This window comes from Poecile atricapillus, chromosome 13, assembly GCF_030490865.1.
Source record: "Poecile atricapillus isolate bPoeAtr1 chromosome 13, bPoeAtr1.hap1, whole genome shotgun sequence".
Lineage (NCBI taxonomy): Eukaryota > Metazoa > Chordata > Aves > Passeriformes > Paridae > Poecile > Poecile atricapillus.
Genome location: NC_081261.1, coordinates 7609225 through 7681313, shown reverse-complemented (window position 1 = coordinate 7681313; position 72089 = coordinate 7609225). Strand labels below are relative to the sequence as shown.

Genomic DNA, 72089 nt, shown 5'->3' with positions numbered 1-72089 from the left:
GAGACTTATAAACATTATTTAAAGGGGGAATTTCCATGTCAAGGTCACAAGGAGATATATATGCTTAATCAAGACCCTGCTCAAATTGAATAGTCCTTCACTACCCACATGCCTGAGAATATTTTCTCAAATCCTGCTCCCCATTTTTAAATCTTCACCAGATGCAGAAATAAACACACCAGAGGCCAGGGTAGCAACCAAAGGCAAGAGTAGCACTGATAAAAAAATATTTTTTTTGCCATCCTTGTTCATGCAGTGTAAACAATAAGCCCATATTCCTTGCATCTAATCAAATAAATAAAGCCCTGCTAAATATGAGCACACAGGAGGACAAGAAAGCAAGCAGCCACTTGTTTTCTGCCTTACACATGAAAACCTTTGGCCATTTCTACCCAGAGGAATGAGAAATGCTCCACAAGTAGGAATTCACTGTTCTATTACAGTATTTTCTGCCCCAAAACTCAGTTAACCATTTACAAACAGGATAAAGTACTTCTGTACTCTTTGTTACTCCTTTGTGTAGGAACAACTAATTTCCTTTTTCTCCTGCCCATATTTTTTTCTGGTTTTAAGTCTGTCTCCAGTCAGTCAGAAGCTGGCACAGTCCTTGTCCACATAGAAGTACCCCAGAATAATAAACTTCTTGTAAGCGATGCCAAAATCAGGCAGTGGCAGGAGAGGGGGCAGAAAGGTCTTGGGTTTAAGAACGGACCAAATTATTCTACCCAGGGCAGAAAAATTAAAATATGCTGGAAATATAGATAAAAATAGACTGGGGTCTGCAGTCCAAACAGAGCATATATTTAGTAGTTGTGAATGGGAAAGAGCAGAACATTCCTGGAAATTGTTCAAAAAGCATCCAAGCAAGATTACAAGATTTCCAATCAGAGATTCTTATGGCAGGTTGCTATGGATGCCGGGAAGGGTGTTAGTCTCTGACCCTCATAACAAAATATGTTTCCCAAAAGCCATTTTTTCCAGGAACTGTAAGAAGGACTTTAATTCTGGAAACCTCCAAAAAACAAGTAGTTTGGAACACAGCACCCTTACACAGCACAGAACTGGTGACAAATAACCCTGGGAAGGACCAGGAGAAGTGACCTAACCCTTTCCTTGGGCTGTCAGTCAGGGAAAACACTTCTGGCTAAACTTATCCAGCTGTTCTTAAGAGTTTCTTGAGATGGAGACTCTCCCATCCAACCAAAGAAAGCCAGTCCCCCACACTTCTAATTCCCCATATACGTGCCCAATATCCCCAATACATGCCCCAGGTGCTTCAGCTGAACTCCACTGCTCCCTGCCCCACCCTGGTATAAGAAAACCCACATGCATCTAGCAGGTAAAATGAATTTTTTCAGGATTGGGCAGCAGGAAACCGATCTCCTGTGAAAATGACACTAGTAAGGGTCATGATTTCCTTGCATTTTTTTCCTGTGTTTCATGTCCTAAGAAGATCAGGTTTCGAGGACAGTAAATGCATGGCATGTTTGCTGCTTCATCCCAGGCAGTGCCTGGGCACTGCTGGCACTTGCTGAAGAGCTGTTTGAGCTCTTCATGGCCCACCAAGCTTGGATCTGAGATAAAACTGGAATGACAAGAAAACTGTGCTGCAACCAAAGAAAATTAGACAGTAAGGACAACATTCTTGGAGAGAGAGCATGAATTTATTGTCCTTAGATGATTTTCTATGATAAATGTTTGCATGAATACCAGTTACACTATGTACCCCAGAAAACAGCTGATAGCCACAGAGGCAAAATAAAATTTTGTTCTTATAGCCAAGGAGTGAAAAATCAGCCACCCCAGGAAGCAGCCCAAAGGTGCAGGAGTGCATGTGCCTTTTTGACCAACGTGCTCCCACAAGCATATGTACTGGACATAAAAGCAATGATCGCTGTCACCTGGTTTAGGGGTTTAGTCTATTTGTAATTTAATAGGAGAATTTCACAGAGATTTCTGCCTTATTGATTTTGCCTAATGGAACAAGCTCGTTTCCTAGGGGCACTGTGTACTCCACTCTGCACAACACATCCAAAGGGCAGGAGAGCACCTCCACCCCTATTCTGGTAGACTGTCAGCATTTAATTAATCCAGGGGCTGCAGGGCAAATTCTTAGTGCAATGTGAAAAAAAAAAAGCAAAGACAAAACATCAATTTATGCTCTGAATGCCTCTGTGCATTATGATTGTACTCTTGGAGCATTTAAACTGGAGGCTACAAGGCTGGACTGCTTGTAGCACTTGAGTGCCTGTCAGATTTCCCCCCCTCTAAGGCCTCTGCCAGATACTCTTTATCCTTTATAACATCAAATGGTTTCAGTAGGAGGCTCTCTTTGATGCTGATTCTCTCTCTGATTCTCCAGACATGGATAAATGAAGGTTTCCTTTATATTTGGAAGTGTAATGAAAGCCCTTGGCATTTCATTACCTGCATTCACACACAGCACAACAGAGCTGGGCAGGTTCTTTAGGAGCATGCCATTGCACACCACTGCATCAGCCCTGGATATCACCACCCTGTGTACACACAATTGTCAGCCCTGAGCACAAATACAACCTGTGAGGGGGTGCAGAAGAGCATGAACTTTTTTTTGGATTAAGACACATTTTTCACTGCCTGTGAAATATCAGTTGTATCACCTACCCATCTTCTTTTTGCATCTTTGAAGCTAAATTTAGAATACTAACCTTTAAAAATTACTTCTGCTTTGGTTTTGGTTAAAGGTTTCACTCCCTGTCATACTACATGCTGTCAACTGCTCTGCCACTCCTGTCTTCCTCCTTTTCTTCCCAGCCCTGAAAATAAGCTCTGTCCACATGGATGCCACTGGTAAACACACTTATTTCATTCTCTCCAGGTCAACCAGATAAAACACGTTTTTTAAAAGCAAATATTTTGTAAGCTGTAACAGCTTATCCATGCCAGAGCCAAGCAAATGCTTCCATACACTGCCAGGAAACCACTCATATCGGTGTTCTGCAAACTGCCCAGCAATTTGAGGTCCTTGGGAACTGCCTCCTGGATGCACAGAGCTCTTGGCAAGGAGCATCAGCCAACAGAATGGCAAAAACCTCGACAGGGACACCATGCTGCCCAAATCTGTTTTCTGTCAGTCTGAGCACAGGGTATATGGAAAACAGCAGGCAACCACCTTTGGAGAGGAATTAACCAAAAGGGGAAAAAACCCTGTCAATACAGTTTTGGTTTCAGTCTTCAAGACTTGACAGGGAGTATAGAATTTAGGGCTATGTCCAGGAAACAAGTGATTTTGCAGCCTGACATGGCATACTCCAAAATTAGGTGACAACAAGCCTTTTCTGGCAAAAAACACAGACCAGAATTTGACACCAGTAGCTGATTCACTGTGAAAAATGGGTGTTGGTTGCCTTTGCTTCTTCCAAACACATTGCTACCCAGAGATTAAAGAACACATGGTGAGGATGTACAAAACCGCTGAATTTATGGGAGCAGCTCTCAGCTGCTGAGCAACAAAACAAAAGTCATTGCCTTTAGTGTTTTCAAACTTGTATGTGCCTTCTAGACTTTCAGGATCAGAACGCTGGGAAGGTGTTAGGGGTTTTTTTAAAGTGTGATAGCAAAATGTATCCCTGCACTACTGCAGGGAGCTCAAAAGAGGGTTGTTTTGGTATATCTGCAAGTTAAATTCTCCTTTGTCTGGGACATGGTCATCCATGCACAATCATCCACAGAAAGTCTTCATTCTTCTTTGGCATTGGAAGAAATAGGGCAGAATGGGGACCCACATACAGGAAAAGGCAGAAACCAAACACCCAAGTACAGACTGTGACATTAAGAGAATTTGGGGTTCAAGACTAGTGTTTGTTTTCCTTGCTGTTTAGGGAAAAGATTAATGGGACTGTAAGGGCTTACTTGGGCTAAAACCTCAGCCTAAGAGGTGATTGATGAACAGCAAGAACCATGCTAGGGTCAATTGCCTTTAATAGTTCCTCTCTGGGGCCTCAAACTACTTCTTCAAAGGTTTGTTTGTGTTGTACCTCTTTTAAATGCTTGTGTACACAAAATATTGACCTTGACCAGGAAGCACCAAAGTTCTTGAACATAAGGGGAGAATGAGCCATTGTAATCCATCAGGATCTTTGTCTCCTGCCCACTGTCTTGGGACAGGCTGCTTCCCTTTCTGCTCTGTTTGATGAGACAGCAAGAACCTGCACACTCCAGAGAAGCAGATGGACAACTGAAACACCTCAGCCAGAGCAGACATGACGTCCAACAGGGCTGCCACCATCCCAGTTAAAATATCATGAAACAACAAGGAGTTCCTGGTGTATCCAAAACCCCTCCTGCTCTATAACCCCTTCTGCCCATCACCAGAACTAATGGAATAAATAACGGTTAAAACAGAATATTTGGTGCCTGATCTTTAGTTCTTGCACTAAAAGTGGATGCAGCAAGGGAGGAAGTGTGTAGGAAGGTGCCCTGCCCCAAGCAAATTCTTTGCCATCCATCTGCCTTCCCACAAATTAAATCCCAGAGACGCCATCAGCGTGCAGATAACTGGATATTGGATTGCAGCCAGCCCTGCACAAGTAAAGGCACATTCAGGCCCAAGATGTTTTCTGGCATCAGTATCAAGCTTCCTTTCTAACAACTAAAGATGCTTAAAGGGCATTATAATAGCTGCCTGAGTATCAGAGACACTCCCATCACTGTTTGATTTCCTTGTGCAATAATAACGCGTGGTCAGATTCACACAAGGTTTGCGAAGGATCAAATCTGCTCTTTTCAAAGACAGCTGGGAATACCCCTGGAAAAATGTGAAAAACACAGCATGTGTTGGGACCGGTGCCTCTCCCTCATTATTCCATGTAAATACAAGCAATCTGACCCCTCCAAAGAGACTTTGCATTTCTCAGAAAATGACCATCTGTCAGGCAACAAAGGGCGCTCATTATTTAAATTAAGAATCTATTCCCTGCTGCCATTTTTACTCACTTCTCATTACAGCAGTCTCAAACACCCTGTTCCCTTAGCTCAGAGAGCTGACATCACCACTTATCCCCCTTCTTCAGCAGCCATCACCCATAAACACCCAGCTAAAGGATGCCACAGCCTGTGGGCCAAAAGAACCCTGGATTTGCTATCCAGAGGAGTCATGTGAATTAGAAAATATACACAAAGGGCCCCATAAACCAACTGTGTTAAGCATATTATTAGGAAATCTAAGTTTCTTCGAATGGTGGGACCACAGAGGTCCATCCCCAGGCTGGGCTGTCATCATGGCATGGGCTGGCTCAACATTCCCAAATAACCTGCACTGTGCTGGGGAAAGGAGGCAAAGCCACCCAAATATTGCATCAATAAGTCATCATCTGTGACCCACAGCAACACCTGCCATCGAGCTGCAGAAACAGGGGTGGAGGAAGCTCAGCAGAGCCCCAACTCCCCTGCACAGCTCTCTTGCTTTTCCAAGTATTTGCTGTTTAAGAAAAGAGTTTTTCTTGCTAGTTCTTCTTGTTAATCAAGAGGTTTCCTCCTCCCCAGCCCCTCCCATCAAGCCAGAAGAATCATATCAACAAATCCTCAGTTTGACATGATTTACTAAATGTCACTTGTCACAGGGATGCACAGCTGAGGAAAACGTGAGGGAGAAGCCGGAGCGGGGATGAGGCCGCAGTGCCAGGGCACCTCCACGGCTTCCTGGCTCTGCCTCAGGCTCTCCTGAGCAGCCCCCTCCTCTCTCTGGGCCTCAATTCCCAGCTGAACAAGAGGAAACATGGAAAAACCGCATGTCCTGTGGTCTGGGGGAGGTAAGTAAATGGACAGCTATGAAATACATGGAAACTTCAGTGGTGTGAATAAATGAGGCCACTCTTAGAAATACCCAACTCCAAGCTTGCGGAGCAGGCCCAGTTTCGAACAGGCTGCTGTCTCCCTCAGGAATACACAGAAATTCAGTGGGTATGGAAATGTCTGACTTCCCTATGGCTCGAACCACAGCAGGGCCAGCTCGTGCCAGCTGAGATTAGAGCACTCTGGGTTGGGGCTGACAATTGCACGTGGTCAGGAGGTGCTTTGTGAATTAAGAACTCTCTTTGCTGGAGGCAGCTCATGTGGCCAGACACCAGAAAGGATCATGAAATACTCATATTCTCTGCTGGAAAGAGCCTTGGGAGTGCAGACTATTTATTAAACAATAAAACCCATCAAACTGCTTTTAATATTTTATGTGAAGGGAAATGCATTTCTATTATTTTTAATAAAGCAAGGTTTAAACATCTTCGGAGGAAAAGGAAAGGATCTATTCAAAATAAGGGTAGATTCTCCATAAGCAGTCCCAGCCTGTGTTTATTTTGGATATTGCCACATTACAAGATGCAAAAATAAGACCCAGCAAAGCACAGCCTGTTGTGTCAAATTGCTTTATATTCTTAAAAAAAAATAAAGTCAAAAGGGAGGGTGAGATTTAGGAATGATGCAATGGCATCAATTCTTCTCCTGATCAAAATCAAGACTGAACAAGTAGAAGTATGGAATCTTTCCCAGAGCTGGATCCTAGTGACCCCATACCAGGAAATTCTGAGAGCTGTGTCTCAGATTGAGCCTGACATCTCACAAGGAGACACAAACAAACATTCAGTGACTCTATGGAGGTTGGCTGGTGCCAGTAATAGGTGACCATGGATGCTGGTCAAGCTCCAGCATTGCTGAACAGCTCAAAAGCATGAGAAGAAATCCCATTAAATGTGACTAATAAAAGATTTGGAGGGAATGGTCTAGCAGTGCCTGCTGTTTGCCTCCAGCATGACTTTTTCATGCTGCTGGATGCTTTTGAAAATCTGTAGCCTGGTCATTAGTGTGTTCAGTGTCAGGTCACAAAAGCACCCTCTGCATGAGCTTGTTCCTGCTGCTTCCCGCTACCTTCCAGGGGAAAAGAAGCAAACAAAAAAAATCTCTGGTAAAAATTCAGGAGATCTGGACAAAAATTAACTGCAGAGCTCATTTCTGGAGCCATCTTCAAAAGAAATTAGTTGAAAGTAAATCAAAAGTTCTCATCAAAAAACAGCAATGGAAAAACATTATGGAAACACCATTCAAACAGACACTTCAAGAGATGGGCAAATATTGGCAAGAGAAGATGGCACTGTGTGCCTCCCCTCAGGAAGTCTCTGTTTCTGTCACAAGATGTTTTGCCTCAGGGCCTGCCTCTAGGAACAGGCTGTGGAAGATCCCAGAAAGCCCCAGCTGCACACACAAACAAGGTTTGCTTCTCAACATCCCAGATTGCCCACACCAGCAGAGTCACAGATGAAGCTCTGCTGAAAATGTGGGCTCTCTACTGCCAGAACATAACCCTACAAAAGGGATCTTCCTTCTGTTTTGCACTGGAAGGACCTCAGCTCAGTTACTGTGTCTAGCTGGGCATGACACAGCAAAGCCAATCTCAACAGGTCCAGAGGAAAACAAGCCTGCCCAAAAAATTCATAGAAAAAAAAGAGTGAACAAATTTGGATTATTTAGATGGGGAAGAAAAGAGCAAGCAAGGAACATGTTTCAAATGCATAGAGGGCTTCCCTGTTAAGATGGAAAATAGGACCTAATTTCCATGTTTAAATTGCTAAGGAACATTTAATAGAATAATGGAATGATTTGGGCTGGGAGGGACCTTAAAGATCATCTCAGTTCCAGCTCCTCTGCCATGGGCAGGGACACCTTCCACTAGACCAGATTGCTCCAAGCCCCATTCAGCCTGGCCTTGAACATTTGTAGGGATGAGGCACTTGCAGCTTCTCTGGGCAATCTGTGTGTGTACCTCACCACTCCCACAAAGAATTTCTTCAGTTTAAAGCCATTCCCCCTTGTATCCACATTTTTCCATGTAAATCTGAGCTTTTCCAGAAAATGATGGAAAGCTGAAGAGTAAGATGTGCAAAAGGGGTCAGCTGTGACAGCAGTGTCCAGCCCACAGCTCATGAGACCAGGGGACATTCGCAGTCACACACAGCCCTGCAAGGCTGCAGCCCCCCTGTGCTGCGCCCAGCTCTGGCACCAGTGTCACTGTGCAGCTGGGGACAAGGGAGCTTTGACATCTCACAGCACAAGAACTGCTTCCACCCATCTCCTGGCCATCATCTGCTGGGCACAGCTCCTATTTTCCCATGTGACTGGAGGGGAAGGTCTGGGTCAGTCCATATCCTTGTCCCTTGGGACTTGCAGCTTTCTCCTACTTCTCCTTCCAGCTCACATTTAAAGCAGCAACACATTACATCTCCCAGCCAGCATAGCACCTTTGCTAACAAACTGGTGGTTAAATGAAAATTCAACAGAACATTTAAAAATTTCATCAATGCCACTTGGACATATGCCTTCAGGCTGTTTATCTTTAAATGAGATGTCACATGTAATTTAGTGGCTATATTAAGTATTGTTTTTCACTTTTAGCTGCATTGCTGTGGGCAGCCGTGTATCAGTGCACACCTTCATTCTTCATTAGGGGAGATAAATGAAAATGGCACCATTTTTCTGAATTAAAGTCCAAATACCTGACATGTCAATACCATCTAATGGAACAAAGCACTACAGATTCCTAGAGCAGGTGTTTAATTTGCATGTTATTACTGACAAGCAAGATTAATGCTTTGCTAAATACTTATGCTGCAGTAACAAGAAAAGCAGAGGGGGGCTATACTTTAAACCACAAACATGGACAAAATGTTGTAACTCCCTTTCTCCCAGTGATTCAGCCTTTACAACAGAACAAAAACATTATAGCTTTGTATTTGCTTTTACCTGCATGCTGCATCTTGTGCATTTTTGGATTGTGCCACCCTGAAGTCTCACAAGTTCTCCCTACAGCCCAAAGCTACGGAACAGCAGCGATGCTCTCAGTGGGAGTAGGGATGTTACCTCCTGCTCCTCTGCTCCATCCCTCCCTTCAGGGAAGGGCTTGGGAGAACTCATGAAGAAACTGAGTTTAACCCTTATCCCAGAGACACTCAGGCCCCCAGGACATTTCTTTTTGCACAATAAGCTTGTTCTTGCCAGACTGTTGTCTATCTATGCATTTAGCAGCAGAATACCACAGGAGTCCAAGCTGCTTCTGGAATAGTAACAATTAAAAAAAATCAGAACTGCAATTAAATTACAGCTCAGGGCCATTTGCTATACAGGAACTCTGCTCTGCAAAGACTTGCTGCAAAGATTCACCTTGTTCTGAGTAACACCATGTGAAATTAGAGCCTCTGCTACTCTTCAGGAGAGAGATTCTGACTTTGTCCTACCACCTTAGTTTTGACAAGGATAGTGGGATCTTGCTTTCAGTTTTTAAGTTTTACACTAAAAACTTCAAATTTGGGTAAGTTTATATATGTTGTGCACCCAGCTCCTTTTCACTCCTGACCAAGCTCTAAGACTTCTGCATCATCAGACATGGGAAATCCTACAGGACAGGGCTTGTGCTTAAAATCTGCCATTTTACAGGAACACACCATTTGTCAACCAAACCACATGGTATCCCCAGGTAATCAGTGCATGAAGAAAGTGGGGATTTCTCAAACACCAACCCAGCTACATCCTGTCCCAGAGCAAACCCAAAACAGTAGGTCAGACTCTTGCCTTGACACGAAGCCAGCAAAGCTCTGCTGTCTTCAGCTGGGATTAAGAACAGGACCTTGTTTTTTCAGTGCCTCACCACAGTGCTCCTGCAGGATTTTAATAACCTGATCCATTAATTTCCAGAAAAAGACTTCCATTGTTCTGAAAACAGCAAAATAAAGGCTACTACTCACTGGCTGTCAGGTTAATGGTTCAGAACAGGTCTATGTGATTGAAAAAAACTAGAGTTCAAGGTACAAACACAGCATTAATTGCAAATAAAAAGCAAGAGTGATGTTCACATCCATCAGCTGCTCTGTCAATAGTGCAGTGATGCTTCAGCATCGCTGGGAACATCACCCCCACCAAATCCAGCCCAGCAGGTTGGCACACAGCACATCTGTGTACAGGGCTTGAGGGGACACCAACCAAGCCTTACCTCATAAATCAGACAGGAGGGACCAAAGCAGCAGGAACTGATGGACCTCAGCACAGAGGGGGAGCTCTGAGCTGCCACCTGCAACAAAGAACTTCCAAGGTTTCTGGAAACCTATGATAGCAACAGCATCATTTGGCCACTTCCACCCTTTCCCATGCCAAATGTTTCCTAAAAGAACCCAACCCCTCAGCTCCATGGTATCTTCAAGCTGTAGGGAAGGCTCCCAAACTTTCAGGATATGCCAGCACTTCCCCCATGCCTGGCACCAGTCCCCTCAGCAGCCTTCTAGCAGAGCAAACCACACACACTGAACCCCACAGTTCTCCCTGAGGGCACGGGACAGGGAGTGCTGTCAGGGGCAGGGATCAGGGGTGGCTGAGGACACCACTCCTTACAGCTGTCCCCAGGGACACATCCTGCATGGATCCCACTCTGAGTGCTTCCCTGTGTGGCCACCAACCCATGGGGACTGCTGGCCCCCCGGCCTGAGCCCTCATTCTCACGAGGCAGATGTTCACCCCACATATGAGACTTTCACAAGCCCAGCACAAGATTGCCAAGTGCCTGGTGAGGCATTTAAATACCTGCAGCTCCCCTGTAGTTTCTTATACTAAAAAACTTCATTTTTCCTGCCTGGCATTTCCTTTAGGCAGCTTAAGGGTCGAACTCAGCAGCTTCACAGCCCTTCAAGACTTGCAATCAAGACAAAAATCTTTGCCCATAGATCACAAACCCAGCCCACCTCCAACCTCAGCCACGCTGCAAACCTTGGGTTTTAGGGTCTGTCCCTTATTTACACCCACCCCAGGGCCATCAGGTGGAGTGCTAAATTGTATCAAGCTCATCCCTGTTTCTGGGCAGCTAATGGCAAATTGGGAAAATAATTTATTGGTCCTGAGGTGACTAATGCAGCTGAGAGCACCCCTAGGCCAGAGGGTGCAGGGAGGCTCCAGCCCCACCTGTCCCTAATGTGACCCATGAAAGGCTGGTCCAGGGAAGGTGTCCCTGCTTCCCAGCACCTTACCCCGTGGTTAGCATTTTGTGAAAAGCCTCCTAGTCCTGGGAAGAAGACTCAGTGAATAGCCAGCTCCTTCAGCTCCTTCAGCTGCTGCTCTGCCCCAGCCACTGCCTCGCAGCCCGAGAGCTGGCAGGGAACTGCTGCATTCAGGGTCATTAAATAAAGTAGAAACCTGTGCTGCTGGGTCCCTGCTGCATTGCATATCATAGAAAAAAAAAACAGAAAAACACTACATTAATTCCTGTTGGCTTAAATAAACGTGCTGATGTTTGCCAGTGGCCGGTGACACGGACACCCCTCCTCGGGAGCTGCTCCAGCAGAGCTTCCCAGGGGCTCAGCAAAGCCTGGAGATAAATGGGGCATTCCAGCCTCTCAGCCCTAATGAAAACAGCTCATTACCATGATCAAAAACTCCAGTGTCTTCAACCTGTTCCTATCCTGAACGTGTGCTTTCAGTGACTGCTTTAATGCTTGGGAAAGTAAAAAGGATTTTACCAAAATCCCATCTGGGCTGTGGCACTGATTTCTCCCTGCAGCTCCCACGTCAGGGTGGCTAAAAGAAGCACTGTTGCCATCAGTCATTCACACTATTTTATTATCCCAGAGGAGCAAAAATTGCACGGTAACTAATTCTGCAGCTTCAGTTGTGGTTTTGCTTTTATTTTATTTATAAGTAATTACAGACTGAGAAAAATGAAAGATAGCACATGGGCTCTATCTAAATAACTCCTTTGCCCACCACTGCGCCCATGCTATAATCTGTAGGCCTGTCTGCGCTCTCAGTAAACTCTTTAAAGATTTAATCAAACAAATTAATCCCTTAACTCACCCGTTCCCTCATAGCTGTCATTCAGGAGGCAGCTTATTTTCTGATTTCTAAGAGCCTGATTTCTGCCAAGTGCAATTTTAAATGACACAGTCCTTAAAAAATGCCCAGATAAAAGATTTGCTCTGAAACCCCCAGTTTATATCCTGGAGTTTGCTGTAAATGAAATTGAGATCCATTTAAATTCAACCCCATGCCACTGAGCTCTGTGAAAGGCAGGGCCTGCTCAGAGCTGTGGGAGGAGGTGATGGGATTTAGCAGGACTGGATCTCCTCCCAGTCCCACTGCTGGCTGCTCTGACCTTGGCCAAATCATTTAAACTCTCTACGCTGTTTAGTCATCTGTAAAATTAGTATATTACTATTTACCCACCTCCAAGAGATAAAGTGAAGGTCACCATTTGTGAAACACTTGGAAACGTCGGGGGGACAGAACTCAGGTCGTGTCTGTTGGTTCCCAAAGAGCACTCTGAGCCAAACCCTGCAAATCCTGGGTCTCTGGCTGATGTGAGGGAAGAGATCCCAGTGCCATGGGGTGAGCAGTGTCTGGATGAGGGCCAGCAGCTGAGATGGGTGTTTCTCAGGTCTAGCAACAAATTACTGTTTCTTGGAAACTAACCTGGGTCAGCTCTGCAAAGAGCTCTAAGGTTTAAATCATGAACTGAACTATTTTCACTTGAAATGACAAAATAAACGGTTCAATGCCTGCTGAAACTCTGCAATGTTCATCATTTAAACAGGAATGAAACTGGAAAACCTTTAATTGATTCCACCAGCCATTTTTCCTGGAGTCATGTCCAATCCTACAGATTGCATGGGCACTGCTTGAATTGCTGATGGAAATGGCCTTGGAATCTGATGTACCTGGTGGCTGCTGAGCCATGTCATAGCTTTTCCTTTTTACCCAGATGTTAAGGATGCAAAGAGATGCTAATACCTGATAATAGGCAACTAAAACCAAGTTTTACCTAGGAAATGTAAATTTAAATCTTCATGCTTCAATATCTTTCAGCCTTTTCTTTATAGCTGCACCCAAAGGTGATGCTCAAAGAGATGAGCTGGAGGCAGATGCCTTGGGTCTAATGCTATGCCCAGGTCAGTCCTCTTGCACAGTTTTTTACCAGTATCGAGGTAAAGTTTTTGTCAGACAAGTAAGGACTCTTCTAGAACAGATTTAGGGGCTGAATTGCTGGTTTGGGATTGAACCAAACAGAAACAAATACATGACAGAGGTGAGCAGGCTTATGATAAATGAAAGAAAAAAACACCCTCACATTACTACACTGATGGGCACTGCACTGAGCCCAGTCTGCTGAGGACTCTCCTTTATCTCCAGTGGGCATGGATGGAGAACCCTTGAGGCTGGGGGCAGGGGCCTGTCTGACCCCCAGCTCTGCCACCAGCTATCCTGGATAGAGGTCCCAAGAAGGAGCAGCCGTCCAGGGAGTCTTGGGCAGCTTCCAGCCAGGGGTAACCCTTAGGAGTGGTCTGAGGCTTCACGTGATCTGCTCTTTTAGAAGTGATTTCAGCCCTGTGATCAGCTCAGATCAGCCCAGCTCTGCTCATGGGTTACCCCAGCTGATGTGCAGAGGAAAGACGGGAGGCCGTGAGCATTCTGCAGAATCCTTTACTGGCAGGCCTCAGCCAAGGGGCCAGTGATGAAATTCCACTGAACTGGGCAAAAGCCGGGGTTTTTATAGAGAAGGGGAGAATTGGGAAGGGCACCAATGGCCTGAGGCTGGGATAAAATGACCAATAGTTTACAGGGAGATAACATGGGGTCCTGAAGCAGGAAGGGGTCCACAGCTTAGTCACCATGACTGAGTAGTTTTGTCTTATCTTAGGGGACAGATCTGCAGGGAGGGAGTCTGTCAGAGGACTGGGCTTCCTCCACAGAGAACAGGCTGCTGGAGAGGCAGGTGAACTGAGGCACTGCTGGCTTCCCATTTGTGGCCATTTCTTCCATGCTGTACAGACAGTTGCCATGGTCTCAAATCCCCTGGGTTTCTGTTGGAAGAGCATTACACCAATACAATTATCCAGCAGCTGCTCCAGAAGCTGGGCGAGAATGGGGAGACTTCCTAGGCCCAGAAATCCTGAGAATATGGTTAAAACACAGGGACCTGCCCACACAGACCTCTCTGTGTCCAGCTCTGTGGGGCTTTTGCAGGAGCTGCTCTATGGGACACACGGAGCTTCCCACAGAAATCGCTGTATCATTAACCTGGCTTTGAACCAGGGCTTTAAGAGTTTATACAAGTAGTAGCTAAAAGGCATTTAATAGTGCACTACAGCCAGTAAGCAATGAATTATTTAGAATATTTTACTAAGAATAATTGCTGTTTTTAAAGAGATTTCCCCCCCACCCCGTCTTCCCTGGGGCCTGGAAATGCTTTCATGGTAGTAATAGCAAGTAAGGAAAAAACCCCAAATACTAAGCCATCTAACAGAGGCTGCCTGGGATCAGCTAAACCATGATGCAGAGGAGGAAGAGTATCTCAAATGTGGTTTCAGCATTTGTTTCTTAATTAAAGTAAACGTACAACCACAGACAATAAAGCAAACAGAGTGCCAAGAGCCAGGCTCACAGCCCAGCCAGTCCAGGCAGGATTGTGCACACCCTCACACACTTAAGGTTGTTGTAACTCCCCCAAAATGCTAACAAAAAATAAATCTTGCTAAGGTACTCACCCTCAGCCTGAGATTCAGTGGGTTCTTCCCAACACAAAGCATGGGCAGCCACTGCCCTGGCACAGCTTCACCTCAGCATAGCCATGACACAACTGTTCCTAAACACATTTCCTGCATTTTGTCTTCATTTTAGCACACAGAACTGTCAAGAATAAGCAATTTATTTTTTTTTTTTTCAGTTAATTGTGTACTTCCCTTGCTGCTGATCTATAGCTGCTCTTTGCAGTGGGTGGGCTGGGGGCTCTGGAGCTGAATTTTGGCACAGAACTGTTTCCCAGTGGTCAGGGAGGAGCAACCAAAGGCCACAGCACCAGCCCTTGGATGGTGCCATGAGCTGGGGATGGCAGGATGCCACAGCCTGGGGACAGCTGGGGGACAAGGCTTTTTCCTGGGGGTTCAGTGCAAGTTACTCAAACTGCATGGAAGCCAAGGTTAGTGCTCATTTTACCCACCCGGCCCTGGTCCTGCTCAGGCCAGGGCTGAGGCTTCCAGCAGCACTTGCAGAATGCTCTGCTTGCCCAGAGCCCCCTCTCCTGGAAATCCATCAGCTGCTGTTGCAAAAACAGTAGAAATGTTTGTTATTTATGTGCTGCACCAGGCTGTGAGCATTGCTGGGGGAAAAGGTGCAAGAGAGGAGGATCAGAGGCTCGCTGCCCAGTGACTTGAGAGGGGTTAAGCTCAAACAAAGCTGTCCCTGGCTTTTGCTCACATATTTTGGAAAATCATCCTTTCCCATAATTCCAGGTGAGAAAACTCTTTCTTCAAAACACAAGTGTGAAGGAGATGCTTCCCTCAGAACACTGTGGAGTCCAGAAGTGAAAGGGAAAAAACCACCCACCTCCAATAACTCAGTTAAAAGAAAAATCCAGGGATTTTCCACCTGCCAGTCATTTCCCGTGGACTGCAAATGCTTCCTCTAATTAATAGTACTCTGCTCTGTGAGTGTCTACTAATGATAAGCTCCAGGCAAAAGACCCAGAGCAGGGAGCTCTCCATTGATCCTGGTATTGATTTTTTTATCTTTTTCCCTGTTGTTATTGTACATGCAAATGGCTGGTAATGACTCAACATTACGACCACTCTCTTCAAGTGACATTTAGGAAAAAATGATTGAATCAGAGGGTCTAATATGTTGCTGATCCTCTCTGTCCCCCTTGCTGGGCCAGGCTTGCCCTGCAGTGCTGGCTGTGCCTCAACCCCCTCCTCCCTGGCAGCATCAGAGTGGGACAGGGCTCATTCACTGCTTATCTTTATTCTCACCAAAATTTTGCCCTCATGTGGACTGAACCAGGCACCCTGGTTCATCCAGCCATGAAAACCCTCCATGAATGGGGGGTGAGGTAAGAGGAAGGCACTGACCCACCCTCAGCACCCTGCAGGCAGGGTCCCAAGCTGAGGGGAGATTTCAGCTCTGTAATGAAGCACAAAGCTCCAGTACTGGGAGCAGAGAAAAGTCATGTTCACAGGGCAGTGATTACACAGAACCTCTTTCAGTCAGGTACCTTCAAACCAGTAAGTTGTTGGGGCTTTTTGGAGCCCTAATTTAGAGCCCACTAAAGTAATCACTCACTGCAATTTTAATATGCATTTTATTTATCAGTTTGAATAAGAACATGAATTTATTCCTTCCAGTGTTTTCTACTGCCTGCTTGCTTTGCCTAGGAAAAATAACACATTAAGTGACATATCTCTTTCCTTCTCTCTTCCTTTAGTACCTTTGCTTGGGACTAGTGAAATTTGTGCTGTGTTTTCCAAAAATGATAGCAAAGAACTGCTAGTTTTCCATAAGCCTCATCATTTTCTTGCTGCTTTTTCCCCTGTAACATGCAAACAATGAAGCTGTGTATCCAGCCCAACATGCTCCTGTCAACACAAACCAGAAGACTAAAAAAACCCAGAAACATCAAATAAATTTTGTTGAATCTTATTAAAAGGAGAGCCCTGTGAGAAATGCCAGGTCTGGGTTTTGGAGGAGATGCAGGACACCTGCAGTCTCTGGTGCTCCTCCATCCCAGACAGCTCTAGAGTTCAGCTGGAGAGTCAAAGACTACAGATATTCTTGGGAAATTCCTGACATTTTCTCTCTCTGGATGGGCCAGAAGTTATCATGAAAACAGTCTTTCCTCTGGTGTTTTGGTATTTCTTTTTTTGGGAGCCTCCTCAGTGCAGGCAGTGCCAAGTTTTATCCTGTGGCATCCATCGCCCACAGCTCAGCTGGTCACGAGGAATGGCAGAAAACCCACTTAGATCCCTGGATTTGCACTAAAGTAAGTACATTACTTGCTAAAAATCAAGGCTTTGGGATTTTTTTTTTCCCAAAAGTTTGTAATTCAGTTTTACAAACTGAATCCTGCAACTGGGAGATGGTTTATTCTTGTCCCGAAGAGCAGCCTGGCTCAGGAGGAGGGGGGGACACCTGGCTCAGAAATGGTCCCTGGCAGAACGAGCTGCCCCATCTTGGGGTATCCCAGCCCAGCAGTTTGTGGAGCAGATGGAAGAGCAGCTTGTGGCTGGGGAAGATGCTGGGAGTGGGGTCAGACCTTGGCTTTGCTCCTTCACCACTTTGAGGAAAGGCCAGGGCAGGGAACAGTGGAGGTGTCCGACCTCGTGGCAGTGTCCATACAGCTGCCACAGCCTCAGCCCTTCCCGTGGCCACAGGGCTCAGCCAAAATGAACTGACCACAGCCCTGCCCCAGGAGCATTTGCAAAACCCGTGAGGTTTGAGCAAAGTGTCAGTGAGGTTAATGACAATAAAAGGAGGTTGTCATCACATGCTGTGCCTCATGGAAGAGGTGACCCCTGGCACCCCAGCCCAGGCAGGAGAGAAAGCAGGAGTAGGACTGGGGACAGCAGGAGCCCTGAGGAGCTGTGCCCATCCCTGGAGGAAAGCTCCTTTTCCCAGCTGTCTTTAAGGCACGCAGAGCTGTGCATGCCTCACACACATCACATTAGTCTGATGACTCTCCAAGCTGTCTAGACTGCTGTTGGAGCTGATAGGAAGCTGGCATCATCCGAGCTCTTTGAGCCTTTCTTGCTTTTTCTTTTTTTTAACTGGTAATAAGATTCTTTTCATATTATGCACTGCTGGAAAGTCCCGTTTGCATGCAGACAGCTGCTGTGTTTATAGACACCATCCAAAATGCAGCTAAACACGACAGCTCGCTTCAAGCCGAGCAGCAGGCATTTGTTACAGTGATCATTTCCAGAGGGATCGCAGGAGATCTCAGCATTTTCCCTATTTTAAAGTCAAAGCCTCGTCCTTATGCAAAGACAAAAGTCCCACATGGAAACATGTCTTGGGAAGAACCTGAAAGGGAAATAAAATCCTTAAAACTGAATGACAGCCTGAACACCAGCAGCTCCCATTAGTGTTTACCAGAAATACAAATGCTGAACTAAACAGGCTGTTCCCTGTGAGGTTTTGAGGGTCATTCTGAGAGCACAAGAAAGTCTTGAGCTTGCCTTTAGTGCTGAACATACCCAATACTTGAAATCCTTCCTTGCTGATCTGTAGAGCTAAAATAAAACCAAAGTAGGGAATCACATCAGAACTGCCTCCATTAAAAGCCAAATCCATGAGACAGGTAGTTTGGGAGGGTTCCTTCCAAGCAATTTCCCTTCATTATATCACAACAGGAGATACTTTATAGAAGAAAACAAAGGATAAGAGAGTTAATTTGAGCACATGTTTCCAGTGAAACTCCATTTCCCCCAGATGGAAACCCTACATTATAGCAAACAGGTTATGGTTATGGTTATGGTTATGATAGAAAATAGAGTTGCTGAGGGAGAAAGGCATCTCAGATTAAAGGTATTTGCATATATTTGGTGAGGATTCTTTTGTTGCAGAGTGATGCAGATACTGCCTATGATGAAGCCTTTTTTCCCACCTCCCTATGCTGGCTTTGCCTTCATCCCAGCCCATTCCCTCAGCAGCCCCTGTGCCCCAGCACCAGGTACAAAGCGAGTTTTAATCCAAACCAGCGAGGTGTGGGAGCAGGAGCAGCTCGGAGCTTTTGTCCACAGCACTGGTGACACCTCAGGGGCAGTGGGGTGCGCAGCTTTCACCCGAACCTGTGCTCATCCCAAGTGTGCATTCCCTCCCTTATAGCCGAGTACACAGTGCCCTCTCCTGCCAGGAGACTGTGCTCTCAAATATTCCCCCACACTTGTCTTTTTGCTCCCTTTTTAAAGGAATGTAAATCATGTTATGGCTTGTTTTTATAAGATGTTGGTTACAAACTGTCATAGAGCTTGAAAAAAGGCTGGGATTTTTCCTCTCCGGGAGTTTTGGCTCCGGCAGCGGCAGCGGCCCCAGCCCAGTCGCAGCCGTGACATCCAGCGGGAGATGGGCTGAGCTCTGCCCTTCTCTGGAGAGGAGAGAAAAAGGTCATTTCCCCTTCCCACCCATCCCCTAAACCCGGCAGCCGAGGCAGCTCCGGAGCGCCCGGCAGGCTGAGGGGATGCTGCCTTCAGCTCCGGCCTGAAAAGAGCCAGAGAAGCCAAAACGGGCTCTCGGCTCTTTGTGGGGTCACAGGAAGGAGAATCCAGCTCTGTTTTTCAAGCAGCTTCCAGCCGCCCAAAGGCAAGCACCCTCATTTTCTGTGCTTTACCCAGCCCCTAGACCTTTATTTGTGCACAAAAACATTATGTTATGCAGACGGGCAATATCAAATATTCCTGACAAGCCCCAAGGCTTAAAAAGCTCAGCTCCTTGTGGCATTGAGCCCCACACACCTGTTCCTCCTCTACTGGAATGTGGCAGCACCTTTGTGTAAGAAAATGCATCACATAAAGGCAAACTAAGATTAAAAGTGCAATCAGATTTCAAAATCAAGTCATTTTGTTTTTTATTGTTTTGTTTCTATTCCTTTTTATAAAAAGATTGCTATCAAACAACACAAGATTGCTGCCAGGGGTTTAACAGAGGTCAGACTCAGGACACAAGCAGGTGCCTGGGTCCAGAGCCTGTCCCAGCCAGGGCTGGTCCATCCTGGTTCTTTTTCTGCAGGTGCACAGAGAACATTTTCTTTGTTTCCCTTTATCACTATATTTAGCACAATAAATAGTTCATTCAGAGTTAAAACACAAGTGGGATTTGAAAAAATAAAAAGCACAGGAAATTGTTTTTATTTTTAATTCAGGTGCGAGAGGAATACAAGAGATGTGGGTATGACATTCATTATTCCAACATCATGGAAGACCTCGCTGAAAAAAAACCCAGCAAGAACAAAAGTTCTAAATCATTAATGGCAAACCAAGAGAGCATTAAAATCATTCATTCCACACTCAGCTCTGCATCCTGCAGAAGAGGGCAGCAGTGTTTCCCCATACCAGGACATGTTCTCCAGCCCAGCAGCACAAGGGGCTCATGGAGATCAGGGTGATTTGGGAGCACAGTGATGGCTTCAGGCTGTGCCAAGTCCAGCCATTCCAGTGCACACCTGGAAGTGCATTTTGAGCAGTTCTTGGCTACCTGCACAAACCACAGGGCTGCTTTAACAACCTGGAAGAGCTGAGCCTGGCACAAGGAGGTGCCCTGCCAGCTGTGTGCAAGTCTCTCTGCTTTCTCCCTTGCTAAGCTCAGCTCTAGCCCCAGGCTGAAGGTGAGAAAGTGCTGATGAACCCGGTTTACAACAAAACTCCAATGGTGGAGCTGAGAGGGACTTGGACAATGGCAGGTGGTGACGACAAGAGGGAATGGCTTCAAATTAGCAAAGGATGGGTAGATTTTACATATTTGGAAGAAATTCTTCCTGGTGAGGGTGGGGAGGCCCTGGCAAAGGTTGCCCAGAGCAGCTGTGGCTGCCCAGCCCCTGGAAGTGTTTAAAGTCAGGGTGAACCAAGCTTGGACCAACCTGGAGTAGTGGAAGGTGTCCCTGCCCATGGCAGAGATTCAAACTACTTTTCAATCAAACTACATTCAAACTACTTTTCAATCCCAACTATTCTATGACTCTCTGTCACCAGTTTTTGTGTTTAGGAAGTTGTGAGTTTTATCCACACAGTGACCTCAAACATGCACGGTGCTGGGGCCGATCGATGTCCCTTTTGGAACAGTCACATCTCATCTGTCTGCAGTGCAAATGATACCCACAAAAGGCACAGTGAGGGGACCCTGGGCTCTCTTTTAGAGCTCACAGGCGATTCCAGGGGAACAGACAGCTGGCACAGGACCAGAACCGAGGGAGGCTGAGTCCCACAGCTTGCCTGGAGGAACTATTTCAAGCATGTTAAATTTTAACCACACATGGCAGCATCTCTGCGCTCCAGGGAGAGGTCATAGCAGAGAATCACAAGCTCCATCCCAAGTCAGTCCAAAATAAGAAACAATTTTTCAAAACATCCCAGCTCTCTGCAAGCTGAGAGTCTGGAACAGAGCTCTTCCTCTGCCTCAGGGCAAAAAAACCCAAAACCACAGCTCTTTTCATTGCTGACCTTTACATTGTCAGGAAACAAATACAAGCAATCTTCTTGGAGAAGCCATAGGGAAGGTGAAAGGAGAACATGGAATATGAATAAACATAAATCCAGAGGGGTGTGGGGGAGGAAATTAACATTATATGTGCTGTGCCTCATCAAGACCATAACTGGGAGAGGAAGCACAGAGTAGATGAGATTCCAGCTGTGACACCCCACTGATTTTGTTCTGGGGAACTTTGAGTTTCTAACCTGGAGCTTGGCAGCCACCCTGTAAAAGAAGCACAGGACTAAGGGTTGCTTGTTCCCAAGTCCCAGCCCCATGTGCTGCAAACCTGCTGCCTCCAACAGCTGTCCCCATGTGAATCAGATAATAATAATAATATTATTATTATCTTATTATAATATTATTCCAATAATAGATGGGCTTGGGGACCAAGAGCAGAGGTCAGCTCTCTGCATTTGCCATTGAACTCCCTGATTTCACCCACATCATGTTGTTTTAACAGCAATGGGGACCACAAGGTCACACTCCTCCCAGTGCCTCAGCTCTCAAATGGGGTTCCCTTGGCTGCCCTGCTTCTCCATCCTGCCTCAGCAGAGACACCAGGCCAGCTCTCCCCAGGCTCCCCATGGCAGCAGAGCCGGGACGGCCTCCTCGCCAGGCAGATGTGCCTGTGGAAATCAGGTCTGTGCAAGAGCAGCTGCTGGTTGGCACAGCTGTGCCTGTCCTTTGGGGCAGGGAGAAAACAGATTAATCAATGAAACCGAATCCAGTTCATCAGAAACTACAGCCATCTGTCAGCTTATTAATAGGCACAGAACTCCTGTAAAACACTGCCATTAATACTCCGGGAAGATCTTTCTTTGGAGAAAATGTTTAGGTTGCAGCAACTGCAGCATTGGGTGGGGAAGGGTGGTTGATGGTGGAATTTAAACCAGTTTATTATTTCACTTCTGCAAAATCAAGTTAGTGGATTTCTCCCCACCTTCCTCCAGTACAGCATCTTCCCCCTCAGACAGCTAAAGCCTTACTCACTTGGCTTTTATATATCACAGCCCTGTCCTTCTTTAGATTCCCAAAACACTCACATGCCTGCTCATTTCTAAGGACTCTCCCTACTGAAGGGAGTGCAGGTTAATGTGGGAAAGCATCTCAATAACCTCCCAGACCCAATTCTGTTAGGAACACACCCCAGTTTTGTCAGGTGGGCAGAGGGAAACCTGAAGAGGTAAAAACACAGAAACACAGCAGCACTTAAAACAGCTCATTTTAATTTCTTACATCGTGAGACTGAACACGTGGGGATGAGGGAGACATGTTTCCAGATTATTTTAAACCATCTCTTTTATTTGTGAGACATTTTAAACATTCTGAGACATGCATTTAAACTGCAAGGGTTGCTCTTCCTTTAGTTATAACCGAGTTATTTTTGTGCTGTGCTTGATTCTCTTGTGAGAACAGGCAGCTAAAATAAACACTCCATATCTATTCACATCAAAGTTTTTCCAAGAGGAATTGAAATATCGCTGATGTGGCCTATTTTTCCTTAACCTCCAGCTTCTTGTCCTTGAAGCTCGTGACCGGAGGAGTCGCCTCCCTTGCTGCACCGCTGCGATTTGCTCGCTCTGAAGCCGATGCTGTGGATGCTCCAGGGATGAGCAGCACGAGCCATTTCACATCCATGCCATTTTTCTTGTGCCTCACCAGCTGGATACAGCATAGCAAAAACAGACATTACAGGTCTCTCTCCCAAGGTGTGGGAAGGGGAATGCAGAGTTATGTCCCTGATGCAGCAAAGGGGGTTCCCTGCTCCCCCTGCACAGCCCAGGGACTGGGACAGAGCTCCAGAATTCCTCTCCCAGCCAGAGAACTCAACCATTTAAGGGTGTTCAGCTCTCAAATGGACCATCTGCAGGTGTCAGACAACCTACAGCCAAAAGCTGGGGTAGGAAAGCAGCAGTAGCTCCTGGAGATGACAATAAACCAGCCATGGTGACAATGAGTGGGCAGCAAAAGGGTACAGCAGCTCAAGGCCTCAACCTCCTGTGCACAGAAAGCAAAGCTGGAGGCTGAAATAAGAACCCTAGCAGAGATCTAGCAAAATGGACTCTTCCCAAGTACTTGAAAAGCTCCAAACAGCTGTGGGGAGGAAGAAAACACTCAGGACCTGTGGCAAGGCAGAGCAAGGCACACACACAGACAAGGTCCCCCCTCGAGCAGAAGAGTCACCGAGTGGGTGACAGTGCTGGAGGTCAGGGACAGCAGGCTGGGCAGCTCACAGGCTCCTCCTGAGGAACCACAATTGAGGAAAAATCTCAAGATATCTGACAAAACTTGCCTGGCCAGAAGACTCCTAAGAAACCAAGACAGCTCTAAGTAATGTTTTGTGGGATCAGAAAAAGACAGGACAGGTCCCAGGGGATGGCAGTGACAGCTTCACTTACCCTGGGGATTTGCCAGCAAACCCTCACAGCAGCACCTGGCAGCTCTGAGGATGCTGATGGCCAGACAAAAGGCTGAGTACGAATCTGTAATTGCAAGGTAAAGGATTTTAAACACCATGAGGCTTCAGGGAAGGCATCCCTTCCCACTGTATGTGACCAGGAGCAGGGACTGCCTGTCAGTGCCTCCTTGTACCACTGGGCATAGCACCAGGATCCAGCATTACAGGATTAGGTAGGTGATTATTCACTCATCCAAACTCATTTTCATGTAAGGTGCTTGAGGAACTCCAGAGCATCTGAAAGATTTTTTGCAGGGCTGCACGGAGCTCTTGAAAAGCCTCTGGTCTATTGTGTATTTTCCCTTTTTGCCTTAATCCAATATCAAGCATTTCTCCAGGGAATAATGTGGAGACTGCTCAGCAGCATTAGCAGTAAGTCATTATTCTTTACAAATTGCAAGTCATGAATTTTAACAGCTCTGAGGAAAGTGTTCATTAGTATTTTCCCAATTTCTAAGATTAGAAATTGCAGATTTACCCATAGCTTGTTATCAAAGCCAAAAGGCAGCAACATTTCCAGGCCTCATTTTCCAAAGAGTGCTGCTCTGCTATTGTCTAGTTAAAAGGAATGAATGTTTGAAATATAACATTGTTAATTACTTAAAAGTTACAAGTATGTCATGCAAATTGACATTAACCAGAAAGTACCTCAACATGCTGCATTTCAACAGATGGCAAGAGGGTAATGTGAAATTACACTTTGCCTCATGTAAAGAAAAAGATCCATTTAATCTTTAATTTCTTGAATTATTCCTCAGTTTCTTCTTAGTCAAGGAACTGTTTGTAGGATTTTAGTTTGTTTTTTTTGTTTTTTTTTTACTATCTTTGCTGCATTCCTCTTCTGTGTTCCCCTGCAGTACAAGGGAACTTCAATTTAAGCAGAATCACCAGTGTCTCCTGAAATATGTTGCACTGCCATTTGCTGTTACACTACTGGAGTATTTCACTACAAAAACAAAACCCTAAAAAAACCAATCAACCCACAAACTGACTCCTTTGGCCATATGGTTATTTATACTTATTATAAATTAGGATAACTAAAAATTGCAGCTTTTAATACATAACACCAAAGACTGAAAACCTGCTGGGGGTGCCAATACTTGTATTTATGGGAACATATGTTTAAAAAGGCTAACTTTAAAAGACTAGAGCTTTTCTAAAGGGGAAATTAATCTTGTGCTTTACAGTATCTCTGTTTTTACCAGCCTGGAGCAGAACAGAGCGCTGCAGTTGGAGTTTCAGGGGATGCTTTGGAAACTGGGACAGCAGTGTAAGTGCTACAGGCTGGGGGAGATGGGGATGAGAAATGCAGAGAGAGGAGATGAAACGCTCAGTAATGGAATTTCTCAGAAAGAGAAATGGAGGAGTTTTTTGGAACCTTTTGGGAAATGCACAGGTGGAAATAAATAGGAGTGTGTCACTTGGAAGTGGAGCTAAGCTGGGGCAGAAAGGCCAGTCCTGGGGTCAGCACATGCTCCTGCTGAGGTGAAACAGGAAACCCAACAGAAACCTTGGCTGTTGATTGTGCAGTGAGCAGTTGTTACAAACATGATGGGACCCCCAGAAGCTCCCCCCTGCTAATGCCAGGGACACTTTCTCTTACCACTGGAAAAATCTTTGGAACTCTTGGCACTACCCCTTTCCAAGCCAGCCTGTGCAGTGCACTAGAGCAGCACTCTGGTATTTTTTGGGTGGCCTTGAGTGATGCTCTAAGTGCTCAAGTGGTATCACTAACACTTGCTGGAGTGTTTTAGCAGTCATCCCAGGGGTGCCAAAGGTCTCACCTGAGCTTTAGGAGAGAGCTGAGCTCCCACCTGCACCCCAAAGCCGCTGTTTCAGGCAAACAGAAACAGAGATAGCACTGCACCTCCCTACAGCTCCCACCTGCACTGTGCCTGGGGTCAGAGCTGCTGTCCTTCTCACTGAAGGGATATTCTTCATTCATGGAGAGCGAGCAGGTCTCTTACAAAGCCATTTGCACCTCTGGGTTATAATCAGCCTCCCTACCGCACTTCCATAAGAACACATCAGTCTAAGAAACAGAGTAACTACCTCGACAGGGCATTTATCACACACAGTTAAGTATCAACAAAATAACCACTGCTCTTTTATCCCACTGCACAACTTTCACACAAACACAAATACCATGTTACTTAAACCTGTAGCAACTTAAAACTATACTTTGTACAATAAAAACATGTGGTTTGTTATTTGCTCTTCCAGACACATTAAATGTAAGAGTGGCCACCTACCTGAGAGCTGAGTGTCACCAATTAGCCGATGGTGTGTCAGCAGGAACCACACAGATGTTCTTCTTCTTCCCCAGAGAAGAGCAAAGATTTTAAGATCAAATATGAATGACTCAAAATCACAGTCTTACCCCACAAGGCTCATGGAATGAGACAGCTCTGCTCTGTTCCAAGCCCCAGGCAGTATTGCAACTCTTCATTCCCAAGTGCCTCCTGGCCAACCCCTTCCACACACCCATGGGAGTGCATCACTGAACAAGAGCCTGTTTCACCAAGCAATCACAAATGAGCAGGTTTTTCATTTGAATACCAGCACTTGCATTCTTCTTTTTTTCTGCTCTTTTCTAGACCTCATTAGTATGAGAAAAATCAGCTTCTTAAGTCCCTCTTTCCTCAAAAAATATTTGAATCTTGTTTAATCACATCATTCCCTCCTTTTTAAAAATTATCCTGTTAGCATCAAGAATTTGCAAGATATATAAAGAAAAGGTATTGCTTAAGTGAGGAATGTTCTCAGATAATGCTTTGGAAAGCACTTCCCTGCTCACATATCCTGCCTAATTTTTTTTGTTGCTGTTGGTGTAAATTTAATGGATTAGATTTTCCTTGTAGCTCAAACAGCAACCTGAAAAACATCCCACCACCTAATGCAGGGATGCTTTGGGATGTACTTGGGATGAAATGGTCATCCCTGCTTTATTCACAGTCTGTTGCAAAGCCTTGTAGAGAAGAGGTAAAACTTCCACTTTCTCCACACAAGAAAGAAACATTGCTGTAAAAATAATTTCACTGTCCCAGGTGAAACCAAAAGCTGGCTGAGAGCCCTTGCCCTGGATCTGGGAAGGCAGCTGTTAATCCTCCCTTTAATATCAGAAACCCTTCATTAAATCCAGTAGATCAAAGCAGCAGTTTAGTTTTGCTTCCCATTCCCTGGAGTCAGAGCAGACAGCTCTGCAAGGTGCCTGGAAACCTCATCACTGTCTGCAAAAATACTCACATCATCCTCAAAAAAAGCACAGTGGAACTATTTTTTTCAAGCTTCTGCCATTTAAACAACAAAAACAAAACCCCCCTAAATAAGATTCAAACCACACTTGATAGTAAAAACAAGTGCTGTTAATGTGTCCAAACGTTCCAGTTGTTCAGGAAGAAGAACTGCTCCAATTTCTTACGGGTTTTTCATGCCAACACCTATATTTCGGTTAACTGGAAGCTAAAATGGTAACTGAAACTTCATGTTTTGAAAAAAGTAATCTGTACATCAAACATACATCATTGGTTACATAAAATATTCTACTTCAACATAGGAAGAACCAAGAAAGAAAAAATATAGTAAATAAGACAGACTGCTCAAATCTTTTATGTATACATATTTATTTGTAGTTTTACAGTGGCTTTAGTACTGTTTAACGATAACGTTTTTGGAAAGAAAAAAAAAAAGCAACCAAAAAGCTTCAGAACAAGGCTTTAATTAGAACTACAGAACTCGTTATTGACAGTTTTCCTTATGAAATTCTAGTTTCCTAAAGAGTATCAGTCCAAAACACCAATGAAGCATGACTGCTGTCCATAAAAAAAACCCTAAAACAAACAAAAAATACTTTCTAGTCATCCTGAAACCAAAGTCCAGCATCAGACAAAATAGCCACTGCATTGAGAGGAATATGTACCTATTGCACAAGCACTGAGAATGAGATATGACAATCAAAGCCTAATTCCATAGGCAGAAGAGGCCACATGTATCTATAGTTAGACTTCAAAGCACATCTTTCTTCTGAAATTATATACCAGACTATAACTTATGTTAAGGCCATAAAACCAGAACACTGTAACAAGTGATAGGGCTTGATGCTACTTTTGGTGACATTTGGTAAACAAAAGGTGGGAAAGAGGACCAAACCAATGAAAGATTCTGAGGGGAGTTAAACTTGAAGGCATTCAAAAGAAATCCTCAAATAACTACATTTTGGGGGGGGGTTATTTTGGGTCATTGGATAAAACTGGATTTCATAACTAATCACTCAATGAGCCTACTACACTCTTTAATAGTCTGTGTTCTGTAATACATTAAATAATATATTTTCTGGAATTTACATTTACTTTGTACAAAAACAGTTAATTATTTCTGCTTGTTATTCCCTCTTTAAAATAGATGAAGATTTGTATAATCTTTATATTAACAACCAGGTAAGGCTTCAATGTACTGAGTTAACTGCACACAGGTATCTCTAATCTGCTCTTAACTAGGCATCTTGATCACACTAAACTGCTAAAATCACCTGGGGAACCATAATGTGATTTAAAGAAAGGGATAGTTAGGTATTGCTGTCTGTTCTAATTGTGTTCATTTGATTAGTGTATAAAACACCTGAAAGCAATAGCTCCAAAGGAGCAGTAGCTACCATGGAAGTTTAAACATTTTACTTTAGGAAAATCTGGGAATCTGATGAAGCTGAAAATGCACATTAGTCACTTTATAAAGTTTGGCTTGCTACCAGTTAAGAAAATATAGGTATCAAAAACAGACAAATACAGTGCTAACCATCTGTTACATTTTCTTTTAAAAAATTAGCACCAATTTAAGCATCTGAATTCATAGAAAAGCTTGTGACACATTTGGGTTTAAAAAAAAAAGGTTTTCCCCGTTAGAAGACTAGACAACAGCACATGCTCAGGGGTATAAGGAGCTCTGTGATCAGCAACAAATGAGATCTCTGCTTCAGGCAGCCAGCACCAAACACTCTTTGTACCTGACTCCTTTCTCCTCTGCTTTTGTTATCCCAAGGAGCCTGTGGAGTGCTGAGCTACTGCCCAGCTGGGGAAAGAAACACAGGGACTTGCTCAAGGACATCCAACAAATAGGAGGGGTTTGGTATTTGGAACATTGCAGAGCAGGGCCAGTGTCTCCCCGTGGTAGTCCCAGAGCATCTGCTGCAGGGGAGTCCCACCAAGCAGCTGTCCTGGCCTTAGCACAGCACACACAACCTCATCATGCATAGCCAGGAGTTCAGAAAAGTTTCATTGTTTAAAAAATGAATTCCAGCCCTCACAGCGAGCTGGCCCTTGCTACAGGAATAGACATTGCTGTGTCTTTATCTAATAGATGGCCAGGGAGTCACACTGCCAATCAAGTCACCCACTCAGAAGGTATTTCTCAAATGATCTCTTACCACGTGTTAAATTTCAGCCCCCAAAAGGTTTCTGATTTCTAATCTCTGAAAACAGGTTTAAAGAAACATGCTGATCAAATCTATCAGAATAGCAAAGGCTACAACCAAAATTTAAACATATTAAGCATGTTATGTCATTCCTTTTCACACCATTTATGATTGTATTTAGAAGAATCCTAAAGTGCTTCAAACCCAGCAATTAATAAAGTTGATTCTTTTGTGCAAAACTGCAAGCACCTTTAAAAAAAATAAGCAGCAGCATCAAGGAATAAACTTAAATAGTTACATGTATGTTCTCTAGTTTGTTTTGAATTCGTGGACCAAAATGATTTGCCATGTTTTCAACAACAAATTGCAGAAGAGTGCATTTTATTAGTTTAAATTTATACTGGACTTGTTATACATGTTTGAAATAGCGGACCCAGGAAATTTATATCCACAAAGCAACACTGTGGGATTGAAATCCAGCAACTGAAATTTTATCTGCAAAAATAATCATTTTATAAAACACAAACAGAAAAAATGGTTCTCTCTCCATTTTCCTCCAAAGCTAATATGAGAAAAGATGGTTTACTTCAAACATTATTTTAGCTCCAGACATTATTTTAGTATGCAGAGCGGGCAAAAACCAAAACGGATTTGACAACTTATGTAAGAAGCTTTTAGAACATCAATTCTGTAAAAGACAATCTAAAATATATAAAATAAGGAGCCATAATACACCTTTTTTATCATATTTTAACACATTAAAAAAAATATTCAAGACACTCTGGAAAAGCAAAGAAATCATTAGATTCATTATAGAACTCAAGTCCAAATTCTGCATCCGGATGCAGGTGTCCCTGGATCAAAAGCAGTTTTGAGCAGGAATGACACAACACACATCCCAGCAAAGAATCTGGTTGCCAGTATCTGGTCTCATTATGTTTAGCATCAAGCCCTGCTGGAATCCACACAACACATGTAGGACACGCAGACAAATGCAGTTCAGCACTCATCCCAAACATTCTGTGCTGCTGCAAGGCTGAACCCACGCTCCCCAAGGACCACCAGGTTTGTCTGCACCTGGAGCTGTGACCTCCCAGCTCACTCCCAGCTGGAGGGTGGCCCCTGTGACAACACAAGGCTCACCCACCCCATCCTTGGAGACTCCATACATCAGCTGGGTTTGGAGTAGCTAAATCCTACTTCATTCACAAAGTTATAATTTTAAGGAAAGCGATTTATCATTTAAGGTCCTTCCTTTAAGAAAGAAAAATTAAACATATGGAATCGCTTTTTTTTCTTTTGAATAATTTGGAATAAACACATATGCTCTGTTAGGATGTAAAAAAAGACAAAACCTCAAGAGCCCTCTGGTTCCTAACAGCTTTTGAAACTCTCCAACCAACTAGTTAATTTCTAGTCAAGGTTGAGTTTTTCATTGTTTTGACAAGAAAATGCAAGCCCTTGCTGGAAACTTCAAAGGCTGTTTGCAAGCTGTAGTTTCCAGTCCTAAGACTAGTTTAGTTTGTATGATCCATGCAGACAAAGCCTTAATTTTGACATTCATTTCTCGTCTTTTTCCATGAAGACCTAGACTTGTCATATCACAGTATTTCCTCAAAGTACACTTACAGGCATAACCAGATTGCAAAATGCCAAGCTCCTCTTTCTAAGGCTTTTTTTGAGGAAAATGATATGAGCACAGATGAAATGAACTATTTAAAACATACTCCATTTCTGCAATGCCATTCAGCTACTCAGTGTTCAGATGTTTAACAAGTTTCTGGTAAGGTATCTATTGACAGCCAAAGATCCCCTACTTTTTCAGGTGAGCAGTTAAGATTACAGGTTGTATCTATGTTGACCACCATTTATTTTAGTCATAGTTGATAAATTGTCTATTTATGCTGCAGTAGTGTTAACACTATACAAAATCTCTCAAAGGAAAGCAACATTCATGTTTACAAAACTGAGCTGTTTTCTTAATATATATGTTCACAAACACATAATCTTTAAATACATATAAATATTTATAAATGCCAAAGTGCAAAAAAATGGTCAATTGCATCACTTTACATACATAATTTTAGTATTAGGAATAAAAGTGATTATATTGCACACCAAACTCTCTTAATTTTTAAACCCCTGTCAAGTTACATTGGATCTTGTTTTCCATCAGTGAGGAGGTTCTGTGGCATTGACAACCGTGTCACAAAGCTGGCACTGGATTTCCCCTGCAGGCAGGAGCAGTGATGATGTGGGGAGAAGCTGCATGCAGTGCACTGAGGGCCTACATGAGCACACTGGGATAGCCTGGGAACTGCAGCATGCACCTGGCTGGCTTTGGGGCTATCAGCTGCATGTGTCCTCTGGAGATTCATATGCATTTGCACTATGGTTTTGAATTAAACTGGAGTCAAAATCCGTAATATTCACAGACATTTCATGCATGCTCTGAAGGCATTCTGTAATTAACTGTATGCCATAGCAAAATTAGGTATGAGACAACTTTTCCTACAAGATTTACAAATAAACTAATTTAATCTGAAGGTTGGGGTTTCTTTTCTTGTTCCAAGAATATATATTCAAGCTAACAGTATGTACTAGGAGAAGGTCAGATACCAGTTCAAGTCATGAAGACAGGACAATAGTGTTAAAAACATTAAAAGACAATTTGAATCACAGAATAATTTAGGTTGGAATAGACCTGGAGGTCATCTGGTCCAACCCTCCGTCGTGCTGAGTGGCCCAAGTCCAACAGGAGAAACTCAACTGTGCGAGTATTCAAATCACATGGGAAAAAAGAAATAAATCTTTAAGCCTTCTAAAGCAGAAACTGTTAAAATGAACACAGCACAGCGCAACTTCAGCTGAAAAATTTAAAAGTCTTGAAAAATTAAATTCAGCAGATGACTTCCATAATGAATCACTAATTGCTCACTGTGAATAGGTGCTTTAAGCTATTTTAACTTATACAAATAACATGGATTAAAAAAAGCAGAACAGCAAAGTGTACTGTTCTGCTATGTGGTAAATAGGTATTTTAAAATGTTTTTCCAGTGACAAGAACGCACTAAAAATATTTCACATATACTGTCAGTATCCAAAGATAAAAGTAAGTTATCCATAGGTTGAAAACCAAACTATAAGAAAAAACATAAGCCCCAAATATCTTGCAATTCAATAAAAAAGATTTTTAAAAACCAGAGATGCCAGAATACAATTCTGAAGTTAACATTAACTACTGGCACACTAAAATCTTGATATTCTTACAACAGTAAATTAAGCTATTAACAAGGGGCAAAATTTTAATATAAAAGCAATGTTTGCATAAGGAGAAAGTGCTTTTGGAGTCATAAGGTCTGGAACAATGGACAATTGTGTTTTACAAGAGAAGTATGTCAGTAATGCAGTGGCTGTCTGGGCCAGTATATTTTACAGGTTCTATTTATATATTCAAGACAAGAGTATTTGATCAACAGCTAAATATAGTGCCTTTAAGAAAGTGGTGTTTTACCTCATTTTGTACATGTCTATAGTTCAGTCACACACATGCACACAGGAAATGCTTTAGCAAAATTTCACACCTGTGCACTCCAAAGCGAACGTGCACAAAGTCACAAGTGTGGGTTATAAAGCAATCTAAGCCCTACTCTACTGCAAATGCATTTTCTAATTCAACGGACTGTGCAATGTAACAGGCAATTTTGTATTATCTGATTCTGAAAACTGTATTGATAAATCTGCATGGAAACAGCAAATAACCTCCTCCTCTTGTCTGACACTGCATTTAGAAAATTTGTATTAAAACTGTTTTTCTTCTCACTACAAATAGAGACTTTTCTAAGGTGAGAATAAAGCTAAGCTCTGTTAACTAAATGCTTAATTTACAAGTGATTCAGAACTACTGTATTTTTATTTCTTATTTCTTTTCTCTATCTTTAAAGATCACTCACTAGATAGAACAGACCCATTAAAAAAAATGGAAAATATTTATGCAGCCTTTTGAGGCTGCAAGTATCTGCAAGTCATCTCTCCTTTTATCAGAGTTTGCAGTGAATGAAGAGCATCACAGATAAAACTTCTTTTTCTATTTGTTAAAGGATGTGTATCACAAGCTAGAAAATGCAGAACATTTTAGCACACTCTCCTCTTCTAAACAGGCACTGCTTCACAGAAAGTCACTCATCCTTCCTCAAGATTTATTTAAGCCACTGTATCTTCCATTCACATTTAAAAGACTGAAAACGTTAGAGACACTCAGGTGAAATACAAAGTAATGGCTTTATGCTTTAAACCTCACATTTATCTCTTCTACAAGAAGAGAGAATTGCTGAAAAATGAAGATAGAAAGGGTTTGATTAAAAAAAAAAAAAAAAAAAAGTGCTATGTGGAAGAAAAACTACCCTTTAAACACAGCACTGAGAGCATTCCACACGTGAGCTCACACTTACACACAACACTCTGGTCGTTAAATAAAGCAAACTGCCACAGTCACACAGTAACACAAACTTCACAGGGACTATACATTCAAAAAACCTACTAATGAGCAATACTGTACTAAAATGTAAACAACCACTGTGTCACATAAGCCTGCCAGCTGGGACTGGAGATTGATGAACCCACTTAAGAGGAGTTATTGGCTAAAAGTCTATTATAACTGCTCACCTGAAATAGGCTGAAACAAAGAATAACCTATAATAGTGTCTAAATTTAATTATTTTTTGTTCTTTAGACATTGATTTGCTTCCATTCTACAACATTAAGCAGGCAATTTCATAACAACTGAGTAAAAAAAACAACAGGCATTACTTTAGCAGAGCATGCAGAACATGGAGTTTTTCTACTTTGTTCCATTAACTTACAAGCAATTCAGGCCCAATGGAAACAAAAGTTCTTTTCCAAAGTCAAGTCTGCAATCATGGCTGATCATCGACATCCTTCAAGGGGTCCTGTCAAGGCATCCAGGCTGCTGTCTGTGTCTGAGGCCAATGTTTGCTCTGTTGACATGGATGAAATGTCATTGATAGATGATGACTGGGAAGGACTGGTGTTGCTATTCACTGCTGCATCTGTGCTAAGAAAACCAAACATAATAAAATCTGAGGCAAGACAATATTACAATCACAAATAACCATGCTTCTGGGCTGTGAGCAGCACATTCCCCACAGAAATCCTTAGAAAATAAAGAATTAATAAAAAAGGAGGAAAGTAAACACTAAGGGCCCTAGCACTCAAAAGCCAAGGTGACCTTTTAAGAGATTTTTATTTTTCTCCCTCTCTGTGGAGGAGCGGAAGAAAAATTTAACAATGCATAGTGTGAATAGCGACTTGAATGTTAAGAAATCTAACAGACATAGTTAATAAAAGACAGTACAATATTCTGATTACTGAGCTGTGAGAACAGCAGCAAGCAGAAGGATTCAATCATGGGCACAAATACTTAGCAGTGTTAAGCACCCTGAGGGAGCCCTAGCACTGCTGAACCCTGAGGTTCTGCTCAGCACAGTTACCTGAGCACCAGGTGAGGGAACTGGTGCTGAGAATTTAATTTCATTACAGAGCCCTTTAGGGACAAGGCAGGTCAGGGTGTGGGACACACAAGACCAGTAAAGTTTTTCTACAAGTTCAGAACAATTAAAAAACAGAGCTATGGAGCTCCAAAGGCAGATCAGTCTCAAGAGTCCCAAACAACAAAAGCTTTGCCTACCTGGATTATTGAGCAGATTTCTTCATTCACAGCACTACGTGTGACAGTTACAGAACTACTGAAACAATGACTAACCTGAGGGCTGATCTTTTACCACACCATTCTTGCTCCTTTCTTCCCAATCCATTACTTCTTTGTATATTAATTCTTATGAGAGAACAGTGAGACAAAAGAAAACAGACAGAAAAAGCACTGTAAGATCACAGAGGATTTGTACACAATTCACAATTTTTATCAAGGTACAAGGAAAAGGCTAAGGGTCAGTCTGGAAGTAGAACTGTAGAGGTATTTATTTATCCTCTTTCCAGCCCTACAGCAATGATAAGAGAATTATACAGATTTTCTCAAGCATCAAAGAAAGACATTAGGACTGTACCAAAATAAACATATCATATAAATAGCATAGCTGTCTGCTTAAAAATAACAAATATCCCACCCAAAAATTTTATGCACAGCTACAATGAACTAATATTAACTTAAAAAAATAATTAAAATCAGATTGGGATTCAAAGTCTGATTTCATGTAAACCTTCTTGGAAATTTGACTTTGATAACAAAATTATACAAAAATACTTATTATTGAAGAACCATCTCCATAGGTGTATTGAGGAAAGTCTGAGTATTTTGAAGGATAAATAGTTAAAATATTGTATGAAACCCCTCATTTACTAATCAAGGACAACTTAGGATACAGTTATCTGATCAACACCCAGAAAAATCCAGAGCTGTAACTTAAATCACAGAAGCTTGTGTATGTACCCATAGTCTTAATGTATCTTAGATAACAGTATCTAAATAGATTAAGAGCTCTCCAATTCCGAGTAACAATGTTTACAAATGCATTCAATTACATTTGGAGGATCCATTTTACTTTTCCACCTTGCAGTAATCAAAGATGACTCGAAGCCTACCTACTTGTGCAGGCATGCCCTAAGGACAATATATGTATAGATCAGCCAGAATCAATATCTGAAATTTATAAAGCTGTTTTAAAAAGCAAGCCGCTTTCAAAGTAGTCATAAAAGAAAAGATGTCTATTACCCCTGGTCTTGTGATGGCAGATGTTAAAATTTTAACTGCCTCACCATTTAATGGTTCTGACTATAACTGTAAGGTGGAATTGATTTTAATGCCACAGTGCTGTTTGTTCTTTTGTTTAAGTCAACAGTTTAATCTATTTGGTCAATAAATAAGCAATGAGATTAGAGAAAATAAACTACACCAAAGGAATCTCCTGCTATTGAAGACTTCTAGAACAAATGAACTAGTAAATATTGTCAAGAGATATAGCTTAAATAATGCACACTGAGAGAGGCATCTTTCTTTTTCAGATAACTCTCTATCAAGGATAAAACTATACAGATTACAAGCACTTAAGAACAAAAAGGGAAGGAAAAAAAGAAAACTGCAGCATTTTGTTGAACAGACCTCAGAATGTTCCATGTATATATGAGCATTCACACACCAAGGTATGTATTCATTCCACACACAGCATGTTTCCATCACTGATTTCTTTTCCTGTTGCCACAGACATTACTGCTTCTTTGGAACAGTGGGTTCCAGTCTGTTACACAATCCAGCACATGCTGCAGCCACTCGTTAGCAACACAAGATACTACAATCAATGTAATTTGTCATGCTCACTCCTTACCTTTCCATTCTTCAATTGCATGTTCTCTTTCTTCCAATTGTGCATCATAGATTTGAGGTGGAGGCTACAAAAAAAAGAAAAGTCTATAGTGCCTACTGCATCTGATTAACACACCCAATCTTAACTAAAAAAAAAATCTAAAAATTACAACCTTTTTATCATTTTTTACCTTCATTGTTGGCAGTTTATTGCAACATTCATTTTACAACTCCAGAATCTGCTTTTAAGTCCTGCCTCACACTGACAGGCTTTTTAAGAGCATCAACCAAAATTAAATTCATTGTAAGGCTTTACAGGGCCTTAGAGCAAGTTCCTGTTTCAAAAAACCCAGGACTGCCACTAAACAGACACCTCTTCCTGTAAGTAAAATGAAATACTAACAACCACTTTCAAAATTATATCAACTCCCCACCAGCAGCTGTCCTTCAGGTGATCCTGCCCCTAATGCTCATCTGAAGGCTTCCTGTGTGACTCCTGCTACCAATGAGTTCAAAGCATGCTCTTGACTAAAACTGAAAGTATTTTTCAAGTTATTAAATTGGAATCTTAAAAATTTATTTTAATTGCAAACTTACAGCTTCTGCTTCAGCTGGATCATACCAGACAGTAATATAAGGATGACGTAAGGCTTCATCTACAGAAATTCTCTTGTCTGGATCTACTACAAGCATTTTTGACAATAAATCTCTAGCTTGGCTGGCTAGAAAGTAAAGGTGAAAAGAACACACATGTAAAAGAGCTGTAGAGTTTAATGTCTGACTCAGGAAATAAATACTGGGAAAACAGGACATGCACTGCAAAATTTTATTTCTGTTCTACAGAATATAATAAGGTGGATTGTTGGTTATATTGGGTTTATTTTCTCAGTAATTATCTAAAATATAACCCATACGAGCTGTATGCACTTAGAAAAAGATGATCAGCAATAATCTCAATAAAAAATATTACTGTCGGAGAACATAAATGACAGACATTATTCAGTGGATTAAAATTATGAGAATTAAACAGAATTCTGGGACAGGGAAAAGAGGATGAGTTTAGTAACTACTACTAAGATCTGTGAACTTATCAGAAATGAAAGAAACAGAAGGTAGGCAGCTTTTAATGTTGACACCTACTGCAATAAATATTTTTATTAGGCTTTAAATAAAGTGTGCTGCAGACATTTTAAATTAATATTGGGAAAAAAGAGAAAAAACTCGTCTTACTTTTTAACTTGTCACGATCAGACTCTGATGGAAATATCCAGTCTGGGAAGAGCTCTTCAAACTTAATACCGGGATATTTTGGCCTATTCTCTACATAATTCCTCACGGTAGGCTGCAGTTTCTTCATGAAGTCTGCTGATGGTGTTCCCAATTGTTCAATAACTTTATTCCATTGATCAATATCTGCACCATATCTTTAGGAAAATCAGCTGAAGAATTTGAAGACTGCACTCTACAAAAACACCACTTAAAAAATCTGAGAAGTTAACAGAAACTTGAACAGAGGACACAAAGATGAACTACACTGTAGCATCAGCAGTATTCTGAGCTGCCATGCAAAAAGCTACACTGACACAAAAATAAGACTCAGATTTTGTATTCCGAAGGACAGGCTGGAAATGCTGCACAATGCATTATGCTTAAGTATCTTTTTCTAATTATAATACTTTTCTAGAATCCAAAAGAAGCTTTATTTGGCAGTTGTATCCATAGCAAAACAACTCTAAGGTCAGAAAAGCAAGGCTGCTGTGGAATCTTCTGAAGTGCAGTGTAACATCAGGAAAACTGAAGATTCTTGAAGGTAGAGAAAAATACACAAAAAACCCTAAAGCACAAATGCATCCCACCCAAAGTAAGGAACTGTGTACCTGTCTCCTAAGGAAATCAAACTTTGAGTTAGAGCATTTTGCAGGGGTGTAGTTGGATGGTTGGGGGCTTTTTTTGGTTGGTGTTTGGGTGGGTTTGGTTTCTTTTCCTTTTTCAACTTCAGAAAAGGTCCAGACGAGTTCTGAACAGGAAATCCATATTCCAGAAGGTTCTATAGCAGACTCTTTTGTTTAAATGTATCAGCCATGGTAATACTCACAGATAATTCTGTTCTTATAATTCAAGTTTTAAATATTTTATAAGAAGAGGATTTACAAGACATAAATTGAAACTGGGCCTCGTGTTTCTTCAGGACTGTCCCTCCTCCCTCCCAAGTGAAGGCATTTTCCCCAGCCACGGTGACAGTACAGAGATATCAGAACCAGCCCAGCTGGGAAAACCAAGCTCATTTATCACACTCAGGAGACACTGCATTAATATTCCTGATATTTACATCAACTAAGATCTACACTTTCCAGCTTCTCTCGATAAAAAGAATGTGCAATTCCAGCAGAGCCTATGCATTGACCTTGAAAACATTCATAGCTGAATTCACCATCTAGCACTTCAACCTATCCACTCTCATCGACAGACTATGCAACTAAACAACAAATATGCTGTACTTTGAATTAAGATGCATTTAAAAAACATGGAGGTGCTTCTATTTCAGTTACTGTTTCAAGAACAACATTATGAATATATGTATAGTCACTGTTCCATGCTAAGACTTTAGACTTTTGATACAAAGATTGAAAATTTTATTTGCTTATTGAATGCATTCCAATGGAGAAGCTATATTAAAATCAAAATTAAGAACTGAATATTGTTAACTGTCATGCTAAAACAAAGCACAGACAAAGAGAAAATTAACATGCATTAGGAAATTTTGTTCCCAGATGAGAAACTGATTTGTCTGAGATCTCCACCAATCTAGATTCAAGAAGATGCTTTTCTTTTGAGTAACAGCAGCCTGCTTAGTCAGATAATCAAATCAGAGCCCAGTTTGTTGAGGCCTCAGAAGACTGCAGGGAAGGGCAGAAAACTTAATGACCCATCCCACTTTAGAGGTAAAAACAGACAAAAAACAATATCTCAGTTTCAAAGTGCTTTACAGATGGTGAAAGTTGAAAAAAAATTTCTCAATATAGGATGGACTTAAAATACGCCTCTTATCAGAAACCCAATTGGGATTTCAGTATAGAGCAGGCAGAGTAAGCTCTGTGACTGACCTGGCAGCCTCCACACAAAGCCACTCTCCCCATTCTAGAGACCTCAGGGGCAGAAGGAACCAGGCATTTAATCCATGCCAAGTCTATTTGCCTTTTGGGACTCTGCAAGAAGAGAAGCTGAAAACAGAGTCCTTATTACAATCATAACAAAACATGACTTCCCAAGAAAGCACAAATACCCCTTGTGCTTTTTCCATTGGTCAGGCAATCAGTTTCCTTCTCCATATGGGCAGAAAGAACATCAAAAACATGGCTGCTGCCAGGCTTTTCCACTATTTCACCTCAGGTGTCTACATTCCCCCGATTTTTAACATTTCTCATTTCCAACAGCAACTGGCAGTAACTCAGGCCTCCCCAGCATAGTCAGGAGCAAGTTCTGTGCATCCATCACCCTGGCAACGCAGAGCATCTCATTCCACCCAGAGCACTGCTGCAAGTATCCCAGAAATTCCCATCCACCATCTGGGAACACACAAATTACTGAACCTAAGAGCAGGTTTTCCTGAAGATAGTCAAGGGCAAGCATGCTGAACATGGCTCCCTCTTCTAAATGCCCAAATACTAAGACATTCTAAAATTTAACTTAAAAAAAAAAAAAAAAGCAACCAAACACAATCAGCAAAAGGAAAGCTTCCTTGTCATGCACAGCAGCACTGCCCATAAACCACCTTCAGCTGCCAAGACAATCCTGCAGCTGAAGGTGACAACCTGACCCAGACAGTGATCACGCAGGAAAAGCCTCAATAACACGAACAGTTGTCAGTATCTCACATTAAAGAGAACTGAAACTCTTACAAGAAGCAAAAGTCCCTGTAAGCACAGCTATGTGCTTCCCTATCAGGGGAGGAGACTCCTTGAAATATAGACTGGTAGAGCTTCAGTGGCCCTGAGAGAATCACAAATAATAACTTGTTTATTCAAAAAGTATGAACAAAATTTCCTTCATTTATTCATGAATAAATCAAAACAGCCCATGCTAACAACATGCAGGTGAAAGACACATAACATCCATGAAGAATTGTGTTAGGTTGGTCTGAAGGCTTCAAAAGGTAAAATAATAAATATAGAAAGGAAGAAAGGTAGAAAAAAAGAAGACTTATTTAATGTTTTATCATTTTACTACTAAATAAGATATGATCAACTGTTGAAGATTAGTGTCATGACATTTAGCATTAAAATTGGAAATCCTCCTCTATAAGATACACAGGTATCTGTGAACAAGCACCTGATGTTTTAGTGATGGCTGCTCCTTGCTGATGAGAAAAATATTATATTGGCTTCAAAAACTTGGAGCACAGTTCCAGACAGATTGCCCAGAGAAGCTGCCCCATCCCTGGAAGGGTTCAAGGCCAGGTTGGATGGGGTTTGAAGCAACCTGGTCTAGTAGAAGGTGTCCCTGCCCTTGGCAGGGGGGCTAGAACGAGATAGTTTTTAAGGCCCCTTCCAACCCAAACTGTTCTGAGATTATGGTTCTATAAAATCTTGGAGGTCAAAAATATTAGAGGGAGAAATGAAAGAATAACAATCTTATAGAAAAAGTAAGTCCAAAATCAAATTTTCATAAAATGGGAAAAAAAAAGAATCTCCAGAAAGTTTTTGTTTTTATGTTAAGTAATGATAATAATTAAAAAAAGATCTCATGCAGTGTGCTTGCCATTAGGTCACCTTGGCCCAGCAAGCGCTAATAAACAAGAAAAAAATCTGATTAAAACTCAAAAAATTGTGCAATAAAAAAAATTAGTCTACTGTTCAAACAAATAATAAGCAAAATCCATGCATAGTTAAGAACTAACTTTGTAGGCTTTTGCTTAAAACACTTATCTACAAAGAACAAGAATAAAAAAGCATTTCTTTTCTATTCTCAAACCTAGCAGTACCTGTGTTTTAAACTACAAAAGCTAAAGCTCGTAACACATTGGTTCAACCACTATAAATTACATGAAATGTAGTCTACTAAGAAAATAAAATGGAAAGCTCAACAATTTGGTTAATGACACTAATTTCAAAGAGTACAGTGGATCTAGTATAACATATTATTGAAAATATTCTTTATGCTTTTATACAGCTCTAAATAATTGTGTTTCTATTGGAAGTGGAATGGGATCAAGGATGACTAGGGAAGGATACGATCAGTGCCTTGGAATATCACACAACCTTTCACCAATTCTCCCATGATGCACCCAACTGACCAGATATCAACTGAAAATAAAAGTGAAATGATCAAATTATGAAGTATCATGAACAAATGTGAGGAAAACAAACAAAACCATCTGCATCTACAGTAAAACACAACAATGTGGAAAACCAAACTGTTCACATGAATTTTCAATCATATCAACACCAACTGATTGCTCCTGAATTTTGTATTTCGTAAAACATAGTCAGTGTTTACACTTGTGAAATGACCATGAAGAAGGATACAATCTCTTCCTGGGAACAGGACTTTATGGAGGACCATTTCTGCCATAATGCACCCAACAGACCAGATATCCACTATCATATGTTGGGTGCAACAAGGACAAAAGATTAAAGAGATGTTTTTTTAAATACCACAATTATTTATTTGAAAGCTCACACTGTATTCCCACAGTCCTGCAGATAATTAATTTTTTTCCCAACCAGAACAATCTTTGCTGAAGTTGTGATGCACATCAGCACTTCCTGTACAACAAGCTGCCTTCTGTATTAATAATGTGTTTTTATCATTATCAAGAGCCCAGCGAGGTCCCACAAATCTCTTGTTTTACACAGCCAGAATTACACACAAAACCATGCCATCCCAAAGCCCTTGAGATAAAGCAAAGAGTGTACAAGTCCAGTGCTAGTAAAAATCAGCAGGTAAACCCCTCAGTAATGCAAGGACAAGTTCCTTGGCAGCAATTTTGTTGGCTGAATGCTCTATATATTACAGCTGCGTTGGTTTTAGTAATACCCAGCCTCTTTGAGCACTATGCAGACTTAAGAGAATATAAGACATGGTTTCTGGTAGGGATCTGCAACATATTTTAATAATCAGAGAGGCAAAAGGGGGCACACTGTTGAAAGAAGATGTTTCAGTTCAGAATAAAATTACATTGATTAAAAGGTTTATTATTTATATATTGATCTTTTGGTTTGTTTTCTTTTAATGCCAGTGTCAGTGTCTCAACAGTTTTTTTGAGACTAAAAAACATGGTCAAAAAGATAATAGATGAATATACGACAAGATATAACTATAGCAGGAGAGAGGGAGCAGTTAATGTTAAATGGAGAAAACCACACAGAAGATTATTATACTCTCAAAAAAAAAATTACACTCTAATAATTTTAATTTTCAACACCATAATTAGAAGACTTTAACAAACTTGACAGGGGGAAAACAGCTCTCCCTCCTCTTTTTGAAGTAGTTATGTCCCAAGAGAGAGAGATACTTTAGACAGGAGATTTAAAGCATTACTCCAGCAACTTACCATTCTCTTTATATCCCATTCCCAGGATAACCTCTGGTGCTCTGTAATACCGTGTTACTACATATGGAGTCATCATGAAGTTAGTACATGCTGTTCTTGCCAGTCCAAAATCAAGGATTTTTAGCGTACAATCTGATTTTACTACTATGTTGCTGGGTTTCAAATCCTAACAAGAAATTACTTCAGTTAAGAGAGGATTAACATACAGGATAACAAGAAAACCCACACATCCCCTCCACCATCAGGATAAACCAAAAAATTCCCTTTACTAATGACTGCATTTTCCTGCCCTGGTGTATGTGCTTATTTATACAATCCCCTCCCTTCCTCCCTGTTTCATAAAAATTGTGTTCACAAAGAATATTGTTAATGATCTACTACTACCTACTCTGTGGATGATACCAGCTGAGTGGAGATGCTTGATCCCACATAGCATTTGGTAGAGAAGATAAGACATTCTTTCATGATCCAATTCCATATGAATAACCTGGCACAAATTTGCATCCATCAGCTCCATAACCAAATATCTAAAGCACAAAAAAGAAAGAATTAAGAAAACTCAAGTCCTACTTTTCATATGAAGTTTAAGCTTAGCGTAAGAGGTACTTAAGAAAAATCACCTCCATTGTTAACCTAAGTGTCGAAAAGCCAAGGATAAAAAAAAACCCAGCACAATCCCAGTTACAAAGTAAAATTACCTATTCAAAAAGACCTACTATTAAAAATCGTTTAATATTCCATCACAAAATATTAAAATTCCACTGGTTTTATAAACAGTAATACAGAGAATAATTCTGTCTTCATGCATCATGAAAAACTGAGTGAAGTTGATGTAGAAATTGCAGATATTGCAACAGAAATGCTCTTTCACTGTACTTTACTCTAAAAAAGTAAGAAAAAATAAGAATAAAAAATAAGAAAATTAGGATAATCACAGTGAAAACTAAGAATCAAAATAATTTTTATGTGTCATCTACTTACCGTCTTCAGGCACAAACACTCCCTCATTTACCCAAGTAGCCTATTCATAAACCACAACAGCACAGCCACTGGAACCTAGGGACATCCCACCAATCAAATGGCCATGAATCCCTTCTAGACCAATTGATATTGCTTGAATAAAAAAGAAATATATTCAGTTCTGATTTGAGGCCAAAATACTGTTGTGCTGATGTGACTGGTAAAGTAAAAAATTGCTCTCACGTTATCCAGAGCAAGTTATTATCCTGAGGTGATCCATGGAGCTGAAGGACCATGCACACAAACCAGATGCATGTGCAAGCAAAGTATGGCAGAGAGAAGAATAAAAAGTAAATATCTCTTTTGCACTGCCCACTTCAGCTTTTAGCTACTCTTGACTTTCAAAGCTGAAGTCTGTAGAATACTGGAAATCCATGTCTAGGGCTTAGGCTAGTATTTGTCAGAGAAAATGAAAAAAAAAATTTAGTACTTACACATCCTGAAATTCTTCTAGTGACTTCTGTGGTGTAAATACATTTAATAAACTAATAATCTATAAAATAAAAACAAACATTAAAAGAAACTTCTGCATTAATTCACATAAAACTCCACTACTGCAGAAGTTACTATGCAAAATAAAGTGCACACTGTTACTATATTCACAATTTGAATGTTACTTGGCTGCACTTAATTCACAAATGCTGAAAAACTGCCAATTCAGAAATAGTTCCAAACTGCAGCATGTGTGCCAAGGGAACCAAGGCAGGACAAAATCACTTTTTTTTTTTTTTTTTTAAAGTTATATGACACCTTCTAGCTCCCTCCCCAGTGTCTGAAATATATCCTTTTCCCCCATAAATAATAATCATCTCTTATTTTAAATCACATGCTGTGCAAGGAATTTTAGCCAAGGCTGTCCAACACCACATGCACAGAGGTGCCCCACGCCATCGCATTAAACTTAGATTATGATGTACTATTTCCAGAACTGCTAAAATTGCTGTACTGCCATCTTTAATAACCACCTTGCTTTTATTCTGCTACATCTGGGCCTCACCAAAAGCTTACTTAAAAAGCAACCCTGAAAGGCTAATTGACTGCAGGAAGTTTGCACAACTTCAATGACCAGCAATGTTTCTAGTTCATGTTAGTACCAGCACACAGCAGTCACACAAAACTGATACTCCTGTATTTGAACAATGAAGTATTGACATCAAAGCTCACTTTACAGAGTTTAAAGGTTCAAAATTCACCAGAATTGCCCATAGCATTTCACTTTTGTAGACAGTGCTGCACCCCTGAAAACCCTACCAGTTAAACACTGTACTGAGTAAAAACATTACTGAGTTTTTAAAGCTGAGAAGATTTAAATACAGTGAAGTTACAGTGGTCAAACCCACAAACCACCTCAGTGCTAAACAGGCTTTGCTGCACATGGCTTAAAAAGGGCAAATGCAACAGAGCAAGGCCTGCTCTCTAATGCTGACACTGATGGCAGCCCTGTACCAACAACACAGCAAAAACCTCCTCCCCTTGGTACTTCAGACCCCAAGCAGCTCACCCAAAAACTGAGCCATACATTATGGGAGAACTGCACTGCCCACAGCAAATCCTTCCAGCCCGTCACTATTTCCATTCCTATGGTTACTAACAGCAAGTGAGAGAGCAAATCCTAAGCATTTTTGATAACTCAGAGTAATGAGAGAAACACAAAGGCAACTCACATTTTTGTGATTGACGCACTTTAAAAGAACGAGCTCTCTGTAGGCCCTTTTGGCGTGGGTTTGGTTCTGAAAAGGACGACTCAGCTTCTTCACAGCAACATTGATTCCAAGCACTGTATCAAATGCAGCACTAGAAGTGTTCAAAGACAAACAAGTTGAAGGCTGTTTGAGGGAGGGGAGGGGGCAAAAGGGAGGCAGAAGTGAGGAAGGAAAGAAATCAAGGTTTAGGACAACATATATCCACTAACCTGTTGGTACTACACCAAATTTTAATTCAGAAAAGAATCATCCTTTAAAAACTACACAACCTTTAATATATACAAGTAACTCAAACAGAAGCACTGACATTCATCAGAGGTCTTAATGCTCTCCTTTTTGTCTTTAGACTGAAACTGCTGACTCAAGACTCACACCCAAAACTGCAAGATCTAAAAATATTTTAGGCTTGTTTAAAATCAAGAAGCACTGCAGCTGCCTAATCTGTATATTTGGAATATTTCTGAACACTTTTGCTGACTGACAATCATTTAGTATTCGCAGCAGAAATTTCTCTTTGCTAGAGGAGAGTCACAAAGATGTCACCATGATCCTGTCTGCAGGGATCAATATTCTCCTGTACATGGATAGTTTGCAATGATAAAAATATGTAGTGCCTAGAAGAAAATAACACTCATCATCTGCTTCTGGGTGGAAAAAACTAAATTGAATTGAGAAATAAGGAAAACTCAGACTGAAGGGAAGAATATAAGAGTTTAAAAGTGACAATGACCATTATATTTACCCTGTTTTTCACTTGTGTTTGTTCCTTCTCTCTGCAGTTTGAGGTCAAAGTTTAAACTTGCTGTAATGCTTAAATGCTGTAAGAATCTAAAGCTAAAGTATCTGTATAAACAAAACAAGACTAAACTGGGAATAGTCTTCATTAGTAACACAGATTATTTGGCAAAATATATGTGAATTCCTAGCACATGCTACTCAGGAATTCCAGTCTTAAAACAGTTTCAGTTTTAAATAAGGATTCCCACATTACTCTATTTCCATTTAATGTTACTTTCATAGGGTAGGAAAGAATTCTCATTCACATTTTTTCCAAGCACATTTAAGCTCTTTGTGAGCTCCTTTCCTCTCTCATAAAGTTATATGCGACAGCAGACTTAAAAGAGCCATCACACTACTAACAGAAAGTACAGCTTCCCTGTGAGAACAATAATACTCAAATTATACCAAGTTTCCCCAGCATAAAGTCAGTGTTTTCCCTCCTGGAAAAAAGCAACACCACCACAAAGCAGGGCTCACCCAGGAGATGTTTTTTCTTGGGACATGCCTCCCAATTTGAACCAACATGCTACTTACCCTAAAGACTTGCTAGCATTTATTTCAGCTTAGTTCTGTGAAATGCACAAGTCATTACTCAATGTTATGATCAGTCTGTGATTTAAAGCCTTTATGCCTTTGCAAAAGGAAACACAGAATGGGAGGAAAGCAACTGGCCAGATAGTTGGGGAAATTATATTCCTCCCAAACATGAGGGCACTGATATTTCAATATTCACCCAAAACATGTTACATGTAAAATAAGTTTTATATGTTAATGCCTTTAATGTTTAATGACTTCCTTATGTTAATAATAATACCTGTGAATTAGTATCAAATCAGTAACCAATAGGGTTTGCATGAATTAGCTGTAAATCACAGGGCAGCAGCAGATAGAGGAATAATTTTAGGGGAAGTGTCTCTCTGCGACCTGACAAATCCGATGTGTGACAAGCCTCAGTCTAAGCACATATGAAGAACTCCACCTGAACCTCTCATTTTGGAGATTGACTAGAAAATTTTGGAAATCAAGGACAAGAAAGGAAAAAAAAAAAAAAGATGTCAGGAAGTTGAAGACAAGTTACTTTGATTCAGTCCAAAACAAATTACCAGACTTCTGATGTGTTAATACTTAGGAACAAAGAAGTGCAGTAAGTTAAATATGCATGCTGTCTACATAAAATACAAAAGGTACATCCACTTTCTCTCCCAGCCTGTGTTCGGTGTGAGCTAGAAATATCCTCTACATAAAAACTGAGTTACTTTTTCATCTTCCTCGAGCTCTCATTTACCATTTTTCCTAAGAATATATTTTTAAAACTACTTATTTTCCTACATTTTAATATCAAAGATAAAACTACATGGAGCAATACCAGTGGAGTTTCTCGTTAACATCATGAGAAAAAAAGCGCAAATTTAGGCCTCTCCTAGCTAATGTGACACAGGTGGTATTAAAAATTTCTCATAGAAGAAATGAAATCCAGACAGAAAACTCCAGAAAAACTTTTCCTATTTTTGATATTAAACACGGGATGATAAAAAACCCATCACATCTGCATGTTACCCTAATGACTTGACAATTCTCTCAGCCAAACATAGTGAGATGCCACTCATGTTACACTGAGTTTTCTACATTTTACTTCCTTTTTTGTATCTTTCCCTTGTGTAAAGATTTTAGGAGAAACAAAGATGTTGCACTTTGTCCAACTTGAGCTATTTCACAGGAAGATGAAAATTTATGCACTGTTTCACTGTTGTTTCAAAAATCAAGTAGTTTCAAACCAAGTCAAATGAAATAATTTCTTCTTTCTCCCAATATGTTGACCTTAACACTTCCTGCATTTCATTCTGAAACAGAGACCCAGTCAAAGTAACTTGGCTTAAAAATGCTCTGCTTCTAATGAAAGGAGAAACACTTTCAAGCACCCCGAATTCTGCACACCATTTAAACCAAGCATAACTCTGAGAACACCAACACCTGGAAAATGTCAGTACTACACTAAATCATTCCCAAATCCTAATGACCAAGATCTAGGACCTCCTCATCACTCAACACACTGAAGAAGAATGAAATATGGTGTTCTCATTTTGATTGCTTGTCACCTATAACAGGGCAAGAGGGACAGCTAAAAAACTTTAAAATAAAGGTATGCTCTCACAGAAATGCACTCTTTCCTTACTTAAAAAACTCATTATGGTTATGAAAAGGCCAAGAAGACACGGGCAGGCGCTGCTAAGGAGTTGCTCACAGTACATGAGTCATCACACTTATTCTGCAGATTTAATAGATGAAGACAAACTGCAGGCTGGATTCAGAGCACGAACAGCCCACCATGTGTTGTGATTAAGTTAATATCACAGAGTTCCTGAGTACATCTGTTTGCTCCCCTGTTTATAGAATGAAAACCCCCATCAATAAACAATTCTGCTGTTACCAAGTAAGTTTTACCCAACAAAATATGGGCTGGCACTAAGTGTGCAGAATGGATTGCTGCAGTCTAAAAAACATTTGAAAGTGTTTACCTTTAGCTGGCCCAGAGGTGTGGTGCCATACAAGAGACTAAGGTTCAGGATCAGCCTAAGGACTCCCACGTCCTGGGCCAGTGGAGGCTGGACACAAAGCTGGGGTGACACACCAAGGGAGAGCTGGCCAGCCCAGCCCCTCACACAGCATCCCTTTCTGGTTAATCCATGGAGTGACAATGACACTGATTTGCCTCATCCTGCCAGTTAATGGCAAGGCACTGCATTGATGGCTCCTAGAAATGGACAGGAGTGATTGGGAATAAAAGAGGGGGAAGAAAGGGGGCCATGATGAAGAAACGAGTAAAACCCAGAATCTCTCACCATTGTCATACCTTACACTGCAATATCACAACTACAAGGGCAATGGGAGAACTAGAAACAGAAATAGTGGTTAATGAGAAAGGAAGAAATTTGTTGACCATTCTAATTTATGCAATTATTTAAATATTAAATTTCCCTAAAAACGGAACAAAAGAAATAGATTTGCACAAGAACTATAGCAAGCAATTGGTTTAGAATTTATTTAGTCCATAACCCTGTAAAAAGAGAATTTACTATCAGTGTTTTATGTTCTGGTACCGCTATCAGAAATACATGCAAACTCTGCTTTCTATTTATAGCTTTTCATATTTAAATAAAGTATTTATTACTCACCAAACAATGCCCTGTGCCCCTGATCCTATGGGCTTCAATTGCTGGTAACGTTTTAGCACAGTGAATGTTGAATCTGCAACTTGAACACTGTAAAATTGACTATCACATTTACTGTCAGTCATGGTGTAGTGTCATGTAGTTTTCTCTCTCAGGGACCTGGCAAAGTTTTCAAGATCTTAAAGAAAAAGAAAGAAAACAATTGTTCAATATCTCACTAATTTCAGGCAGACAAGATGGGAAATATACATATTTTAATACATATGAATTTTTCAACAGCACACCATTAAACAAACATTCTTTCAGTTTTGTGCATTACCACTGCTAATGAAAAATACTTACAGACAGACAGCAATTACAGCTTTCACAGCTTTAAAGGAATGCATGTTCCTACTCCAATCCCTCAAACAAAAAGCATCTAAGTAAACAACTCTAAAAACGAAACACCTAAATACAACTCTCTACTCCTTGAAGGTTACTGCATAACTTTGAACTACTGCTATGTGCTAGGACTGTACTAATTTCTGTATTACATTAAAAAAAATAAATATGTTATTTGAACACTGAGAACACAGATAAAAATAACAACAGACATCCATGGAGTCCATGGACAGCACAAAACAGGGTTTTAATAAAAGACTTGATTAAAACAGCAAAACAAGCTTAAAACAAAACTGCCCCCCAAATGGCTGCTGCAATTTCTCCAACATCCCCTTCAGCCTTATTCAGTAGGAAATTTCAAGGAGGGCTCTGGCTTCTCACCTCTGCCAGGCAACCCTTCCCTGATCCAGACCTATGGCAACACATTCTCCTTCCCATTTTACACACACCACAACACCCTACACTATCAGTGTCCTTGTAGAACTAAAGAATAAGACTTTTGTGGTACAGTTTAGAAGAGACTTTCCTGCCACAATAGAAAGTTAAATTCAACTGTCAAGAACGAATTAGAGGTAATTACATCAGAGAGCACAGTAATGCACTCAGCCTCTTGAGCTCTGAAGTGCTACAGTAACAACAGCACAGACCAACAGTTTTCCTGGGTGTCCATCCCTCCTCCCAACCTTACAAGAAAATTACCTCAGTAATTACAGAAGAGCTCTCTAACAAATTCTCTGCTTTATAATTTCACATTCACTATGACAGATAGTGCCATTAGAGTCCAGAGTGATTTGCACAGGCAAATCACTTGAAACTTGTTCCTTGGAACAGGAAATGCAAGCGGCCCCTTCCCCCGGAGCAGCTGCGCTCTGTGCTGTCTGCTTTGGTTACAGAAGGAGCTCATCTCTCTCTTCACTGGCCCCACTGAATATCTGTGAGCCAATGCAAAACAGAAAAGCCTCAAGAGCAATCCAGACACCCACCCAGGAAGGGCACAAAGCCACACAAATAACTTTTGGTTGCTTCAAGAATTAGAATTTTGATTTCTCTCTTCCTCAGCACACGTAGGAGGGAGCAGCATCTTTTCCATGTTTTTAAGTCAGCAGACAAACTCAAGGAATCTGCAGTAAAATAGGTGGAAGACCTCCAAGCCCTAGTAAAGATTCAGTTTAAACCAGACTGTAATAGTCTTAAGAGATTCTCAATAAATGTTTAGAGTCCCTTTTACCTTCTAGTTTCTCAAAATCTATGCAGCATTTTAAGAGGCAGACATTCAACTGGGTCATCTCTGGCAGCAATTTAGACAGTCAGTTTACTTGACATTTCCTCTTAGAAGCTTTAGAAAAAAAACAGAGGAGAAAGGATCAGCAAAGGGAAAATGTGGGCTACCAACTTTTTGCCTCTGTCACAGGGAGAAGAAGGAAAATAGCAGTATCTCCTACACAATATCAGAGGCAGGCAAATGCAGTTCCACAGCCAGCTAGCACCAACACGAGACCAAAGGATGCCTCAAGGGCAGCTCCCAGACTTTCCCAGTACAACCACTCTTCCTTCCAACCCTTTTCATTACTCCAAAGCTATGCAATCTGAGGTAGCAAGTGTTCTGATAAACAGTTCATGAGCAGCTATGGCATTTTCACTGAATCTTCAATATTATTAGAAAGCTACAGCTGGAAGGTCAAGATCCTCCCTCTGCAGGGACTTAAGAGACAAAACCAAAAAAGTATAGATTTTGCATAAACTGGGTATTAAGTTACAGGATATCAACTTGTTAACTCCTCTTCAGGAGTTAATGAAACACTTTTCGGTAACAGGGATAAAGAAAATATGGGGAAAACAAAATTATCCTGATCCTGAAACCACCCCACTCCCTTTAAGAATCATTGTCTGCACAAAGCCACCTTTCAAAAATCACTTGGAGATGAGGATAAGTTCTTTAGGAAAGCCCCAAAGAGAGCAATGGGGCATCAGAAGACACAAGTTTTATGTATTTCAACACATCTGCAATTCTCTGTGCAAAGCACCTCTCCATGAGTCTTGACTTTCACTCGGGCTTCAAGTTGCTTAAATGCATCAGGACATATATTACTTCAGACGTACACAATAATGTAAAATTAGGTGCCATGGGATTGTAGCTGTTCACAGGACTTCAGACAATCCATTCTGGGGACAAGAGACCCCAAATAAAAATAGACTTCCTGTTGTGTAAGTAAGAAGTATATCTGTCAAATAAGCTTCTTAGTACTTACCTGTTATTCTCCTACTAGAAAAATAACCAACACACCAAACCTGCCAGTAGTAGGCTTATACACAATTCCAGTGAGAAATCTTAAGAAACTGAAAGCAACTGCACTACAGAATACATCCTGCATCAGTCACTTCCCTAAAATATATTTATTAAAATGGCAACTTATTATTAACCAGATCTGTACTCTGCATATCTTCAAGTCAAAAGCTTATGAAACAGACTGGGAACACATTCCCAGGATTGTTTTGGTTACAGAAATGTTATTACTGAAAATGAAACACAAGAACAACACGAGCTGGCCTTGAATTTTAAGTCTTAAACTAAAATTCTACAGTTGCCAATATTATCAGTGAATATATATATATATATATACACATATATTTAAGAAAACATATGGGAATTCCATGCAGAAAATCTCCCCCTGTTCTCTTATTCACCTTTGCAAAAGCACTTCTAATTCAGGTGTGCCCTTTTAAGGACTATCATCCAGTAGTGACAAGGGTTGTTTTTTGGGTTTTTTTTAATCATTACAGCAGTATATATCAAAAGGTAAGATTCCAGCTACAAAATCACAGTGAGTTACACCTCGCTCCTCTACTCACAACCTTTAGAATGAAAGTGTAACAAAGCACTAGCTGAGTAATGCCGAAGGATTACAGCAGTTCAGAGCTAGTTTGAAACTGGGAACTGCTGGAAAGTAGACCTTTTTCTTTAAGCAACCCACATTACTACCGATCAAACGAAGATTTCACCGCTACCTGTTATAGTAGCATTCAGCTGTTACACACAGACGCAAACACTGAAAAGGATCTCAGAACTCTGCCAGGGCAAGCTGGTGTAAAGAGAGAAAAAGTTTAAACATGCATGTCCTATAAGCAATTTCGCTCTTTATGTAAGAACCGAGCAAAAAGAGTCTTCTCACATCTTTCCTAAAACTTCTGCTAAGAACTCGCTTCGGCTCCAGAGAGCCCGGGCTCCCCGGGGCCGCTCCGCGCGGGACCCGCAGCGCTCGCAGCTGCTCCGGGGCCGGAGCGCGGGCCGGCCGCACACGGGCACCGGCACGGAGCGAGAGCGGAGCAGGACCAGCAGAGGCGGCTCCCGCGGGGCCGGCACTGCGGCACGGGCAGGGCGGGGGGCTCGGCCGCAGGAGGAAGGGCCCGGCCCTGCCGCTCCCCCGCGTCCCTCCGGCGCGACCGGGCCCGGGCAGCGGCCCGCGGGGCGCCCCGGCTGTGCCCGCGCCGCGGGACAAGACGAGGACTCCGTCCGGCCCAGGGCTCGTCCCGCCCCGGCTCCAGCCCCGCCGCCCCAGCACGCCCCTCGCGGCCGCCCCCTCACCTGGGTCGGACGCGGCGGGACCGGCCCCGGCCGCCGCCTCCCGCTGCCCCAGCCACAATGGCCTCCCGGTGCTCCGCACGGCGCCGCCCCTGACTGGCAGCCCACCCAGCCAATCGCAGCCCCCGCCGGAGGAACTCAGCCAATAGGACTTAGGGGCGGGACCTGCTGGCCGCTATAAAAGGGAGGGCGCTGAAGGCCCGCAGTGACGGGGCAGTTTGGCCCCCGCCCCCGGTGGTGTCATTGTGTGACGTCAGCATCTCACGATAGTAGTGATGTCATCGCATGACGTCAGGCTGTCACAGGAGTTATGTCATTGCCTGACGTCAGACTGCCGCGATAGTCGTGATGTCATCTCCCAGCGGTACCATGTCATGGCTGGCTGTGGCACCAGTCCTGCTGGCGGCTCCTTGCAGCTCCAGCGGGCCGGGAGGAACCCCATGATGCAAACACTGGTCCTGGGGTGTCCCCACAGTGGCACGATGACATCACACGGTGGCAGCCGGTCACACGCCACAGCACACCACAGCAGGCCCTGAGCCACTGGTTCTGCCATCGCCCCTGCAGCACAGACTGCCCACAGCTTTTCCAGAGGGATGGCTCACAGGGGAAGGGGATTTATTCCCACCCTGAGCTATTTTCAACCCCACTCAAAAATCATAACCCTTCTAGCCATTGCCTATCCCCCACCTTGACACGAGGACTGCTTGTTTTTAAAACAGGTGCAGCCTAAAAATGAACTGAATTTCCCACCTTTTCTAGGAACGACTTCTGTTCTCACAGATGATTTTAGAAAAACACACCTGTAATTTTTTTAATAAATCAGTTTAATGTCACATATGGACTAGATTTTATCAATATGCTTTGATAGTTCCACTTTTTAATATGAAGAGAATACTAATTCTAGATGGATAGTAAAAGTGGCCTTTTTATCACTTACCAAATCATGTTAGATACAGAGTTATGTATTCTTGACATTTAGGTCAGATTAGTGCTATATTTTTCATTATGACATGAGTTCTATTATGCAGTTATAAAAAGTACTAGGGCAGTTTCCAGTAAGTAGCTCCTGTTATAACAGGCTGGTGTAACACTTTCAAGCTCTTAACCTAAGTAAACATTCAAACACCTCGATTTAGAACCAAGCCTGCAGAGGAATAAAGAAAACTTCACTGGTGAAGTATTTAGTTAATAAAATGCAGAAAAATTAAATACTTTGCTTTCTCGCCATTTGGAAATAAAAAACAAACAAATGAGCAGAGAATTTCTTGTGTGGATCTACCCTATTTTTTTTCAGTTTTGTAGGTGGTCCCATACTGCAAGTTGGTTCACAACTAGCAAAGTGTGCTTTTGCAAATGTATGTGGTACTAAAATAAGACTCTCTTCAGACCTGAGATAGAAATCATCAAGTTAAAAAAACCCACAAAAACAACAAAAATGAAAGCAATAAAAACCCAAGCACACACAGAGACACAAAAAAACAAGCCATGAAATAAGAATGATATAATATTTTAATTGCATTGTCATTTCATTGTACCCTCTTCAAACAAAAATATCACTTGAAAGACATCCAGTTCCCTTATTCTGTTGCACTATACATGTTATGCAAATAAGAGCTGGGGTGACATACAAAACAAATGTCGTTCTGGCTTTTCAAAACAGTTGAAAGAAGCAGAAATTTAAAACATAGCTGGGAAGTTACAGCCACAGAAGAACTTTCCAAACGACTGGTTAAATATCAAACACAGATGCAACGGGAGAAGGGAAGCAGGGAAAGAAGAGGGGACAACACATTTCCAGTTTGAGGCTGAAGAAGGAAAATCCCTAACAACTGTACAGAAGTATCAACACGCTCAGTATTTACATTCTGAGCATTACCAATGTTACAGATAAGCAATGTACTAAAAAAATAATTTAAAAAAAGCTATACAAATTGTACTTATAAATACTATATCTTTGAAACTAGTTATGTAGTGTAGGCTAAAAAAATGTTCACAGTTACTCTGGAGAGAGCTGTATATATATATATATATATATATATTGCACAGTAAAAAAGTTCATTCAGTATACCATGTGTAAACAATTTTTATCTTTGGCAATTTCAGGACTTAGAGGAGTATTTGATGTGAGCAAAAGCACTTGGGTACAAGGCACATCAAAAGCTTTTAAAGCTGCAAGATAAATCCTTCTGACACTTTCCGGTTAGCACTGTCATTCTCTTTAGAAAAAACATTTACCTATCAATTCAGAACAACATATTCTACAAGTATAACTCAGGTCTGGTGACAAAGACATCAGCTGCTCTTGGCTGTTATTCTACAGTAACAGATTTGGCCAAATTTCTTGGAAAGTCCACCTAGAATGAAGAGACAAGCCTTTTAGTATGGCAGAGTAGTACTGACATTCTGCATTTGACAGTTCATTTAGTGTGCTTTTTCAGACTTCCTAATGAGTTCTGCTTTATTCTAAACACATTAACACACACAACAGGCTATAGATCTGCAGATAATGACTCGCAGCTGAATTCATCTGTGCTTCCAAAACCCTCCTAACAAACACATATTTGTTTTGCACAGGGTACTTTTCTAAAGCAGTCATCATTATCAAACTGGCACACCGACACATCAACAAACCAAGCTGTACAAAGCACTGACCTATTTTAAGTTAAGGTACAATCTCACATTTCAAGATTAGGTTCTCTGAAAAAGTCCCATTTGCACTCTTAAGTAATCAAACTAAGCAAAAGATCTTCATAATTTTTTTAGAAGGATACTGATTAAAAAATACAAAACTGAAGAATTGGCACTGAAATGTCACCTCTATAACCACACTCATTATGAAATTCACTAGCTATTTTCACAGCTAGTGAATCTTAGATATGCCATATAACTGGGTCTTTCACTTTACACTGGTAGGAGGAAGTTCAAAATTGCACTAAAAGGAGTGTTAAATATAGAAAACGCTTACATCATATCCTCTGAGAACAGCCAGGTGGAATGAAAGCAACTGAAGAGGAATGACACTCAACACTCCTTGAAGGCAGTCAACTGTATGAGGCAGCTCAATGGTTTTGTAGGCAAATTTTGAGCTTTCAGTGTCTTCTTTAGAGCACAGAATGATTGGACGACCCTGAAAATAAAATTTTGCACCGTTAAGTGAAGAGCTAGCCTAGAACTGCTTTCAAATATTGTTCACAGCATGTCTGTATGTTTGAAGACACTCAAGTAGCTAACAAAAGCAATGCCAGTCTTGCATAATGGCTCTTGTCTTTCACTGTATTGTAATATTTGAATGTTTTCACCCTGTAGAGTTTTAACATTATTCCATTCGCTTCAAAACAGGAAAACCTCAAAACAAACAAACAAGCCATATGAAAGCAGTTTTCACTGCTGATGTTAACCTGCAGGTTAACAACCTGCAATGCAGATGTAGCATCTTATTTATAACTTCATAATCTACAATAATCAGCAGCCCATTCCTTTCCAGGTGCACAGTCAGCAGCAATGCAGTGTGCACAATCTCTTCCCATGACACAGTAGAAGTTAATTAGTTAAACCATACCTGCCGAGCAGTGACTTGTTGCAGAGCATTCTGGCACTTGGTGAAACAAGGATCTTTCATGATTACCATGATAACAGGCATTTGTTTATCTATTAGGGCTAAGGGCCCATGTTTCAGCTCACCAGCCAGGATACCTTCTGAGTGCATATAGGTGATTTCTTTTATTTTCTAAAAATAAGGAAATGCCTCAAGTTAGTACTAAATCAGCTAAAAAAAACCAACAGCCACAAGAAGCAAAACACCAAGGCTGTACCTCTGCCACTTAAATACATGTACCTAGTATCTAGTATCAAGTATTGGTGAAAACACAGGGGTGGCTGCTGGGATTTCTAGCAGGCTGTAGGCAGCAGTAGAGCTCAGCCATGCACATGGAGCAACCAACAGGAACTTTAGGAACCAAACACCCAGCACAACCTTGGCTAATGCAGTCTAACACACCAAACTCCTCTAAGAGATGGATGTATGTCCATTTTACCACAACATTCATAACATAATTCATTACTTTCCTGCATGGGCACCTCTTCTCAACATCAGCACATTGTGTTTTTCTGATGTTGTTTTCAAATGGGTCAACAACTTGAATTCATAGTTTCTTGTTTTTAAATAGACTCATTAAATACTGTGTTAATTATGTGAAAGAAATAGGAAACAGATATCATATCTTGATTCACCTTATGTACATGTTTAATTAAATGCTCCTAGTTATAGACAGCAGTTCTACTGCAGCAGAATTAATTGTAATGAAATATTATAAATAAACTACATCGCAGAAATAAAAAAAAAATCACATTTTAAGTAATATTAAACAATATTAAGAAGTTCCTACCAAAGCTCCTTCTAGACAAGTGGCGTAATTATACCCACGACCCATAACCAGCAATGATCTTTGTTTGTACAGTTCAAGAGCCAAATCATGTATCTTCTCATCCAAGGACAAGACTTCTTTAATCATTTCTATTGAGGCACAGAAGAAAAATAGATTTTTTTAAACTGGAAGAAATAGCTTGCTTGTAGCAGAATGTTCTAATTATCTAAGAGAACAAATACACTTAATACACTAATAGAACAAATACACTTAATACAATTCAGCCACTAACTTAACAACTTTGTTTAAGGATATTTTCTCCATCCTTACTTACAGTAATAAATTTAAAGCAACTATTTGTTTAATCAGTGCTCATACATCCCATTTGAATTTCTAAAAGAAGTTGTGAAGCATCCATTTAAAAGTCACCTTGAATTAGTTACCTTTTATCTACCCTGATTTAAAGTGGGAAGCTTTTAAAATTTCAAACAATGAATTTAGGAGATCAAGTAATATTTCTCACACAAAACTACCTTATTGTAATTAGAAAACCCAACCCATGAAAATTCCAATCTCCCTGCCAAGTTTCTTGGAAGAGCACTTGTAAAATTGGCAAATAGTGCAGAAACAACCTGTCCATTTTTCTCATATTGTCTGCCTTTCAGGATGAATGAATGAGAAAGAAATATCCCTGAGTAGTATTTTACATCCAGCATCCCCTATACCTCCTCAAAACCAAAATATCAATAATGTACCTGGCAATGATTTTAGTCCACTAATGATTTCCTGTCTTCTTTTCTGCAAGGAAATTCTGTCTTCAGACATCATTAGGCCAAACATTACCAGAGAAACAAATTGGCTGGTGTAAGCCTACAGACAAAACAAAAACATTTAGCAGCTAATTATGTGGAGGGTGAATATGATCTCAGTGCTGCAATTAAAATTTGAATTGTATTCCACAGGTCTGAAGGGTGAAAGTTAAACTCTGAACAGCAATTACCTTTGTGCTTGCCACACCTATCTCAGGCCCTGCATTGATGTGTACACCACAGTCAGTCTCCCTGGATATTGAACTTCCAACTGTGTTTGTGATGCCAACTGTCAGAGCACGGCGTTCTTTACAATACCTCAAGGCCATGAGTGTGTCTGCAGTTTCACCTGGAAAACATTCACACCTTGACCTCAGGTTGGCAGAGGATAATAACAATTCTGAAAAGCATCAAATTCTACACAAGATCTAAATAACTGTACCCACACTTACATGATGCAAAGTGCAATGGAAAGCAGTCTTAGAGCACTCACTCAACAGCAAATGCAGCTCACCTGACTGGCTTATAAAAAAGCACACATCATCCCTGAATACAGGTGTGTTTCTATCCAGGAAGTCACTGGCAAGTTCCACCATCACTGGTAATTCAGTTAACTCTTCCAGCACTTGTCGAGTCTGTATTAAAGCAGAACACTGTATTTGTTAATGTTGTCACCCACGAACATTTGGACATTTTACAAGTCAGAGAAAATCTAAATGAATTCCTACTAGAAATGCTGGTAATTACAGCTCACCAGAGCTTTAAAAACCAAGGTGGAAAACATTAACTTCTAGCACGGTAATTAATGGCATTGCAGCATTAATAAAGAAAGCGGCACTAAGAAAAGCTAAATAAAAGGGTGAGACCCCTCAATGAAAGACAAAGTCTGAGATAGAAGAAAAAGCAGATGAAAAGGTGGTGTCTGAAACCCCAGCAATTAAGTTGTATGTGCATTTCAGCCAAGGCTGGGAACATACAGCCACTGCAGCGTGGTAGCTGGTCCCACAGCCAATAATGATCAGTCTTCGGCATCTTCTGATTTCTTTCAAATGATCCTTCAGCCCCCCCAGCAGAACTGCAAACAAATAAATTCACATATATCAGTGGTGTTTTTCATTTTCTAGATAGCATATTTACAAATTTCAAACTTAGTGCAGTTTGAAGGGCTGTTCTCTGTTACCTGTGCTGCTCTCAAAATTCACCCTGCCTCTCATTGTGTTGACAACTGATTCTGGTTGTTCAAAAATTTCCTTTTGCATGAAGGCACTGAAGTTACCTGTTTACAAAAACATGACACAGCAATGCTTAGGTTTGTTATTTTAAGCTTATTTCAGTTACAAAGAGAACTTTTAATACTAGCTTGACTGTGTTACCTAAATAAAAGTTTAGAATAGGAAAGAAGAAGGGAAGGATGGATAGGTCACTCTGTTTGATTGGTTCTATTTCCCAATACTGACAAGGTAAATAAGTTCTTTTGTAAGGAAACTTCTGTGTTCCCCTTAAATTCTTAATTTACAGTCAAATTTTGCCAACAACTACAGCATGTTAACATTAGTTACATTTCCACTAGATACTGAAATGAATAGAAGTCTCTATGACTTTTCCAAAGTCCTAAAATGGATAGGGTCCCAGGCTGCCTATTCTCTCCTGGTCTCAAAACTTGGAATTGTCAGCTCCCAATACAAACAGCCTGAAAAAAAGGTAATTGTCACAACTAATTGGCAGTTTTCTGCCTCATCTACCACACAAACAGTAACTATCCATCTTTGATGATACTCATTTACAGATGTTTCAACCTACCCTTCATGATTTGCTGCAATTCCATCTGCAAGGTCTGAATGGCCCGGGAAGGATCATCACTAGCTGAACGCTCCAGACGGTGAATTGAGAGCTTCCCATCCGTTACAGCTGCAATGTCATCATCTTCTAGGAAAATCACTCTGTTGGTATGCTCAATTATAGCACTACAGAGAAAAAAAACAGGCAAGAAAAACCTGACACATCAGAGTTGGTAACAGAAAAGCAATTAAATATGCCACAAGAGCACTGCCAGCCCTGCTTCTCTCTTCCTTTTGGACATAACTGCAGACAGATCCATCCTAAAGGCAATGGCTCCATCTGCTGCTCCTCCTGCACTCTCACAGCAACCCAGAGCAGGAGGCTCAGGAGCCACAGCCCCCACTCCTGCTGGTCTGAAGTTGCCTCCCACTGTCCTCGATGGATCCTGTTAAGGTCATGCTCTTGTTCCCAAGATAAATGTGTTCCTAATATCCAGGTTCTTGCCCAGCTTGGAACCACACCACTATTTTCCTCCTCTGATACCTGAATTGAACACACCACAACCCTGCCTAACCTATAGTCTGCCCAAATGCTCAGATGGTAAGTGTCCATTTGTACCCAAATTGCTTTCCTACACTGGATGTATTTCACACAGATGTCAGAAACTGGCAGATATTGCACTTGTGAAGGTTTGTCAGCAGTATTTGAATTGCAAACATTTTTCAAACACCTGAGACTTGGGGCTTTCCGATGTTACATGGATTAAAAGCTCTTCTTTCAGAAAGCCACTGTAAAAGAGCAAGACCACTTAGATTTCCAGAACCATCTCACTTTTAAACAAAAAAACAGTATTTTCAGCAAAGTTTAAGTACTTTTACTACCTTGCATCTGAAGCAAAGAAGAACTCTACTGCCTTATCCCCAACAGCATGAAGGCAGGTTGAGCTGTCCAGTCTTTTCATTTGGGAGTTGCAGATGTTCTTCACATTCTCAATGTTGCCTATTAAAGAAATGAGACATTCTAAATGCAAAACCAGTTCTGTTCAAGTTAGGATTACAGACCATACAGGTTTAGGGTATCACAGTTACAGAAATAGGTTGGGGTATGGGGCTTTCAGAGGAACTACACATTCAGTAGTATAAAAATATCCCCAGCTAAGAAGCTATTTGGGGCATCAGCTGGTAGTTTTATGGTACAAAAACCAATTAACCCAATTTCTATCATAAAGTAACAGTAATTTTAGTTCTTAAAAATAATGTGTTTTGATTGATCTACTTACATGTTCTATACAAAACTGGAATCTGTTCAGTTGAGAGCTTGTACTTGCTCCTAACCCCAATGAGCAAAGGACTGCCTCTCCTACGGAAAGGAAAACACTCAAGTTTATAAAGAGAAATGTGCATACAATGAAGTTACCAGACATCAGTGAAGCTGAAAAGACAACATTCCATCTAGCTTCCTAAATAGGAAGAGCCTCCTTCAACCACGATCCTAAGGCCATTACATGGCAGGAGTTATATAAACTTGGTTCTTCTGTAAGATTCACCAAATATTATTATATAACTAATCACCATGTGAGCTGGTGATTCTTTACCTGTAAACTACATCCAAGTAGAGGAAAATGTACATGAACCAGCTGTTTTCTTTTACAGTAATCAGAAAACAGCTTACAACAGGGACCAATTTGAACCAAAGCCTACTTTGCCACTGAAGTGAGACAATAAGCTCCCATGCTCTTTGGAATTGGGATACTGTTATACTCTTTAGCCTTTCAAACTCAGAAACATCAACCATCCCTACTGCACCTCTGAAACTGTAGAATATTAAGACCATTTTTTAATTATATGGGTTACATGTCACTGCAGACCTTATTAAAAAAAAAATCACAGGAATAAAAGAACAAGTCACACTCAGATTATAAGATTAATTTACCTTAAATCTCTTGGCCCTAAAAACCCAAACCTGAACCACATATAGAATAGTTCATTTCAGAAGATATTATCCAGTTGGAGTGATGGTACAGCTGGCTTTTTCAAAATTTTAATGTAGTCTTATTTTAGAGCACCAAAGCAATGGGCTTTTGGGTTGTAATATAAAACAGTCTTTATGCCTGTCACTTGCTATTTTAATCACTTGCTATGTCACTTGCTATTTTAATATCTTTACATTTCCTGAAAGTTGTTTTTCAAGCTGTAAATAAAAGTAGAACTTACACAGAAAGACACCATAAATGCTGTGACAGCTACAGAACACCACTTGTATAACCTGCTACTATGATGGTCTTTCAGTCAACATGAATTTACTTATCTCATTCTTTACTCAATGGGAACTAAAACTGAACAATATCCCTCCCCTCTCCCCTTTTTGATATATGAAAAATGTTAGCATGCTCTTAATACAAATTTAGAAATGTAAGTTGCACTGGGATTCTTTATTGACTCCCTGATTTTGGTTAATTAAGCACTTTAAACATCCATATTTTAGTATCTTTAAGAGAGGCTGGCTTTTTTTAAAGTTAATAAAAAGCATGCATTATGTATAAAATGGACTTTTACTAACCTGGTAGCAACAGCTTCGCCTGGGTAATGGATGCTCTTGAAAACCAATGCAAAAGCACCTTCCTGGAAACCATGAACAAAAAGAAGAAACAAAAAGATCCTAAACAACTTATCTCAAATAGCTGCATCTCATTAAACTGGGGCCCCTCTCCAAAGAGGCACTGAAGGAACTGCTATCAGGAATCTCTCCCTGAAGGGCAGACTGAACCTTTAAAGGAATTGGCCACGAAGCAGAACAAGCTGACATGCAAGTTAACAGCTGAAAGATCAGGAAGTAAGCACTTAGCCTCTCTTTATAAATAAAAACAATAAATTCTAATGCAAAGGTTATGAAAATGTCAGAGATGTTACTCATAATCAACATGAAGACTGTTAGACATTTACCTTCAGTAAGACCTTCAATCAGAATTTGCATGTAATGCATTGCCATGCAATTTCAACTAAAAACCTGGAGTTACTATTTCTAGTTCAAGCAGCAAATTCTCATTGATGTATTTCAAAAACAAAACACAAAAAAATCCACACACCAGAAAAAAAAAAGAACAGAAACAACTCTACAGTACTAACACAGCTGGCAAACTCCTGGAGGAGGATTCCCAAAGCAGGAGCCAAGGCCCACCCACCCTGCCAGCAGGGCAGAAATAGTGACATTCCCTCCTCTCCCAGGGCTGCACTCAGAGCACTCTGCCCCTGCTCTGGGGTCAGGTGAAGCCTCCCTTCCCCTCAGCTCTGTGGCAGCTCCCTCTTGACCCACACAGGCCCTGATTTGGTGTGGATTCCAGCCCCACTCCAAGGAATCCTACAGAGCTGCTTTAAAGAGGAGACAGGGAGGTGAAAAGAGTGTACGAAACTGCAGGAAGGGGAGGGAAAACATCTGCCCAGAGACTGGGGGAGGAAACAAAGCCAGCTTTCTCCAAGTTTGCAATGCATCTATCAAAGTTTTTAAGCATTCACATACTGAGTAACAGTAGATTCCCACTTCACAGTTTGGAAACCAGTCCAGCTTGTTAGATCTATTTCCAAATAGGAGAGCCAAGGCATTGGCCAAACTTGAATCACAGCAGTGTTTCAACACCATCAGAATAACCTTTAGGAACACACTGCCATTTATGAGAGATTTTAACCCCCAAAGGTTCCCTATTTTTTTGATTAAACTGCTTCATTAAAAAACTGTGTTAACTTCTTGCTAAAAACAAAACAAAAAACTAAATAAACAAAACCCACTGCTACTGCTATTTAAAGATTTAAGAGTGAAAAGCCTTTGAAGTCTCCAAAATTTTAATCTTGTTTCTTGGTATATTAAGCATTATTTAGAAGCTAAAAATGTTATTTGCAGCACCTTCTATGAACTCCTGCAGAGGATCTAAATGCATAAGGCAGAATGTTAAGGAATCCCACAAGTAGCTTATATTGTAGTACAGGGGAAAAAACGTAATTTCCCACTTACCAACTGCTGGATAACTCGCTCTACCAAGGCTGAAAAACTGGTGTCTTCACTCTCTCTGTTGTCATACATGTATTTGATCAATTTGGGGATTGTTTCTGTATCCGTTTCAGATTCAAATTCATAACCTTTGCTCTCCTGAAATATCATAAAGAAGCGTAAAAACTGTGACCATCCTCAGGCAAGAAACACTGAAGAGCCTCTCAGCTGCCTCCCACCAGAAACTGCAGTCAGAGCTTGGAGCACCATATTGGACCAGTGGATATAAATCACTCTAGATAAAATACAAGGACTTATCATGTCAGAGACACTTTTTGGGAAATACTGCAATAAGACACATAGTAAGAGTTGTTCAGCATCTATCAAGCACCAAGAGGGAGCCCACTCCTCACACCCTCTCATAGAATCTCAGCACAAACTGCTACTCTTGTCATAAATACTTCGCATTTAGGATTACAGGAACACATTATACTGCACCAGCTTCTGAGTTTCTTTATTAGGCAGACTCTTTCACACAGCTTTTTTATAGATGATATCAAGAAACTCGAATTCATGTTCCACCAAAGTCATGATGGATCTCATGGTAGTTTGGAAGAGTATTAACTTTATAGTTTTTGAATTGAGTTGCCACAGACTCACCAGAAATTTTCTCAGGTCCTTATAGTTTGTGATGATTCCATTATGTATGACAACAAATTCTAAAAGAAAAAAATAAATATATCTATTCATGAGCAACAAAAACTTAAGGTATTTCATTCAGAACCCAAAATTACAAGGGAAAAAAAGCTTAGAAGTACACTTGAAACCACCTGCTATAGCTTTCAGACCTATAATTTATCACAATATGGACAACTGAAAGAAGAAGCTTACAAATTCTCAAGGTATACAAAGGCAGTTTCAAATTATTAAGAGAGTTCTAAACTAAACTTAGTAGAGCACCTAGCCATCTCAAGTAAAGAATGGTATGAAATCTCTGTTTTCTGGACCAGGCAATACTTACACATTCATATTTTCAGTCTTAGCTTTCAGAACAAGAACGTACTTCAATAAACTTGCAATTTTCAGAGAACAGATTTCATTAATTTTAAGTGTTCCTTTAGCCTAAGAAGAGGTTACTTAATTTTAGAAGTGTCTGAGCTAAATAGAATGGCAACATCTTAGCCCTAGTATAAAAAATAGATATGATAACAATAGTAAGAACATATGTGCTCTGTAGATTGAATAATTTCAGATCCATGTGGTGCAGGTGCTGCAGAGATTACTTACCATTCCTTTTATCTGATCTCTGAGGGTGACTGTTTATCGCACTTGGTACTCCATGGGTTGCCCAGCGAGTATGAGCAATTCCAAAATGTGTTTCAAAATCTGTTTTTGAATCCAGGTCATCTTGTTCTATACAGGAGAAATTCAGTTTACTGAATAATTAATATTGCCTCTCTTCCCCCTTTCTCTCTCGCTCTCACACATACACACACATGATTAGTAAAACACAAAGACAATTCCTACAGGCAAGAATCTAAAAGCTATCTTGTGGGGGTTTTTAAAAACCATTTGCTTTCTTGACATTACACTTCAGAAAGTTCAAGCTACTGTGATTAAGACCTTGTTTGCCAAGAAATGAGCATTTTTAGCCAATGCTAACAGCCAGGCTAACAGACCCCATTACTACAAATTATAATGTAAATGTATTAAAACACAACTTCAGCCTTTCACAGATGGAAGCACTGCATAAAGCAGATTGTGATGACAGCCAGCTGCTTAAATGGTTGTAAATTCTGTCAGAGTGCATGTTTCAGCATTTCAGCCATGCAGCACAGAAATCACATGAGTAAAGCACCAAAGGAGCCCAGGTTTTGAACAAAGGAGCAGCCAAAAGAAGGGAGTATAGACTGACAATTTCACAGTGCTAGATCTGAAGATCAGCTTGCTTTTTAAGTGCAGATTTGAGGGGCACAAAAATTTTAATTGCTTGGATTTTCCAATGCAGTTATTGCTGATGCAAAATCATAACTGCGATTTGATGGTCTGACTTTCTGCTGAGATGCAGACGGTATCTGACTGGGAGGCCAAAGTAAAAGGGTCATTTTTAACACTTACTGTACAGCTCTTCTTCCAGGGCCTTTACTTTTCCTCTTTTCTTAACCAATTTGATGAATCTTTCTTTATCTTCATTATTATTTCCATCAATTGCCACTCCTACAGCACACAGGACACAGTCATAAGTGTTATTAAAGCATAGCTAAACACCAGAATGAAGAAAAGGCTGAGAAAATACACACAGACACATACCACTGAAATGAGTATTTTTAAATTACCCTTTAAAAGGATATATCTGAAGACTGTTACTAGACCTGTGCATGTTCAAATGAAACTACATCAAGTCTATCCATTGCACAGATTAAAACATACATGAGCCATCTCAAATTGTATTTGACAACAGACTGAAATATTTTGCCTGATGAAATAAGCCAACCCAAATTTAAGACAAGTTTAATCTTCCCCATCCTTCACTGGGATTCACAAACACAAAAAAGGCTGAGGCACAAAATACATGGCCCTGTACAGAGATCTTCTTTCACACCGTTTGTTTTGCTTACATTTACTAACCTCAACCTCAAATTACAGAACTAAACACCCAATTTTAAATCCTGAGAAAAACTGTAGCACTACAAGAATCAAGCTAATTAGTTCTGATCTGTTAATCTGTAGAATAAAGAAAGAAAGATCCAAGAGGCTAGACACTGAAAGTACCCAAAAAAGTAATGGAATGAGCTATTGGTTGCTAAAATTAATTTCTTGAGTTGGTTATCATACCTGCAGAGTCATATCCTCTGTATTCCAGTCTCTGTAATCCTTTTATCAGGGTTTCATATATTTCCTTCCTAGTTCGAGGCACTCTGTAGTTTAGATAAGCAAAAATTCCTGTTTAAAGAGAAAGGGGGAAGGAGGGAAGAAAAGAAGCAAAGGGGTTATTTTAAAAATTTGCATCACTTCAGACTCAATTTAAAACTCTTTAAAGCTAATATCAGGGAGATGTCCTGGGGCACCCAACCTCCCATTTAGCACAATTCCTTCTAATGCATTTTTAAATGCAAAGAATTCAAATAAAATAAAGGATTCAGAAGCCTCATTTCAACACACAACACATAAACTTTTACTGGTGAGTTGCACTCTCCTCATGTTACCCACCAAGAGTTAACCAGGAAATCTTAAAAAAACCCTACTTTTCACGAAAACCACAGCTGAAAATGGGAACATTGTGATCTATTTCATATCCAGGCATTCAAAGAAGGAATATATTCACCAGTACTAACACAAGGAGACTTTTGTAATCCAAGTCATGGCCTTAAATACCCATGGGTAGGTACGAGGCACAACATCTATTTCTGAAAGGCTCCAGCTTAATCCTGTATGCAACGATCACTTCAGCAGAAAGAGAATGGAGAAGAAAACATGAGGAAAGGGCAGAAGTCGATAGGGTAGGACAACAAAGGAAAGAAACAGAAGGTACAAAACAGAGTGACCCCAAACAGTCAGCCCCTCCTGAGCATCGCAACGAGAGCCCCGCACTCGCTGCTGCCTGCCCGGCAAACAGAGCCTGCAGAGTCTGAGCCCTCTTCTCCTCAATACACCACTCATCAACCAACAAGAGGCTTCTTCAGTTTGGGGCTTGCTTCCCCACCCTATTTTTTTTTTATTATTATTATTTTATTTATTTTATTAGAAAGGTTGGGGATGCTGTTGTATCTTTAGAAAAGGTGTAATAAAAGAGTCACCTGCAAAGGAAAACACAGCCATTCCTTTTCTCTGCCTACTGCTCTTCCTGGGACTCTGGTATTTATATGGATACATTAGGCACGTTTATTAACTCTTGCTAATCTGTACCTCAGTAAAACAGAAACAACTAATTTCATAGTTTCAACTGCTTCTCCAAGCAACAAGTCAGAACTGGGGACTACAGTTAAAAAAAACCCAGACCTTAAGAGCTCAACAGATAAGCAGTTCAGGCAAGTGTGTTAGATAGAGAAAGCCTTTGTTTGAAATTTAACACCCTCTTCCCCCTCAGTTAAGGCTTTTGAACTGTAAATGGCCATAGTGAAGAAGCTGTTATAATGATACACCCGATAAATCTCCCTTATAAATATTACTGTGAATTTGGTTACTCCACTGCTTTATGAGACATTAATACTGTTGATTTGACAGTGAGACAAAGAGAGCATTACATTTGCCTCTGAATTTATTTTTGGAAGATTAAAGGGTGGATAATACTTCTCTGCTTCAGAAATGAGATTTATGAGGAGCTCAGCCTAATTATTTCTAGTGCATCCAACATTAACGGAGACATTAAGACAATCGTTGCATTTAAGGAGTATTTAGGAATTTTAACTGCTTAATACTGTTCTTCATGGATGCTTTGAAAAATAATGCCTCTGGTTATAAGCAGTCACTTTAGACTGAGAGCCTGTTGATCATTTTTCCAGACAGATATTTACCGTTCTCTGGCACTAACCACGAACCTCAAGAGCAGCATTCTTCAATTTCTTCAATACAAATTTCTCAACATCATTCCAAAATATTGCCACACACCTCATTTCAGATCCAGCTCTACTTTTTAGGCCAGATTTCACAAAGAATTTAAGCCTCGACATTCTTGTATTTCTATGTGGCATCTTTAACTACACAAAGCTCCAGGAAGAACCTTCCTCTGGGATCATTCTTACAGTGTGCTACAATTGTTAAAAAGCCCTTATTTCCAGGGAATTGGAGCTGCACTTCCACACACGTGCATTAGAAGATGCAGAAGTCACCAGAGGCCATTTAAAATTAAAACAATAGCTGCAGCCTGACTTCAAAGAACATGTTATAAACTATTCCAGTTAAGGGAAATAAATCTTACTCTAAGCACTGAGAGTAACACTTTCTCTAGTACGTTTCTGTTTCATGATTTATCCACGCGCATATTTTTTCCCTCCTCAGTCATCATTTTGGCCAGATTTAAAGCACATTACTCAACTTATGTAGAAACAACCTCTGATAAAGAGTCCTTGTATCTTAATTCTTTCTGGAAGCACACCAGTATGACTGAATTTCAGTTGAATCATACTTATGATAAGAGTTTTGTGATGCTAACAAGTTCCTTTATGATGGCCTCCCCAAGGTATTAGATGCAATTTCCAGATCTTGCTTCCCTAAGAAGACTCAAAAACATAAAATCCAGGAAAAGCATCCAAGAAGTGTTTTACTAGGACATTGCCCTCTTGATGTGGATGCTGAATCTAGTTCATAACTTTCCATAATCACAGTTTGGTTAGAAGGATGAACTAGCTGAATCATGTATGGCTTACCTTTAGAAGCAGATACTAGAAACAGAAAGGTTGATGAAACATTACTAAAACCAGCTTCAATCACGTGCAGACATTGAAAGCAAGGCTTTCCATTTACATGAATATCAAGACTTTGGAGCTTCCCCTTTCAGGATTACAAGCAGAGCATCAAAAGGAGGAAAAGTAAATTGAGTATTTTTTGTAGGAAAATTCCACAAGAACTCTTGCAATTGCAAAACTTCACCAAAATCAAGAAGGGGGCAGCCTGTACTTGAAGTTTGAACAAAATTATTTTTGAAAAATAAAAGGATACCTCTGTTGGGGTAAGCACATTGTTGGTGCCAGAAACTTAGCTTTGATAAAGTCTCAACTTCATGTCCTGATGAAACTGACTGATTTAAAAGAAGTCATCAGTTTAAGTGCATCTTGACTGTTTTTTAAACCCTGAATACTTTTGCTATATTGTCTTAAATGTGAGAATGATAACATCCCAACTTTGCTTCCTTACGAGCATGTTTATAGCAGAATTTATGACCTACGTATTTTCAAAACATAAACCAAGGGCTATAAATCTTCACATGCTACCTGAAGCCAAAGAAAACACAACAGGATCTATTATCAGCACTTAAACCTGGAAAGAAATGAAAAAATAAAATCAACAACAAATAAAGTAATTTTGAAACTGCTAGTTGTAGCCTCAAGAACTCCTACACTCCCTCCAGAGATCAGCAGAGCAGGCTGGGGGCATCTTTCATGAAAACAAATGTAATATAAAAGGTCTCTAAATGCTGATGGGAAAAAAATCTATCTCTACTCTTACTTTACCCTTCGTGAACTGCTGCTCTTTGCCATTTCATACTGAGTCACTCGCTCCACCCCAAGTTTTGACTGAACTCCTTGACCACCGTTAACACCCTCGCTTCCCAATCAATACATGTTTGCTATTACCATTACGTGTCTCAGGGCTTGCCGGGAATACTCGAGGGTGGCTCAGGCACTGAGCCAGGTCTCTCACCTGGAGGGGTTTGTTTAGAAGGCACCGAGTGTGTCTCATTGATAGCGATCTGTCACGTAGGAGCTCACAGTAGGAGCTGAAACATTATCACCTCGTGTTTCCACTCAAGTGAAAGAGGATTCCTGAGCGCCTTGCTCTTTCTAAGGTTACAATTAAAAAAGGATGTGGAGGCAAGGAAAAGATACCTAATTCAGAAAGTACAATTTTGGGAGCAGTAACTCAACTCACTTTCAGTCTGCATCCCACAAAAGAGGTTTTGTTGATGATGACTAAGAAGTGCAAATTTTTCTACTTTCATCGGACCTGAGAGAAGACGTCAGGGACAGATAGGCAAAGTTTCACTAAACTTTCCTCCATAACTAAATTCTAATTACATTAAAACTAAAATTCTAATTGCATTAGAAGCTTCTGAACCCACACCTTGATTTCAATCTGATCCAAAGCGTATATAAGCAACTGTCTACACGCTGTAGGAATTATCTTTACCGTCTCATCTTTATTAGATAGAATGAGGTGAATGAACTCACAACAGCTAAGAATTAAGTTCCTTCAGTGCCTTTGTTTGAAAACCACAAACTCTCCCTTATCGCCGCAGTTCGGAAGTGAGTCACGATTAATCAATCCCTAGTCCCGGATTAGGAAAACCAGAGCCCAGCGCATCCCGTGCATCAGAGGCAGCGGGAGCGGGAGCAGAGGTTCCCCACGCACCCCGGGCACCCCTGGGGCAGCCGGCCGGTGGGAACGGGACGATTCCCATCCCAAGAGCCGGGGACACGCCGCCAGGCACGGGGGGCTCGGGCAGGGAGGAACGGAACGGCGATCGCCTCTCCTCGGGAGAAGGGGAGGGCGGCGTGGCTTCACCTGCCAGGCGCTCCCTCTCCTTTCCCACCGCCCCAGATGGATGCAGCGGGGCCAGTGCCGAGCGAACCCGCAGCCGCGACGCCGCCGGGCTCGGGGACAAAGCGGCCCTTGTCCCTTGCTGGCCGAGCTCAGCTCGCCGTCCGTCACTCACCGCACATGATGGCAGCGCACGGTCCCTCCTGCTCCCGGCAAACGCGGCTGACGCCGGCCCTGCCCCGCCGCCTGCGGCTCTTATAGCTCCGGTTATAGGGCCGGGCCGGCCCTGCCTCCCCCCGCCCCCTGCCCGGGGCCCGGCGCGGGGCAGGGCCCGGCCCGGCCGTGGGGGCAGAACCCGGCTGTGAGAGCAGAACCCGGCCGTGGGGACAGAGCCCGGGACGTGGGGGCAGAACCCGGCTGTGAGAGCAGAACCGGGCCGTGGGGACAGAGCCCGGGACGTGGGGGCAGAGCCTGGCCCGGCTGTGAGGGCAGAACCCGGCCTGGCCGCCCGGCCCTGCCGAGCTCCCCAGACGAGGAGTCACAGAGACATTAA

The 72089-nt window shown here is 41.3% G+C and overlaps 2 protein-coding genes across 9 annotated transcripts; both read right to left on the bottom strand.

Annotated features, from left to right (window-relative positions):
* Nucleotides 1-25804: 25804 nt before the first annotated feature.
* Nucleotides 25805-53513, bottom strand: MAPK9 (mitogen-activated protein kinase 9). Of its 8 annotated transcripts, XR_009278615.1 has the most exons (14): nucleotides 53407-53491; nucleotides 51052-51159; nucleotides 49446-49620; nucleotides 45454-45583; nucleotides 44224-44282; nucleotides 43158-43296; nucleotides 42770-42935; nucleotides 41448-41519; nucleotides 37447-37629; nucleotides 36814-36938; nucleotides 36239-36302; nucleotides 34663-34734; nucleotides 33743-33949; nucleotides 25805-25985 (listed from the first exon to the last, which is right to left on the bottom strand). XR_009278615.1 is itself a non-coding variant. In XM_058848447.1 (13 exons), the coding sequence occupies exons 3-13, from the start codon at nucleotides 49565-49567 to the stop codon at nucleotides 33938-33940; spliced, it is 1149 nt and encodes a 382-aa protein (XP_058704430.1). In that variant the 5' UTR covers nucleotides 49568-49620; nucleotides 51052-51159; nucleotides 53407-53491; the 3' UTR covers nucleotides 27078-33937. The 8 variants fall into 8 exon arrangements, 4 of the variants coding, with proteins under 4 accessions (XP_058704430.1, XP_058704427.1, XP_058704429.1 ...); XM_058848447.1 differs by lacking the exon at nucleotides 25805-25985 and having other exon boundaries at nucleotides 27078-33954; XM_058848444.1 differs by lacking the exon at nucleotides 25805-25985 and having other exon boundaries at nucleotides 27078-33949.
* A 1390-nt stretch (nucleotides 53514-54903) lies between these two features.
* On the bottom strand, nucleotides 54904-71772 carry GFPT2 (glutamine-fructose-6-phosphate transaminase 2). The gene is made up of 19 exons (XM_058849071.1): nucleotides 71712-71772; nucleotides 67175-67282; nucleotides 66458-66556; nucleotides 65627-65752; nucleotides 65000-65058; nucleotides 64364-64498; nucleotides 62918-62979; nucleotides 61638-61717; nucleotides 61240-61357; nucleotides 60380-60543; nucleotides 59760-59855; nucleotides 59557-59654; nucleotides 59094-59214; nucleotides 58771-58928; nucleotides 58526-58640; nucleotides 57792-57919; nucleotides 56966-57133; nucleotides 56372-56533; nucleotides 54904-55760 (listed from the first exon to the last, which is right to left on the bottom strand). Exons 1-19 carry the CDS (start codon nucleotides 71716-71718, stop codon nucleotides 55716-55718), a joined length of 2049 nt encoding a protein of 682 aa, XP_058705054.1. The 5' UTR covers nucleotides 71719-71772; the 3' UTR covers nucleotides 54904-55715.
* Nucleotides 71773-72089: the final 317 nt, after the last annotated feature.

What these genes read in the sequence shown, in the direction of transcription:
- MAPK9 (XM_058848445.1), bottom strand. Translation starts at nt 49,567, where the DNA reads ATGACTGACAGTAAATGTGATAGTCAATTTTACAGTGTTCAAGTTGCA. An exon ending in AATGGGATATAAAGAGAATG is followed by an intron (nt 41,520 to 42,769) that starts GTAAGTTGCTGG and finishes TTTTATTTTCAG; the next exon opens with TTGATATCTGGTCAGTTGGG. An exon ending in TGCAATTGAAGAATGGAAAG is followed by an intron (nt 34,735 to 36,238) that starts GTAAGGAGTGAG and finishes TTCTCTCATAAG; the next exon opens with AATTAATATACAAAGAAGTA.
- GFPT2 (XM_058849071.1), bottom strand. An exon ending in CCTGGAAGAAGAGCTGTACA is followed by an intron (nt 65,753 to 66,457) that starts GTAAGTGTTAAA and finishes TCTCCTGTATAG; the next exon opens with AACAAGATGACCTGGATTCA. An exon ending in GAATTTTGAGAGCAGCACAG is followed by an intron (nt 59,655 to 59,759) that starts GTAACAGAGAAC and finishes ATTTGTTTGCAG; the next exon opens with TTCTGCTGGGGGGGCTGAAG.